This window comes from Haematobia irritans, chromosome 4 (assembly GCF_050003625.1).
Source record: "Haematobia irritans isolate KBUSLIRL chromosome 4, ASM5000362v1, whole genome shotgun sequence".
NCBI lineage: Eukaryota > Metazoa > Arthropoda > Insecta > Diptera > Muscidae > Haematobia > Haematobia irritans.
The window spans coordinates 141,005,567-141,077,655 of record NC_134400.1 but is presented as its reverse complement, the minus strand read 5'-3'; positions in this window follow the sequence as shown (position 1 = coordinate 141,077,655).

Genomic DNA, 72,089 nt, shown 5'->3' with positions numbered 1-72,089 from the left:
CCCATATCTCCTAAACTAAGCGTCCTAGAGCGAAAAGGACTTTAATTCGTGACCACCCCCAAAAAATTGAAAAATCCACCCAAAACCTAAAAAAATTGAAATTTTTATATGAAAAACTTCTTTTGCCCATATCTCCTAAACTAAGCGTCCTAGAGCGAAAAGGACTTTAATTCGTGACCACCCCCAAAAAATTGAAAAATCCACCCAAAACCTAAAAAAAAATTGAAATTGAAATTGAAATTTATATTAAAAACTTCTTGTGCCCATATCTCCTTAAATATGCGTCCTAGAGCGAAAAGAACTTTAATTCGTGACCACCACCAAAAAAATTGAAAAATCCACCCAAAACCTAAAAAAATTGAAATTTTTATATGAAAAACTTCTTTTGCCGATATCTCCTAAACTAAGCGTCCTAGAGCGAAAAGGACTTTAATTCGTGACCACCCCCAAAAAATTGAAAAATCCACCCAAAACCTAAAAAAATTGAAATTTTTATATGAAAAACTTCTTTTGCCCATATCTCCTAAACTAAGCGTCCTATAGCGAAAAGGACTTTAATTCGTGACCACCCCCAAAAAATTGAAAAATCCACCCAAAACCTAAAAACTTAAAATTTTTATATGAAAAACTTCTTTTGCCCATATCTCCTAAACTAAGCGTCCTAGAGCGAAAAGGACTTTAATTCGTGACCGCCCCCAAAAAATTGAAAAATCCACCCAAAACCTAAAAGAATTGAAATTTTTATATGAAAAACTTCTTTTGCCCATATCTCCTAAACTAAGCGTCCTAGAGCGAAAAGGACTTTAATTCGTGACCACCCCCAAAAAAATTGAAAAATCCACCCAAAACCTAAAAACTTAAAATTTTTATATGAAAAACTTCTTTTGCCCATATCTCCTTAAATATGCGTCCTAGAGCGAAAAGGACTTTAATTCGTGACCACCCCCAAAAAATTGAAAAATCCACCCAAAACCTAAAAGAATTGAAATTTTTATATGAAAAACTTCTTTTGCCCATATCTCCTAAACTAAGCGTCCTATAGCGAAAAGGACTTTAATTCGTGACCACCCCCAAAAAATTGAAAAATCCACCCAAAACCTAAAAAACTTAAAATTTTTATATGAAAAACTTCTTTTGCCCATATCTCCTAAACTAAGCGTCCTAGAGCGAAAAGGACTTTAATTCGTGACCGCCCCCAAAAAATTGAAAAATCCACCCAAACCTAAAAAAATTGAAATTTTTATATGAAAAACTTCTTTTGCCCATATCTCCTTAAATATGCGTCCTAGAGCGAAAAGGACTTTAATTCGTGACCACCCCCAAAAAATTGCAAAATCCACCCAAAACCTAAAAAAATTGAAATTTTTATATGAAAAACTTCTTTTGCCCATATCTCCTAAACTAAGCATCCTAGAGCGAAAAGGACTTTAATTCGTGACCACCCCCAAAAAATTGAAAAATCCACCCAAAACCTAAAAACTTAAAATTTTTATATGAAAAACTTCTTTTGCCCATATCTCCTAAACTAAGCGTCCTAGAGCGAAAAGGACTTTAATTCGTGACTACCCCCAAAAAATTGAAAAATCCACCAAAAACCTAAAAAAAATGAAATTTTTATATGAAAAACTTCTTTTGCCCATATCTCCTTAAATATGCGTCCTAGAGCGAAAAGGACTTTAATTCGTGACCACCACCAAAAAAATTGAAAAACCACCCAAAACCTAAAAAAATGAAATTTTTATATGAAAAACTTGTTTTGCCCATATCTCCTAAAATAAGCGTCCTAGAGCGAAAAGGACTTTAATTCGTGACCACCCCAAAAAATTGAAAAATCCACCCAAAACTTAAAAAATTTAAATTTTTATATGAAAAACTTCTTTTGCCCATATCTCCTAAACTAAGCGTCCTAGAGCGAAAAGGACTTTAATTCGTGACCACCCCAAAAAAATTGAAAAATCCACCCAGAACTTAAAAAAATTTAAATTTTTATATGAAAAACTTCTTTTACCCATATCTCCTTAAATATGCGTCCTAGAGCGAAAAGGACTTTAATTCGTGACCACCCTCAAAAAATTGAAAAATCCACCCAAAACCTAAAAAAAAATTGAAATTTTTATATGAAAAACTTCTTGTGCCCATATCTCCTTAAATATGCGTCCTAGAGCGAAAAGGACTTTAATTCGTGACCACCACCAAAAAAATTAAAAAACCACCCAAAACCTAAAAAAATGAAATTTTTATATGAAAAACTTCTTTTGCCCATATCTCCTAAAATAAGCGTCTTAGAGCGAAAAAAAAAATTGAAAAATCCACCCAAAACCTAAAAAAATTGAAATTTTTATATGAAAAACTTCTTTGCCCATATCTCCTTAAATATGCGTCCTAGAGCGAAAAGGACTTTAATTCGTGACCACCCCCAAAAAATTGAAAAATCCACCCAAAACCTAAAAAAATTGAAATTTTTATATGAAAAACTTCTTTTGCCCATATCTCCTTAAATATGCGTCCTAGAGCGAAAAGGACTTTAATTCGTGACCACCCCCAAAAAATTGAAAAATCCACCCAAAACCTAAAAAAATTGAAATTTTTATAGGAAAAACTTCTTTTGCCCATATCTCCTTAAATATGCGTCCTAGAGCGAAAAGGACTTTAATTCGTGACCACCCCCAAAAAATTGAAAAATCCACCCAAAACCTAAAAAACTTAAAATTTTTATATGAAAAACTTCTTTTGCCGATATCTCCTAAACTAAGCGTCCTAGAGCGAAAAGGACTTTAATTCGTGACCACCCCCAAAAAATTGAAAAATCCACCCAAAACCTAAAAAAATTGAAATTTTTATATGAAAAACTTCTTTTGCCCATATCTCCTAAACTAAGCGTCCTATAGCGAAAAGGACTTTAATTCGTGACCACCCCCAAAAAATTGAAAAATCCACCCAAAACCTAAAAACTTAAAATTTTTATATGAAAAACTTCTTTTGCCCATATCTCCTAAACTAAGCGTCCTAGAGCGAAAAGGACTTTAATTCGTGACCGCCCCCAAAAAATTGAAAAATCCACCCAAAACCTAAAAGAATTGAAATGTTTATATGAAAAACTTCTTTTGCCCATATCTCCTAAACTAAGCGTCCTAGAGCGAAAAGGACTTTAATTCGTGACCACCCCCAAAAAAATTGAAAAATCCACCCAAAACCTAAAAACTTAAAATTTTTATATGAAAAACTTCTTTTGCCCATATCTCCTTAAATATGCGTCCTAGAGCGAAAAGGACTTTAATTCGTGACCACCCCCAAAAAATTGAAAAATCCACCCAAAACCTAAAAGAATTGAAATTTTTATATGAAAAACTTCTTTTGCCCATATCTCCTAAACTAAGCGTCCTATAGCGAAAAGGACTTTAATTCGTGACCACCCCCAAAAAATTGAAAAATCCACCCAAAACCTAAAAGAATTGAAATTTTTATATGAAAAACTTCTTTTGCCCATATCTCCTAAACTAAGCGTCCTAGAGCGAAAAGGACTTTAATTCGTGACCATCCCCAAAAAAATTGAAAAATCCACCCAAAACCTAAAAAAATTGAAATTTTTATATGAAAAACTTCTTTTGCCCATATCTCCTTAAATATGCGTCCTAGAGCGAAAAGGACTTTAATTCGTGACCACCCCCAAAAAATTGAAAAATCCACCCAAAACCTGAAAAAATTGAAATTTTTATATGAAAAACTTCTTTTGCCCATATCTCCTTAAATATGCGTCCTAGAGCGAAAAGGACTTTAATTCGTGACCACCCCCAAAAAATTGCAAAATCCACCCAAAACCTAAAAAAATGAAATTTTTATATGAATAAACTTCTTTTGCCCATATCTCCTAAACTAAGCGTCCTAGAGCGAAAAGGACTTTAATTCGTGACCACCCCCAAAAAATTGAAAAATCCACCCAAAACCTAAAAAAATTGAAATTTTTATATGAAAAACTTCTTTTGCCCATATCTCCTAAACTAAGCGTCCTAGAGCGAAAAGGACTTTAATTCGTGACCACCCCCAAAAAATTGAAAAATCCACCCAAAACCTAAAAAAAAATTGAAATTGAAATTGAAATTTATATTAAAAACTTCTTGTGCCCATATCTCCTTAAATATGCGTCCTAGAGCGAAAAGAACTTTAATTCGTGACCACCACCAAAAAAATTGAAAAATCCACCCAAAACCTAAAAAAATTGAAATTTTTATATGAAAAACTTCTTTTGCCGATATCTCCTAAACTAAGCGTCCTAGAGCGAAAAGGACTTTAATTCGTGACCACCCCCAAAAAATTGAAAAATCCACCCAAAACCTAAAAAAATTGAAATTTTTATATGAAAAACTTCTTTTGCCCATATCTCCTAAACTAAGCGTCCTATAGCGAAAAGGACTTTAATTCGTGACCACCCCCAAAAAATTGAAAAATCCACCCAAAACCTAAAAACTTAAAATTTTTATATGAAAAACTTCTTTTGCCCATATCTCCTAAACTAAGCGTCCTAGAGCGAAAAGGACTTTAATTCGTGACCGCCCCCAAAAAATTGAAAAATCCACCCAAAACCTAAAAGAATTGAAATTTTTATATGAAAAACTTCTTTTGCCCATATCTCCTAAACTAAGCGTCCTAGAGCGAAAAGGACTTTAATTCGTGACCGCCCCCAAAAAATTGAAAAATCCACCCAAAACCTAAAAACTTAAAATTTTTATATGAAAAACTTCTTTTGCCCATATCTCCTTAAATATGCGTCCTAGAGCGAAAAGGACTTTAATTCGTGACCACCCCCAAAAAATTGAAAAATCCACCCAAAACCTAAAAGAATTGAAATTTTTATATGAAAAACTTCTTTTGCCCATATCTCCTAAACTAAGCGTCCTATAGCGAAAAGGACTTTAATTCGTGACCACCCCCAAAAAATTGAAAAATCCACCCAAAACCTAAAAAACTTAAAATTTTTATATGAAAAACTTCTTTTGCCCATATCTCCTAAACTAAGCGTCCTAGAGCGAAAAGGACTTTAATTCGTGACCGCCCCCAAAAAATTGAAAAATCCACCCAAACCTAAAAAAATTGAAATTTTTATATGAAAAACTTCTTTTGCCCATATCTCCTTAAATATGCGTCCTAGAGCGAAAAGGACTTTAATTCGTGACCACCCCCAAAAAATTGCAAAATCCACCCAAAACCTAAAAAAATTGAAATTTTTATATGAAAAACTTCTTTTGCCCATATCTCCTAAACTAAGCATCCTAGAGCGAAAAGGACTTTAATTCGTGACCACCCCCAAAAAATTGAAAAATCCACCCAAAACCTAAAAACTTAAAATTTTTATATGAAAAACTTCTTTTGCCCATATCTCCTAAACTAAGCGTCCTAGAGCGAAAAGGACTTTAATTCGTGACTACCCCCAAAAAATTGAAAAATCCACCAAAAACCTAAAAAAAATGAAATTTTTATATGAAAAACTTCTTTTGCCCATATCTCCTTAAATATGCGTCCTAGAGCGAAAAGGACTTTAATTCGTGACCACCACCAAAAAAATTGAAAAACCACCCAAAACCTAAAAAAATGAAATTTTTATATGAAAAACTTGTTTTGCCCATATCTCCTAAAATAAGCGTCCTAGAGCGAAAAGGACTTTAATTCGTGACCACCCCCAAAAAATTGAAAAATCCACCCAAAACTTAAAAAATTTAAATTTTTATATGAAAAACTTCTTTTGCCCATATCTCCTAAACTAAGCGTCCTAGAGCGAAAAGGACTTTAATTCGTGACCACCCCAAAAAAATTGAAAAATCCACCCAGAACTTAAAAAAATTTAAATTTTTATATGAAAAACTTCTTTTACCCATATCTCCTTAAATATGCGTCCTAGAGCGAAAAGGACTTTAATTCGTGACCACCCTCAAAAAATTGAAAAATCCACCCAAAACCTAAAAAAAAATTGAAATTTTTATATGAAAAACTTCTTGTGCCCATATCTCCTTAAATATGCGTCCTAGAGCGAAAAGGACTTTAATTCGTGACCACCACCAAAAAAATTGAAAAACCACCCAAAACCTAAAAAAAATGAAATTTTTATATGAAAAACTTCTTTTGCCCATATCTCCTAAAATAAGCGTCTTAGAGCGAAAAAAAAAATTGAAAAATCCACCCAAAACCTAAAAAAATTGAAATTTTTATATGAAAAACTTCTTTGCCCATATCTCCTTAAATATGCGTCCTAGAGCGAAAAGGACTTTAATTCGTGACCACCCCCAAAAAATTGAAAAATCCACCCAAAACCTAAAAAACTTAAAATTTTTATATGAAAAACTTCTTTTGCCCATATCTCCTAAACTAAGCGTCCTAGAGCGAAAAGGACTTTAATTCGTGACCACCCCCAAAAAATTGAAAAATCCACCCAAAACCTAAAAGAATTGAAATTTTTATATGAAAAACTTCTTTTGCCCATATCTCCTAAACTAAGCGTCCTAGAGCGAAAAGGACTTTAATTCGTGACCACCCCCAAAAAAATTGAAAAATCCACCCAAAACCTAAAAACTTAAAATTTTTATATGAAAAACTTCTTTTGCCCATATCTCCTTAAATATGCGTCCTAGAGCGAAAAGGACTTTAATTCGTGACCACCCCCAAAAAATTGCAAAATCCACCCAAAACCTAAAAAAGTGAAATTTTTATACGAAAAACTTCTTTTGCCCATATCTCCTAAACTAAGCATCCTAGAGCGAAAAGGACTTTAATTCGTGACCACCCCCAAAAAATTGAAAAATCCACCCAAAACCTAAAAAAATTGAAATTTTTATATGAAAAACTTCTTTTACCTATATCTCCTAAACTAAGCGTCCTAGAGCGAAAAGGACTTTAATTCGTGACCACCCCCAAAAAATTGAAAAATCCACCCAAAACCTAAAAAAATTGAAATTTTTATATGAAAAACTTCTTTTGCCCATATCTCCTTAAATATGCGTCCTAGAGCGAAAAGGACTTTAATTCGTGACCACCACCAAAAAAATTGAAAAACCACCCAAAACCTAAAAAAATGAAATTTTTATATGAAAAACTTCTTTTGCCCATATCTCCTAAAATAAGCGTCCTAGAGCGAAAAGGACTTTAATTCGTGACCACCCCCAAAAAATTGAAAAATCCACCCAAAACTTAAAAAAATTTAAATTTTTATATGAAAAACTTCTTTTGCCCATATCTCCTAAACTAAGCGTCCTAGAGCGAAAAGGACTTTAATTCGTGACCACCCCAAAAAAATTGAAAAATCCACCCAAAACTTAAAAAAATTTAAATTTTTATATGAAAAACTTCTTTTACCCATATCTCCTTAAATGTGCGTCCTAGAGCGAAAAGGACTTTAATTCGTGACCACCCTCAAAAAATTGAAAAATCCACCCAAAACCTAAAAAAAAATTGAAATTTTTATATGAAAAACTTCTTGTGCCCATATCTCCTTAAATATGCGTCCTAGAGCGAAAAGGACTTTAATTCGTGACCACCACCAAAAAAATTGAAAAACCACCCAAAACCTAAAAAAAATGAAATTTTTATATGAAAAACTTCTTTTGCCCATATCTCCTAAAATAAGCGTCTTAGAGCGAAAAAAAAAATTGAAAAATCCACCCAAAACCTAAAAAAATTGAAATTTTTATATGAAAAACTTCTTTTGCCCATATCTCCTTAAATATGCGTCCTAGAGCGAAAAGGACTTTAATTCGTGACCAACCCAAAAAAAATTGAAAAATCCACCCAAAACCTAAAAAAATTGAAATTTTTATATGAAAAACTTCTTTTGCCCATATCTCCTAAACTAAGCGTCCTAGAGCGAAAAGGACTTTAATTCGTGACCACCCCCAAAAAATTGAAAAATCCACCCAAAACCTAAAAAAATTGAAATTTTTATAGGAAAAACTTCTTTTGCCCATATCTCCTTAAATATGCGTCCTAGAGCGAAAAGGACTTTAATTCGTGACCACCCCCAAAAAATTGAAAAATCCACCCAAAACCTAAAAAACTTAAAATTTTTATATGAAAAACTTCTTTTGCCAATATCTCCTAAACTAAGCGTCCTAGAGCGAAAAGGACTTTAATTCGTGACCACCCCCAAAAAATTGAAAAATCCACCCAAAACCTAAAAGAATTGAAATTTTTATATGAAAAACTTCTTTTGCCCATATCTCCTAAACTAAGCGTCCTAGAGCGAAAAGGACTTTAATTCGTGACCACCCCCAAAAAATTGAAAAATCCACCCAAAACCTAAAAGAATTGAAATTTTTATATGAAAAACTTCTTTTGCCCATATCTCCTAAACTAAGCGTCCTATAGCGAAAAGGACTTTAATTCGTGACCACCCCCAAAAAATTGAAAAATCCACCCAAAACCTAAAAAACTTAAAATTTTTATATGAAAAACTTCTTTTGCCCATATCTCCTAAACTAAGCGTCCTAGAGCGAAAAGGACTTTAATTCGTGACCGCCCCCAAAAAATTGAAAAATCCACCCAAACCTAAAAAAATTGAAATTTTTATATGAAAAACTTCTTTTGCCCATATCTCCTTAAATATGCGTCCTAGAGCGAAAAGGACTTTAATTCGTGACCACCCCCAAAAAATTGCAAAATCCACCCAAAACCTAAAAAAATTGAAATTTTTATATGAAAAACTTCTTTTGCCCATATCTCCTAAACTAAGCATCCTAGAGCGAAAAGGACTTTAATTCGTGACCACCCCCAAAAAATTGAAAAATCCACCCAAAACCTAAAAACTTAAAATTTTTATATGAAAAACTTCTTTTGCCCATATCTCCTAAACTAAGCGTCCTAGAGCGAAAAGGACTTTAATTCGTGACTACCCCCAAAAAATTGAAAAATCCACCAAAAACCTAAAAAAAATGAAATTTTTATATGAAAAACTTCTTTTGCCCATATCTCCTTAAATATGCGTCCTAGAGCGAAAAGGACTTTAATTCGTGACCACCACCAAAAAAATTGAAAAACCACCCAAAACCTAAAAAAATGAAATTTTTATATGAAAAACTTGTTTTGCCCATATCTCCTAAAATAAGCGTCCTAGAGCGAAAAGGACTTTAATTCGTGACCACCCCCAAAAAATTGAAAAATCCACCCAAAACTTAAAAAATTTAAATTTTTATATGAAAAACTTCTTTTGCCCATATCTCCTAAACTAAGCGTCCTAGAGCGAAAAGGACTTTAATTCGTGACCACCCCAAAAAAATTGAAAAATCCACCCAAAACTTAAAAAAATTTAAATTTTTATATGAAAAACTTCTTTTACCCATATCTCCTTAAATATGCGTCCTAGAGCGAAAAGGACTTTAATTCGTGACCACCCTCAAAAAATTGAAAAATCCACCCAAAACCTAAAAAAAAATTGAAATTTTTATATGAAAAACTTCTTGTGCCCATATCTCCTTAAATATGCGTCCTAGAGCGAAAAGGACTTTAATTCGTGACCACCACCAAAAAAATTGAAAAACCACCCAAAACCTAAAAAAAATGAAATTTTTATATGAAAAACTTCTTTTGCCCATATCTCCTAAAATAAGCGTCTTAGAGCGAAAAAAAAAATTGAAAAATCCACCCAAAACCTAAAAAAATTGAAATTTTTATATGAAAAACTTCTTTTGCCCATATCTCCTTAAATATGCGTCCTAGAGCGAAAAGGACTTTAATTCGTGACCACCCCCAAAAAATTGAAAAATCCACCCAAAACCTAAAAAAATTGAAATTTTTATATGAAAAACTTCTTTTGCCCATATCTCCTTAAATATGCGTCCTAGAGCGAAAAGGACTTTAATTCGTGACCACCCCCAAAAAATTGAAAAATCCACCCAAAACCTAAAACAATTGAAATTTTTATAGGAAAAACTTCTTTTGCCCATATCTCCTTAAATATGCGTCCTAGAGCGAAAAGGACTTTAATTCGTGACCACCCCCAAAAAATTGAAAAATCCACCCAAAACCTAAAAAACTTAAAATTTTTATATGAAAAACTTCTTTTGCCCATATCTCCTAAACTAAGCGTCCTAGAGCGAAAAGGACTTTAATTCGTGACCACCCCCAAAAAATTGAAAAATCCACCCAAAACCTAAAAGAATTGAAATTTTTATATGAAAAACTTCTTTTGCCCATATCTCCTAAACTAAGCGTCCTAGAGCGAAAAGGACTTTAATTCGTGACCACCCCCAAAAAAATTGAAAAATCCACCCAAAACCTAAAAAAATTGAAATTTTTATATGAAAAACTTCTTTTGCCCATATCTCCTTAAATATGCGTCCTAGAGCGAAAAGGACTTTAATTCGTGACCACCCCCAAAAAATTGAAAAATCCACCCAAAACCTGAAAAAATTGAAATTTTTATATGAAAAACTTCTTTTGCCCATATCTCCTTAAATATGCGTCCTAGAGCGAAAAGGACTTTAATTCGTGACCACCCCCAAAAAATTGCAAAATCCACCCAAAACCTAAAAAAATGAAATTTTTATATGAATAAACTTCTTTTGCCCATATCTCCTAAACTAAGCGTCCTAGAGCGAAAAGGACTTTAATTCGTGACCACCCCCAAAAAATTGAAAAATCCACCCAAAACCTAAAAAAATTGAAATTTTTATATGAAAAACTTCTTTTGCCCATATCTCCTAAACTAAGCGTCCTAGAGCGAAAAGGACTTTAATTCGTGACCACCCCCAAAAAATTGAAAAATCCACCCAAAACCTAAAAAAAAATTGAAATTGAAATTGAAATTTATATTAAAAACTTCTTGTGCCCATATCTCCTTAAATATGCGTCCTAGAGCGAAAAGAACTTTAATTCGTGACCACCACCAAAAAAATTGAAAAATCCACCCAAAACCTAAAAAAATTGAAATTTTTATATGAAAAACTTCTTTTGCCGATATCTCCTAAACTAAGCGTCCTAGAGCGAAAAGGACTTTAATTCGTGACCACCCCCAAAAAATTGAAAAATCCACCCAAAACCTAAAAAAATTGAAATTTTTATATGAAAAACTTCTTTTGCCCATATCTCCTAAACTAAGCGTCCTATAGCGAAAAGGACTTTAATTCGTGACCACCCCCAAAAAATTGAAAAATCCACCCAAAACCTAAAAACTTAAAATTTTTATATGAAAAACTTCTTTTGCCCATATCTCCTAAACTAAGCGTCCTAGAGCGAAAAGGACTTTAATTCGTGACCGCCCCCAAAAAATTGAAAAATCCACCCAAACCTAAAAAAATTGAAATTTTTATATGAAAAACTTCTTTTGCCCATATCTCCTTAAATATGCGTCCTAGAGCGAAAAGGACTTTAATTCGTGACCACCCCCAAAAAATTGCAAAATCCACCCAAAACCTAAAAAAATTGAAATTTTTATATGAAAAACTTCTTTTGCCCATATCTCCTAAACTAAGCATCCTAGAGCGAAAAGGACTTTAATTCGTGACCACCCCCAAAAAATTGAAAAATCCACCCAAAACCTAAAAAAATTGAAATTTTTATATGAAAAACTTCTTTTACCTATATCTCCTAAACTAAGCGTCCTAGAGCGAAAAGGACTTTAATTCGTGACTACCCCCAAAAAATTGAAAAATCCACCAAAATCCTAAAAAAAATGAAATTTTTATATGAAAAACTTCTTTTGCCCATATCTCCTAAAATAAGCGTCCTAGAGCGAAAAGGACTTTAATTCGTGACCACCCCCAAAAAATTGAAAAATCCACCCAAAACCAAAAAAATTGAAATTTTTATATGAAAAACTTCTTTTGCCCATATCTCCTTAAATATGCGTCCTAGAGCGAAAAGGACTTTAATTCGTGACCACCACCAAAAAAATTGAAAAACCACCCAAAACCTAAAAAAATGAAATTTTTATATGAAAAACTTCTTTTGCCCATATCTCCTAAAATAAGCGTCCTAGAGCGAAAAGGACTTTAATTCGTGACCACCCCCAAAAAATTGAAAAATCCACCCAAAACCTAAAAAAATTGAAATTTTTATATGAAAAACTTCTTTTGCCCATATCTCCTAAACTAAGCGTCCTAGAGCGAAAAGGACTTTAATTCGTGACCAACCCAAAAAAAATTTAAAAATCCACCCAAAACTTAAAAAAATTTAAATTTTTATATGAAAAACTTCTTTTACCCATATCTCCTTAAATATGCGTCCTAGAGCGAAAAGGACTTTAATTCGTGACCACCCTCAAAAAATTGAAAAATCCACCCAAAACCTAAAAAAAAATTGAAATTTTTATATGAAAAACTTCTTTTGTCCATATCTCCTAAACTAAGCGTCTTAGAGCGAAAAAAAAAATTGAAAAATCCACCCAAAACCTAAAAAAATTGAAATTTTTATATGAAAAACTTCTTTTGCCCATATCTCCTTAAATATGCGTCCTAGAGCGAAAAGGACTTTAATTCGTGACCACCCCCAAAAAATTGAAAAATCCACCCAAAACCTAAAAAAATTGAAATTTTTATATGAAAAACTTCTTTTGCCCATATCTCCTTAAATATGCGTCCTAGAGCGAAAAGGACTTTAATTCGTGACCACCCCCAAAAAATTGAAAAATCCACCCAAAACCTAAAAAAATTGAAATTTTTATAGGAAAAACTTCTTTTGCCCATATCTCCTTAAATATGCGTCCTAGAGCGAAAAGGACTTTAATTCGTGACCACCCCCAAAAAATTGAAAAATCCACCCAAAACCTAAAAAATTGAAATTTTTATATGAAAAACTTATTTTGCCCATATCTCCTAAACTAAGCGTCCTAGAGCGAAAAGGACTTTAATTCGTGACCACCCCCAAAAAATTTAAAAATCCACCCAAAATCTAAAAAAATTGAAATTTTTATATGAAAAACTTCTTTTGCCCATATCTCCTAAACTAAGCGTCCTAGAGCGAAAAGGAGTTTAATTCGTGACCACCCCCAAAAAATTGAAAAATCCACCCAAAACCTAAAAAAATTGAAATTTTTATATGAAAAATTTCTTTTGCACATATCTCCTAAACTAAGCATCCTAGAGCGAAAAGGACTTTAATTCGTGACCACCCCCAAAAAATTGAAAAATCCACCCAAAACCTAAAAAACTTAAAATTTTTATATGAAAAACTTCTTTTGCCCATATCTCCTAAACTAAGCGTCCTAGAGCGAAAAGGACTTTAATTCGTGACCACCCCCAAAAAATTGAAAAATCCACCCAAAACCTAAAAGAATTGAAATTTTTATATGAAAAACTTCTTTTGCCCATATCTCCTAAACTAAGCGTCCTAGAGCGAAAAGGACTTTAATTCGTGACCACCCCCAAAAAATTGAAAAATCCACCCAAAACCTAAAAAAATTGAAATTTTTATATGAAAAACTTCTTTTGCCCATATCTCCTTAAATATGCGTCCTAGAGCGAAAAGGACTTTAATTCGTGACCACCCCCAAAAAATTACAAAATCCACCCAAAACCTAAAAAAATTGAAATTTTTATATGAAAAACTTCTTTTGCCCATATCTCCTAAACTAAGCGTCCTAGAGCGAAAAGGACTTTAATTCGTGACCACCCCCAAAAAATTGAAAAATCCACCCAAAACCTAAAAAAATTTAAATTTTTATATGAAAAACTTCTTTTGCCCATATCTCCTAAACTAAGCGTCCTAGAGCGAAAAGGACTTTAATTCGTGACCACCCCCAAAAAATTGAAAAATCCACCCAAAACCTAAAAAAATTGAAATTTTTATATGAAAAACTTCTTTTGCCCATATCTCCTTAAATATGCGTCCTAGAGCGAAAAGGACTTTAATTCGTGACCACCCCCAAAAAATTGAAAAATCCACCCAAAACCTAAAAAAATTGGAATTTTTATATGAATAAACTTCTTTTGCCCATATCTCCTAAACTAAGCGTCCTAGAGCGAAAAGGACTTTAATTCGTGACCACCCCCAAAAAATTGAAAAATCCACCCAAAACCTAAAAAAAAATTGAAATTTTTATATGAAAAACTTCTTGTGCCCATATCTCCTTAAATATGCGTCCTAGAGCGAAAAGGACTTTAATTCGTGACCACCACCAAAAAAATTGAAAAAACACCCAAAACCTAAAAAAAAATTGAAATTTTTATATGAAAAACTTCTTGTGCCCATATCTCCTTAAATATGCGTCCTAGAGCGAAAAGGACTTTAATTCGTGACCACCACCAAAAAAATTGAAAAACCACCCAAAACCTAAAAAAATGAAATTTTTATATGAAAAACTTCTTTTGCCCATATCTCCTAAACTAAGCGTCCTAGAGCGAAAAGGACTTTAATTCGTGACCACCCCCAAAAAATTGAAAAATCCACCCAAAACTTAAAAAAATTTAAATTTTTATATGAAAAACTTCTTTTGCCCATATCTCCTAAACTAAGCGTCCTAGAGCGATAAGGACTTTAATTCGTGACCACCCCAAAAAAATTGAAAAATCCACCCAAAACTTAAAAAAATTTAAATTTTTATATGAAAAACTTCTTTTACCCATATCTCCTTAAATATGCGTCCTAGAGCGAAAAGGACTTTAATTCGTGACCACCCCCAAAAAATTTAAAAATCCACCCAAAACCTAAAAAAAAATTGAAATTTTTATATGAAAAACTTCTTGTGCCCATATCTCCTTAAATATGCGTCCTAGAGCGAAAAGGACTTTAATTCGTGACCACCACCAAAAAAATTGAAAAACCACCCAAAACCTAAAAAAAATGAAATTTTTATATGAAAAACTTCTTTTGCCCATATCTCCTAAAATAAGCGTCCTAGAGCGAAAAGGACTTTAATTCGTGACCACCCCCAAAAAATTGAAAAATCCACCCAAAACCTAAAAAAATTGACATTTTTATATGAAAAACTTCTTTTGCCCATATCTTCTTAAATATGCGCCCTAGAGCGAAAAGGACTTTAATTCGTGACCACCCCCAAAAAAATTGAAAAATCCACCCAAAACATAAAAAAATTGCAATTTTTATATGAAAAACTTCTTTTGCCCATATCTCCTTAAATATGCGTCCTAGAGCGAAGAGGAATTTAATTCGTGACCACCCTCAAAAAAATTGAAAAATCCACCCAAAACCTAAAAAAATTGAAATTTTTATATGAAAAACTTCTTTCTCCTAAACTAAGCGTCCTAGAGCGAAAAGGACTTTAATTCGTGACCACCCCCAAAAAATTGAAAAATCCACTCAAAACCTAAAAAAATTGAAATTTTTATATGAAAAACTTCTTTTGCCCATATCTCCTAAACTAAGCGTCCTAGAGCGAAAAGGACTTTAATTCGTGACCACCCCCAAAAAATTTAAAAATCCACCCAAAACCTAAAAAAATTGAAATTTTTATATGAAAATCTTCTTTTGCCCATATCTCCTTAAATATGCGTCCTAGAGCGAAAAGGACTTTAATTCGTGACCACCCCCAAAAAATTGAAAAATCCACCCAAAACCTAAAAAAATTGAAGTTTTTATATGAAAAACTTCTTTTGCCCATATCTCCTAAACTAAGCGTCCTAGCGCGAAAAGGACTTTAATTCGTGACCACCCCCAAAAAATTGAAAAATCCACCCAAAACCTAAAAAAATTGAAATTTTTATATGAAAAACTTATTTTGCCCATATCTCCTTAAATATGCGTCCTAGAGCGAAAAGGACTTTAATTCGTGACCACCCCCAAAAAATTGAAAAATCCGCCCAAAACCTAAAAAAAATGGCAATTTTTATATGAAAAACTTCTTTTGCCCATATCTCCTAAACTAAGCGCCCTAGAGCGAAAAGGACTTTAATTCGTGACCACCCCCAAAAAATTGAAAAATCCACCCAAAACCTAAAAAATTGAAATTTTTATATGAAAAACTTCTTTTGCCCATATCTCCTTAAATATGCGTCCTAGGGCGAAAAGGACTTTAATTCGTGACCACCCCCAAAAAATTGAAAAATTCACCCAAAACCTAAAAAAATTGAAATTTTTATATGAAAAACTTCTTTTGCCCATATCTTCTTAAATATGCGTCCTAGAGCGAAAAGGACTTTAATTCGTGACCACCTCCAAAAAATTGAAAAATCCACCCAAAACCTAAAAAAATTGAAATTTTTATATGAAAAACTTCTTTTGCCCATATTAAATATGCGTCCCAAAACCTAAAAAAAAATGAAATTTTTATATGAAAAACTTCTTTTGCCCATATCTCCTTAAATATGCGTCCTAGAGCGAAAAGGACTTTAATTCGTGAACACCCCCAAAAAAATTGAAAAATCCACCCAAAACCTAAAAAAATTGGAATTTTTATATGAAAAACTTCTTTTGCCCATATCTCCTTAAATATGCGTCCTAGAGCGAAAAGGACTTTAATTCGTGACCACCCCCAAAAAATTTAAAAATCCACCCAAAACCTAAAAAAATTGAAATTTTTATATGAAAAACTTCTTTTGCCCATATCTCCTAAAATAAGCGTCCTAGAGCGAAAAGGACTTTAATTCGTGACCACCCCCAAAAAATTGAAAAATCCATCCAAAACTTAAAAAAATTGAAATTTTTATATGAAAAACTTCTTTTGCCCATATCTCCTAAACTAAGCGTCCTAGAGCGAAAAGGACTTTAATTCGTGACCACCCCCAAAAAATTGCAAAATCCACCCAAACCCTAAAAAAATTGAAATTTTTATATGAAAAACTTCTTTTGCCCATATCTCCTAAACTAAGCGTCCTAGAGCGAAAAGGACTTTAATTCGTGACCACCCCCAAAAAATTGAAAAATCCACCCAAAACCTAAAAAAATTGCAATTTTTATATGAAAAACTTCTTTTGCCCATATCTCTTTAATATGCGTCCTAGAGCGAAAAGGACTTTAATTCGTGACCACCACCAAAAAAATTGAAAAATCCACCCAAAACCTACAAAAATTAAATTTTTATATGAAAAACTTCTTTTGCCCATATCTCCTAAAATAAGCGTCCTAGAACGAAAAGGACTTTAATTCGTGACCACCCCCAAAAAATTGAAAAATCCACCCAAAACCTAAAAAAATTGAAATTTTTATATGAAAAACTTCTTTTGCCCATATCTCCTAAACTAAGCGTCCTAGAGCGAAAAGGACTTTAATTCGTGACCACCCCCAAAAAATTGCAAAATCCACCCAAAACCTAAAAAAATTGAAATTTTTATATGAAAATCTTCTTTTGCCCATATCTCCTAAACTAAGCGTCCTAGAGCGAAAAGGACTTTAATTCGTGACCACCCCCAAAAAATTGAAAAATCCACCCAAAACCTAAAAAAATTTAAATTTTTATATGAAAAACTTCTTTTGCCCATATCTCCTTAAATATGCGTCCTAGAGCGAAAAGGACTTTAATTCGTGACCACCCCCAAAAAATTGAGAAATCCACCCAAAACCTAAAAAAAAATGAAATTTTTATATGAAAAACTTATTTTGCCCATATCTCCTTAAATATGCGTCCTAGAGCGAAAAGGACTTTAATTCGTGACCACCCCCAAAAAATTGAAAAATCCACCCAAAACCTAAAAAAATTGAAATTTTTGTATGAAAAACTTCTTTTGCCCATATCTACTTAAATATGCGTCCTAGAGCGAAAAGGACTTTAATTCGTGACCACCCCCAAAAAATTGAAAAATCCACCCAAAACCTAAAAAAATTGCAATTTTTATATGAAAAACTTCTTTTGCCCATATCTCCTTAAATATGCGTCCTAGAGCGGAAAGGACTTTAATTCGTGACCACCCCCAAAAAATTGAAAAATCCACCCAAAACCTAAAAAAATTGAAATTTTTATATGAAAAACTTCTTTTGCCCATATCTCCTAAACTAAGCGTCCTAGAGCGAAAAGGACTTTAATTCTTGACCACCCCCAAAAAATTGAAAAATCCACCCAAAACCTAAAAAAATTGAAATTTTTATATGAAAAACTTCTTTTGGCCATATCTCCTAAACTAAGCGTCCTAGAGCGAAAAGGACTTTAATTCGTGACCACCCCCAAAAAATTGAAAAATCCACCCAAAACCTAAAAAAATTGAAATTTTTATATGAAAAACTTCTTTTGCACATATCTCCTTAAATATGCGTCCTAGAGCGAAAAGGACTTTAATTCGTGACCAACCCCAAAAAATTGAAAAATCCACCCAAAACCTAAAAAAATTGAAATTTTTATATGAAAAACTTCTTTTGCCCATATCTCCTAAACTAAGCGTCCTAGAGCGAAAAGGACTTTAATTCGTGACCACCCCCAAAAAATTGAAAAATACACCCAAAACATAAAAAAAGTTTAAATTTTTATATGAAAAACTTCTTTTGGCCATATCTCCTAAACCAAGCGTCCTAGAGCGAAAAGGACTTTAATTCGTGACCATCCCCAAAAAATTGAAAAATCCACCCAAAACCTAAAAAAATTGAAATTTTTATATGAAAAACTTCTTTTGCCCATATCTCCCTAAATATGCGTCCTAGAGCGAAAAGGACTTTAATTCGTGACCACCCCCAAAAAATTGAAAAATCCACCCAAAACCTAAAAAAATTGAAATTTTTATATGAAAAACTTCTTTTGCCCATATCTCCTTAAATATGCGTCCTAGAGCGAAAAGGACTTTAATTCGTGACCACCCCCAAAAAATTGAAAAATCCACCCAAAACCTAAAAAAATTGAAATTTTTATATGAAAAACTTCTTTTGCCCATATCTCCCTAAATATGCGTCCTAGAGCGAAAAGGACTTTAATTCGTGACCACCCCCAAAAAATTGAAAAATCCACCCAAAACCTAAAAAAATTGAAATTTTTATATGAAAAACTTCTTTTGCCCATATCTCCTTAAATATGCGTCCTAGAGCGAAAAGGACTTTAATTCGTGACCACCCCCAAAAAATTGAAAAATCCACCCAAAACCTAAAAAAATTGAAATTTTTATATGAAAAACTTCTTTTGCCCATAAACTAAGCGCCCTAAAGCGAAAAGGACTTTAATTCGTGACCACCCCCAAAAAATTGAAAAATCCACCCAAAACCTAAAAAAATTGAAATTTTTATATGAAAAACTTCTTTTGCCCATATCTCCTTAAATATGCGTCCCCTTTTTATATGAAAAACTTCTTTTGCCCATATCTCCTTAAATATGCGTCCTAGAGCAAAAGGACTTTAATTCGTGACCACCCCCAAAAAATTGAAAAATCCACCCAAAACCTAAAAAAATTGAAATTTTTGTATGAAAAACTTCTTTTGCCCATATCTCCTTAAATATGCGTCCTAGAGCGAAAAGGACTTTAATTCGTGACCACCCCCAAAAAATTGAAAAATCCACCCAAAACCTAAAAAAATTGCAATTTTTATATGAAAAACTTCTTTTGCCCATATCTCCTTAAATATGCGTCCTAGAGCGGAAAGGACTTTAATTCGTGACCACCCCCAAAAAATTGAAAAATCCACCCAAAACCTAAAAAAAATTGAAATTTTTATATGAAAAACTTCTTTTGCCCATATCTCCCAAATATGCGTCCTAGAGCGAAAAGGACTTTAATTCGTGACCACCCCCAAAAAATTGAAAAATGCACCCAAAACCTAAAAAAATTGCAATTTTTATATGAAAAACTTCTTTTGCCCATATCTCCTTAAATATGCGTCCTAGAGCGAAAAGGACTTTAATTCGTGACCACCCCCAAAAAATTGAAAAATCCACCCAAAACCTAAAAAAAATTTAAAATTTTTATATGAAAAACTTCTTTTGCCCATATCTCCTTAAATATGCGTCCTAGAGCGAAAAGGACTTTAATTCGTGACCACCCCCAAAAAATTGAAAAATCCACCCAAAACCTAAAAAAATTGAAATTTTTATATGAAAAACTTCTTTTGCCCATATCTCCTAAACTAAGCGTCCTAGAGCGAAAAGGACTTTAATTCGTGACCACCCCCAAAAAATTGAAAAATCCACCCAAAACCTAAAAAAAAATTGAAATTTTTATATGAAAAACTTCTTGTGCCCATATCTCCTTAAATATGCGTCCTAGAGCGAAAAGGACTTTAATTCGTGACCACCCGCAAAAAATTGAAAAATCCACCCAAAACCTAAAAAAAATTGAAATTTTTATATGAAAAACTTCTTTTGCCCATATCTCCTAAAATAAGCGTCCTAGAGCGAAAAGGACTTTAATTCGTGACCACCCCAAAAAATTTAAAAATCCACCCAAAACCTACAAAAATTGTAATTTTTATATGAAAAACTTCTTTTGCCCATATCTCCTAAACTAAGCGTCCTAGAGCGAAAAGGACTTTAATTCGTGACCACCCCCAAAAAATTGAAAAATCCACCCAAAACCTAAAAAAATTGAAATTTTTATATGAAAAACTTCTTTTGCCCATATCTCCTTAAATATGCGTCCTAGAGCGAAAAGGACTTTAATTCGTGACCACCCCCAAAAAATTTAAAAATCCACCCAAAACCTAAAAAAATTGAAATTTTTATATGAAAAACTTCTTTTGCCCATATCTCCTAAAATAAGCGTCCTAGAGCGAAAAGGACTTTAATTCGTGACCACCCCCAAAAAATTGAAAAATCCACCCAAAACTTAAAAAAATTGAAATTTTTATATGAAAAACTTCTTTTGCCCATATCTCCTAAACTAAGCGTCCTAGAGCGAAAAGGACTTTAATTCGTGACCACCCCCAAAAAATTGCAAAATCCACCCAAACCCTAAAAAAATTGAAATTTTTATATGAAAAACTTCTTTTGCCCATATCTCCTAAACTAAGCGTCCTAGAGCGAAAAGGACTTTAATTCGTGACCACCACCAAAAAAATTGAAAAATCCACCCAAAACCTAAAAAAATTGCAATTTTTATATGAAAAACTTCTTTTGCCCATATCTCTTTAATATGCGTCCTAGAGCGAAAAGGACTTTAATTCGTGACCACCACCAAAAAAATTGAAAAATCCACCCAAAACCTAAAAAAATGAAATTTTTATATGAAAAACTTCTTTTGCCCATATCTCCTAAAATAAGCGTCCTAGAACGAAAAGGACTTTAATTCGTGACCACCCCCAAAAAATTGAAAAATCCACCCAAAACCTAAACAAGTATATACAGCAGTAAGTTCGGCCGGGCCGAATCTTAAATACCCACCACCATGAACCAAATATTAGGGTTTCTTTTGAAATGTCAGGAGGGCTTGAGGACTTGAGGACACTTCCCGAAGGAATCGTTAACATCTCTTGTAAGTGTGCAAGAAAATTATAAAATAACGTCTTGATTTAATCTTAAATCTGTAGAAGTAAATTTTACATTGAGTTTCAAGCAATTTTCATGATCAGTGCGCCTTCTACACCCTCAAGAAGTGAAGTCGGTCTATATGGAGGCATTACCAAATGGACCGATAAAAACTTAATCCGTTACACGTTTTTGTGAGCCTAAAATACCAGAATATTTACAATTTCAGGCAAATCTGATAAAAACTACGGTTTCTAGAAACCCAAGAAGTTAAATCGGGATATCGTTCTTATGGGGGCTATACTAAAATATGGACCGATACTCACCGTTTTCGGCACACCTCTTTATGACCCGAAAATACCTCTAGATTTCCAATTTCAGGCAAATAGGATAAAAACTTCGGATTCTAGAAGCTCAAGAAGTAAAATCGGGAAATCGGTCTATATGGGGGCTATACCAAAATATGGACCGATACTCACCATTTTCGGCACACCTCTTTATGGTCCTAAAATACCTATAGATTTCTAATTTCAGACAAATTGGATAAAAGCTACGGTTTCTATAAGCCCAAGACCCCAAATCGGGACGTCTTTTTATATGGGGACCATACCAAAACATGGACCGATACTAACAATTTTTGGCACACATATTTGTGGTTCTACAATACCTCTAGATTTCCAATTTCAGGTAAATTGATTAAAAACTGCGGTTTCTATAAGCCCAAGAAGTAAAATCGGGAGATGGGTCTATATGGGGGCTATACGAAAATATGGACCGATACTCACAATTTTTGGCACACGTATTTGTGGTCCTACAGTACCTCTAGATTTCCAATTTCAGGTAAATTGAATAAAAACTGCGGTTTCTATAAGCCCAAGAAGTAAAATCGGGAGATGGGTCTATATGGGGGCTATACCAAAATATGGACCGATACTCACAATTTTTGGCACACATATTTGCGATCCTACAGCACCTCTAGATTTCCAATTTCAGGTAAATTGAATAAAAATTGCGGTTTCTATAAGCCCAAGAAATAAAATCGGGAGATCGGTCTATATGGCGGCTATACCAAAACATGGACCGATACTCACCATTTTTGGCACACCTCTTTATGGTCATAAAATACCTCTAGCTTTCAAATTTCAGGCAAATTGGATAAAAACTACGATTTCTATAAGCCCAAGACCCCAAATCGGGAGGTCGGTTTATATGGGGACTATATCAAAACCTGGACCGATATAGCCCATCTTCGAACTTGACCTGCCTGCAGACAAAAGACGAGTTTGTGCAAAATTTCAGCACGATTGCTTCATTATTGAAGACTGTAGCGTGATTACAACAGACAGACAGACAGACAGACAGACGGACAGACGGACATCGTTATATCGTCTTAAAATTTCTCCCTGATCAAGAATATATATACTTTATATAGTCGGAAATCGATATTTCGATGCGTTACAAACGGAATGACAAACTTATTATACCCCCGTCACCATTCTATGGTGGTGGGTATAAAAAATTGAAATTTTTATATGAAAAACTTCTTTTGCCCATATCTCCTAAACTAAGCGTCCTAGAGCGAAAAGGACTTTAATTCGTGACCACCCCCAAAAAATTGCAAAATCCACCCAAAACCTAAAAAAAATTGAAATTTTTATATGAAAAACTTCTTTTGCCCATATCTCCTAAACTAAGCGTCCTAGAGCGAAAAGGACTTTAATTCGTGACCACCCCCAAAAAATTGAAAAATCCACCCAAAACCTAAAAAAATTTAAATTTATATATGAAAAACTTCTTTTGCCCATATCTCCTAAACTAAGCGTCCTAGAGCGAAAAGGACTTTAATTCGTGACCACCCCCAAAAAATTGAAAAATCCACCCAAAACCTAAAAAAATTGAAATTTTTATATGAAAAACTTCTTTTGGCCATATCTTCTTAAATATGCGTCCTAGAGCGAAAAGGACTTTAATTCGTGACCACCCCCAAAAAAATTGAAAAATCCGCCCAAAACATAAAAAATTGCAATTTTTATATGAAAAACTTCTTTTGCCGATATCTCCTTAAATATGCGTCCTAGAGCGAAGAGGACTTTAATTCGTGACCACCCCCAAAAAAATTGAAAAATCCACCCAAAACCTAAAAAAATTGAAATTTTTATATGAAAAACTTCTTTTGCCCATATCTCCTAAAATAAGCGTCCTAGAGCGAAAAGGACTTTAATTCGTGACCACCCCCAAAAAATTGAAAAATCTACTCAAAACCTAAAAAAATTGAAATTTTTATATGAAAAACTTCTTTTGCCCATATCTCCTAAACTAAGCGTCCTAGAGCGAAAAGGGCTTTAATTCGTGACCACCCCCAAAAAATTGAAAAATCCACCCAAAACCTAAAAAAATTGAAATTTTTATATGAAAAACTTCTTTTGCCTTAAATATCTCCTTAAATATGCGTCCTAGAGCGAAAAGGACTTTAATTCGTGACCACCCCCAAAAAATTGAAAAATCCACCCAAAACCTAAAAAAATTTAAATTTTTATATGAAAAACTTCTTTTGCCCATATCTCCTTAAATATGCGTCCTAGAGCGAAAAGGACTTTAATTCGTGACCACCCCCAAAAAATTGAGAAATCCACCCAAAACCTAAAAAAATTGAAATTTTTATATGAAAAACTTCTTTTGCCCATATCTCCTAAACTAAGCGTCCTAGAGCGAAAAGGACTTTAATTCGTGACCACCCCCAAAAAATTGAAAAATCCACCCAAAACCTAAAAAAAATTTAAATTTTTATATGAAAAACTTCTTTTGCCCATATCTCCTTAAATATGCGTCCTAGAGCGAAAAGGACTTTAATTCGTGACCACCCCCAAAAAATTGAAAAATCCACCCAAAACCTAAAAAAATTGAAATTTTTGTATGAAAAACTTCTTTTGCCCATATCTCCTTAAATATGCGTCCTAGAGCGAAAAGGACTTTAATTCGTGACCACCCCCAAAAAATTGAAAAATCCACCCAAAACCTAAAAAAATTGCAATTTTTATATGAAAAACTTCTTTTGCCCATATCTCCTTAAATATGCGTCCTAGAACGGAAAGGACTTTAATTCGTGACCACCCCCAAAAAATTGAAAAATCCACCCAAAACCTAAAAAAATTGAAATTTTTATATGAAAAACTTCTTTTGCCCATATCTCCTAAACTAAGCGTCCTAGAGCGAAAAGGACTTTAATTCGTGACCACCCCCAAAAAATTGAAAAATCCACCCAAAACCTAAAAAAATTGAAATTTTTATATGAAAAACTTCTTTTGCCCATATCTCCTAAACTAAGCGTCCTAGAGCGAAAAGGACTTTAATTCGTGACCACCCCCAAAAAATTGAAAAATCCACCCAAAACCTAAAAAAATTGAAATTTTTATATGAAAAACTTCTTTTGCCCATATCTCCTTAAATATGCGTCCTAGAGCGAAAAGGACTTTAATTCGTGACCACCCCCAAAAAATTGAAAAATCCACCCAAAACCTAAAAAAAATTGAAATTTTTATATGAAAAACTTCTTTTGCCAATATCTCCTAAACTAAGCGTCCTAGAGCGAAAAGGACTTTAATTCGTGACCACCCCCAACAAATTGAAAAATCCACCCTAAACTTAAAAAAATTGAAATTTTTATATGAAAAACTTCTTTTGCCCATATCTCCTAAACTAAGCGTCCTAGAGCGAAAAGGACTTTAATTCGTGACCACCCCCAAAAAATTGAAAAATCCACCCAAAACCTAAAAAAAATAAAATTTTTATATGAAAAACTTCTTTTGCACATATCTCCTTAAATATGCGTCCTAGAGCGAAAAGGACTTTAATTCGTGACCAACCCCAAAAAATTGAAAAATCCACCCAAAACGTAAAAAAATTGAAATTTTTATATGAAAAACTTCTTTTGCCCATATCTCCTAAACTAAGCGTCCTAGAGCGAAAAGGACTTTAATTCGTGACCACCCCCAAAAAATTGAAAAATACACCCAAAACATAAAAAAAGTTTAAATTTTTATATGAAAAACTTCTTTTGGCCATATCTCCTAAACCAAGCGTCCTAGAGCGAAAAGGACTTTAATTCGTGACCACCCCCAAAAAATTGACAAATCCACCCAAAACCTAAAAAAATTGAAATTTTTATATGAAAAACTTCTTGTGCCCATATCTCCTTAAATATGCGTCCTAGAGCGAAAAGGACTTTAATTCGTGACCACCACCAAAAAAATTGAAAAATCCACCCAAAACCTAAAAAAAATTGAAATTTTTATATGAAAAACTTCTTTTGCCCATATCTCCTTAAATATGCGTCCTAGAGCGAAAAGGACTTTAATTCGTGACCACCCCCAAAAAATTGAAAAATCCACCCAAAACCTAAAAAAATTGAAATTTTTATATGAAAAACTTCTTTTGCCCATATCTCCCTAAATATGCGTCCTAGAGCGAAAAGGACTTTAATTCGTGACCACCCCCAAAAAATTGAAAAATCCACCCAAAACCTAAAAAAATTGAAATTTTTATATGAAAAACTTCTTTTGCCCATATCTCCTTAAATATGCGTCCTAGAGCGAAAAGGACTTTAATTCGTGACCACCCCCAAAAAATTGAAAAATCCACCCAAAACCTAAAAAAATTGAAATTTTTATATGAAAAACTTCTTTTGCCCATAAACTAAGCGCCCTAAAGCGAAAAGGACTTTAATTCGTGACCACCCCCAAAAAATTGAAAAATCCACCCAAAACCTAAAAAAATTGAAATTTTTATATGAAAAACTTCTTTTGCCCACATCTCCTAAACTAAGCGTCCTAGAGCGAAAAGGACTTTAATTCGTGACCACCCCCAAAAAATTGAAAAATCCACCCAAAACCTAAAAAAAATTAAATTTTTATATGAAAAACTTCTTTTGCCCATATCTCCTTAAATATGCGTCCTAGAGCGAAAAGGACTTTAATTCGTGACCACCCCCAAAAAATTGAAAAATCCACCCAAAACCTAAAAAAAATTGAAATTTTTATATGAAAAACTTCTTTTGCCAATATCTCCTAAACTAAGCGTCCTAGAGCGAAAAGGACTTTAATTCGTGACCACCCCCAACAAATTGAAAAATCCACACTAAACCTAAAAAAATTGAAATTTTTATATGAAAAACTTCTTTTGCCCATATCTCCTAAACTAAGCGTCCTAGAGCGAAAAGGACTTTAATTCGTGACCACCCCCAAAAAATTGAAAAATCCACCCAAAACCTAAAAAAATTGAAATTTTTATATGAAAAACTTCTTTTGCACATATCTCCTTAAATATGCGTCCTAGAGCGAAAAGGACTTTAATTCGTGACCAACCCCAAAAAATTGAAAAATCCACCCAAAACGTAAAAAAATTGAAATTTTTATATGAAAAACTTCTTTTGCCCATATCTCCTAAACTATGCGTCCTAGAGCGAAAAGGACTTTAATTCGTGACCACCCCCAAAAAATTGAAAAATACACCCAAAACATAAAAAAAGTTTAAATTTTTATATGAAAAACTTCTTTTGGCCATATCTCCTAAACCAAGCGTCCTAGAGCGAAAAGGACTTTAATTCGTGACCACCCCCAAAAAATTGAAAAATCCACCCAAAACCTAAAAAAATTGAAATTTTTATATGAAAAACTTCTTGTGCCCATATCTCCTTAAATATGCGTCCTAGAGCGAAAAGGACTTTAATTCGTGACCACCAGCAAAAAAATTGAAAAATCCACCCAAAACCTAAAAAAAATTGAAATTTTTATATGAAAAACTTCTTTTGCCCATATCTCCCAAATATGCGTCCTAGAGCGAAAAGGACTTTAATTCGTGACCACCCCCAAAAAATTGAAAAATGCACCCAAAACCTAAAAAAATTGCAATTTTTATATGAAAAACTTCTTTTGCCCATATCTCCTTAAATATGCGTCCTAGAGCGAAAAGGACTTTAATTCGTGACCACCCCCAAAAAATTGAAAAATCCACCCAAAACCTAAAAAAAATTTAAAATTTTTATATGAAAAACTTCTTTTGCCCATATCTCCTTAAATATGCGTCCTAGAGCGAAAAGGACTTTAATTCGTGACCACCCCCAAAAAATTGAAAAATCCACCCAAAACCTAAAAAAATTGAAATTTTTATATGAAAAACTTCTTTTGCCCATATCTCCTAAACTAAGCGTCCTAGAGCGAAAAGGACTTTAATTCGTGACCACCCCCAAAAAATTGAAAAATCCACCCAAAACCTAAAAAAAATTGAAATTTTTATATGAAAAACTTCTTGTGCCCATATCTCCTTAAATATGCGTCCTAGAGCGAAAAGGACTTTAATTCGTGACCACCACCAAAAAAATTGAAAAATCCACCCAAAACCTAAAAAAAAATTGAAATTTTTATATGAAAAACTTCTTTTGCCCATATCTCCTAAAATAAGCGTCCTAGAGCGAAAAGGACTTTAATTCGTGACCACCCCAAAAAATTTAAAAATCCACCCAAAACCTACAAAAATTGTAATTTTTATATGAAAAACTTCTTTTGCCCATATCTCCTAAACTAAGCGTCCTAGAGCGAAAAGGACTTTAATTCGTGACCACCCCCAAAAAATTGAAAAATCCACCCAAAACCTAAAAAAATTGAAATTTTTATATGAAAAACTTCTTTTGCCCATATCTCCTTAAATATGCGTCCTAGAGCGAAAAGGACTTTAATTCGTGACCACCCGCAAAAAATTTAAAAATCCACCCAAAACCTAAAAAAATTGAAATTTTTATATGAAAAACTTCTTTTGCCCATATCTCCTAAAATAAGCGTCCTAGAGCGAAAAGGACTTTAATTCGTGACCACCCCCAAAAAATTGAAAAATCCACCCAAAACTTAAAAAAATTGAAATTTTTATATGAAAAACTTCTTTTGCCCATATCTCCTAAACTAAGCGTCCTAGAGCGAAAAGGACTTTAATTCGTGACCACCCCCAAAAAATTGCAAAATCCACCCAAACCCTAAAAAAATTGAAATTTTTATATGAAAAACTTCTTTTGCCCATATCTCCTAAACTAAGCGCCCTAGAGCGAAAAGGACTTTAATTCGTGACCACCACCAAAAAAATTGAAAAATCCACCCAAAACCTAAAAAAATTGCAATTTTTATATGAAAAACTTCTTTTGCCCATATCTCCTTAAATATGCGTCCTAGAGCGAAGAGGACTTTAATTCGTGACCACCCCCAAAAAAATTGAAAAATCCACCCAAAACCTAAAAAAATTGAAATTTTTATATGAAAAACTTCTTTTGCCCATATCTCCTAAAATAAGCGTCCTAGAGCGAAAAGGACTTTAATTCGTGACCACCCCCAAAAAATTGAAAAATCCACTCAAAACCTAAAAAAATTGAAATTTTTATATGAAAAACTTCTTTTGCCCATATCTCCTAAACTAAGCGTCCTAGAGCGAAAAGGACTTTAATTCGTGACCACCCCCAAAAAATTTAAAAATCCACCCAAAACCTAAAAAAATTGAAATTTTTATATGAAAAACTTCTTTTGCCCATATCTCCTTAAATATGCGTCCTAGAGCGAAAAGGACTTTAATTCGTGACCACCCCCAAAAAATTGAGAAATCCACCCAAAACCTAAAAAAATTGAAATTTTTATATGAAAAACTTCTTTTGCCCATATCTCCTAAACTAAGCGTCCTAGAGCGAAAAGGACTTTAATTCGTGACCACCCCCAAAAAATTGAAAAATCCACCCAAAACCTAAAAAAATTGAAATTTTTATATGAAAAACTTCTTTTGCCCATATCTCCTTAAATATGCGTCCTAGAGCGAAAAGGACTTTAATTCGTGACCACCCCCAAAAAATTGAAAAATCCACCCAAAACCTAAAAAAATTGAAATTTTTGTATGAAAAACTTCTTTTGCCCATATCTCCTTAAATATGCGTCCTAGAGCGAAAAGGACTTTAATTCGTGACCACCCCCAAAAAATTGAAAAATCCACCCAAAACCTAAAAAAATTGCAATTTTTATATGAAAAACTTCTTTTGCCCATATCTCCTTAAATATGCGTCCTAGAGCGGAAAGGACTTTAATTCGTGACCACCCCCAAAAAATTGAAAAATCCACCCAAAACCTAAAAAAAATTTAAAATTTTTATATGAAAAACTTCTTTTGCCCATATCTCCTTAAATATGCGTCCTAGAGCGAAAAGGACTTTAATTCGTGACCACCACCAAAAAAATTGAAAAATCCACCCAAAACCTAAAAAAAATTGAAATTTTTATATGAAAAACTTCTTTTGCCCATATCTCCTAAAATAAGCGTCCTAGAGCGAAAAGGACTTTAATTCGTGACCACCCCAAAAAATTTAAAAATCCACCCAAAACCTAAAAAAATTGAAATTTTTATATGAAAAACTTCTTTTGCCCATATCTCCTAAACTAAGCGTCCTAGAGCGAAAAGGACTTTAATTCGTGACCACCCCCAAAAAATTGAAAAATCCACCCAAAACCTAAAAAAAAATTGAAATTTTTATATAAAAAACTTCTTGTGCCCATATCTCCTTAAATATGCGTCCTAGAGCGAAAAGGACTTTAATTCGTGACCACCACCAAAAAAATTGAAAAATCCACCCAAAACCTAAAAAAAATTGAAATTTTTATATGAAAAACTTCTTTTGCCCATATCTCCTAAAATAAGCGTCCTAGAGCGAAAAGGACTTTAATTCGTGACCACCCCAAAAAATTTAAAAATCCACCCAAAACCTACAAAAATTGTAATTTTTATATGAAAAACTTCTTTTGCCCATATCTCCTAAACTAAGCGTCCTAGAGCGAAAAGGACTTTAATTCGTGACCACCCCCAAAAAATTGAAAAATCCACCCAAAACCTAAAAAAATTGAAATTTTTATATGAAAAACTTCTTTTGCCCATATCTCCTTAAATATGCGTCCTAGAGCGAAAAGGACTTTAATTCGTGACCACCCCCAAAAAATTGAAAAATCCACCCAAAACCTAAAAAAATTGAAATTTTTGTATGAAAAACTTCTTTTGCCCATATCTCCTTAAATATGCGTCCTAGAGCGAAAAGGACTTTAATTCGTGACCACCCCCAAAAAATTGAAAAATCCACCCAAAACCTAAAAAAATTGCAATTTTTATATGAAAAACTTCTTTTGCCCATATCTCCTTAAATATGCGTCCTAGAGCGGAAAGGACTTTAATTCGTGACCACCCCCAAAAAATTGAAAAATCCACCCAAAACCTAAAAAAATTGAAATTTTTATATGAAAAACTTCTTTTGCCCATATCTCCTAAACTAAGCGTCCTAGAGCGAAAAGGACTTTAATTCGTGACCACCCCCAAAAAATTGAAAAATCCACCCAAAACCTAAAAAAATTGAAATTTTTATATGAAAACTTATTTTGCCCATATCTCCTAAACTAAGCGTCCTAGAGCGAAAAGGACTTTAATTCGTGACCACCCCCAAAAAATTGAAAAATCCACCCAAAACCTAAAAAAATTGAAATTTTTATATGAAAAACTTCTTTTGCCCATATCTCCTTAAATATGCGTCCTAGAGCGAAAAGGACTTTAATTCGTGACCACCCCCAAAAAATTGAAAAATCCACCCAAAACCTAAAAAAAATTGAAATTTTTATATGAAAAACTTCTTTTGCCAATATCTCCTAAACTAAGCGTCCTAGAGCGAAAAGGACTTTAATTCGTGACCACCCCCAACAAATTGAAAAATCCACCCTAAACCTAAAAAAATTGAAATTTTTATATGAAAAACTTCTTTTGCCCATATCTCCTAAACTAAGCGTCCTAGAGCGAAAAGGACTTTAATTCGTGACCACCCCCAAAAAATTGAAAAATCCACCCAAAACCTAAAAAAATTGAAATTTTTATATGAAAAACTTCTTTTGCCCATATCTCCTTAAATATGCGTCCTAGAGCGAAAAGGACTTTAATTCGTGACCAACCCCAAAAAATTGAAAAATCCACCCAAAACCTAAAAAAATTGAAATTTTTATATGAAAAACTTCTTTTGCCCATATCTCCTAAACTAAGCGTCCTAGAGCGAAAAGGACTTTAATTCGTGACCACCCCCAAAAAATTGAAAAATACACCCAAAACATAAAAAAAGTTTAAATTTTTATATGAAAAACTTCTTTTGGCCATATCTCCTAAACCAAGCGTCCTAGAGCGAAAAGGACTTTAATTCGTGACCACCCCCAAAAAATTGAAAAATCCACCCAAAACCTAAAAAAATTGAAATTTTTATATGAAAAACTTCTTGTGCCCATATCTCCTTAAATATGCGTCCTAGAGCGAAAAGGACTTTAATTCGTGACCACCACCAAAAAAATTGAAAAATCCACCCAAAACCTAAAAAAAAATTGAAATTTTTATATGAAAAACTTCTTTTGCCCATATCTCCTTAAATATGCGTCCTAGAGCGAAAAGGACTTTAATTCGTGACCACCCCCAAAAAATTGAAAAATCCACCCAAAACCTAAAAAAATTGAAATTTTTATATGAAAAACTTCTTCTTCTGCCCATATCTCCCTAAATATGCGTCCTAGAGCGAAAAGGACTTTAATTCGTGACCACCCCCAAAAAATTGAAAAATCCACCCAAAACCTAAAAACATTGCAATTTTTATATGAAAAACTTCTTTTGCCCATATCTCCTTAAATATGCGTCCTAGAGCGAAAAGGACTTTAATTCGTGACCACCCCCAAAAAATTGAAAAATCCACCCAAAACCTAAAAAAATTGAAATTTTTATATGAAAAACTTCTTTTGCCCATAAACTAAGCGCCCTAAAGCGAAAAGGACTTTAATTCGTGACCACCCCCAAAAAATTGAAAAATCCCAAAACCTAAAAAAATTGCAATTTTTATATGAAAAACTTCTTTTGCCCATATCTCCTTAAATATGCGTCCTAGAGCAAAAGGACTTTAATTCGTGACCACCCCCAAAAAATTGAAAAATCCACCCAAAACCTAAAAAAATTGAAATTTTTGTATGAAAAACTTCTTTTGCCCATATCTCCTTAAATATGCGTCCTAGAGCGAAAAGGACTTTAATTCGTGACCACCCCCAAAAAATTGAAAAATCCACCCAAAACCTAAAAAAATTGCAATTTTTATATGACAAACTTCTTTTGCCCATATCTCCTTAAATATGCGTCCTAGAGCGGAAAGGACTTTAATTCGTGACCACCCCCAAAAAATTGAAAAATCCACCCAAAACCTAAAAAAATGAAATTTTTATATGAAAAACTTCTTTTGCCCATATCTCCCTAAATATGCGTCCTAGAGCGAAAAGGACTTTAATTCGTGACCACCCCCAAAAAATTGAAAAATCCACCCAAAACCTAAAAAAATTGCAATTTTTATATGAAAAACTTCTTTTGCCCATATCTCCTTAAATATGCGTCCTAGAGCGAAAAGGACTTTAATTCGTGACCACCCCCAAAAAATTGAAAAATCCACCCAAAACCTAAAAAAATTGCAATTTTTATATGAAAAACTTCTTTTGCCCATATCTCCTTAAATATGCGTCCTAGAGCGGAAAGGACTTTAATTCGTGACCACCCCCAAAAAATTGAAAAATCCACCCAAAACCTAAAAAAAATTGAAATTTTTATATGAAAAACTTCTTTTGCCCATATCTCCCAAATATGCGTCCTAGAGCGAAAAGGACTTTAATTCGTGACCACCCCCAAAAAATTGAAAAATGCACCCAAAACCTAAAAAAATTGCAATTTTTATATGAAAAACTTCTTTTGCCCATATCTCCTTAAATATGCGTCCTAGAGCGAAAAGGACTTTAATTCGTGACCACCCCCAAAAAATTGAAAAATCCACCCAAAACCTAAAAAAAATTTAAAATTTTTATATGAAAAACTTCTTTTGCCCATATCTCCTTAAATATGCGTCCTAGAGCGAAAAGGACTTTAATTCGTGACCACCCCCAAAAAATTGAAAAATCCACCCAAAACCTAAAAAAATTGAAATTTTTATATGAAAAACTTCTTTTGCCCATATCTCCTAAACTAAGCGTCCTAGAGCGAAAAGGACTTTAATTCGTGACCACCCCCAAAAAATTGAAAAATCCACCCAAAACCTAAAAAAAAATTGAAATTTTTATATGAAAAACTTCTTGTGCCCATATCTCCTTAAATATGCGTCCTAGAGCGAAAAGGACTTTAATTCGTGACCACCACCAAAAAAATTGAAAAATCCACCCAAAACCTAAAAAAAATTGAAATTTTTATATGAAAAACTTCTTTTGCCCATATCTCCTAAAATAAGCGTCCTAGAGCGAAAAGGACTTTAATTCGTGACCACCCCAAAAAATTTAAAAATCCACCCAAAACCTACAAAAATTGTAATTTTTATATGAAAAACTTCTTTTGCCCATATCTCCTAAACTAAGCGTCCTAGAGCGAAAAGGACTTTAATTCGTGACCACCCCCAAAAAATTGAAAAATCCACCCAAAACCTAAAAAAATTTACATTTTTATATGAAAAACTTCTTTTGCCCATATCTCCTTAAATATGCGTCCTAGAGCGAAAAGGACTTTAATTCGTGACCACCCCCAAAAAATTGAAAAATCCACCCAAAACCTAAAAAACTTAAAATTTTTATATGAAAAACTTCTTCTTCTACCCATATCTCCCTAAATATGCGTCCTAGAGCGAAAAGGACTTTAATTCGTGACCACCCCCAAAAAATTGAAAAATCCACCCAAAACCTAAAAAAATTGAAATTTTTATATGAAAAACTTCTTTTGCCCATATCTCCTTAAATATGCGTCCTAGAGCGAAAAGGACTTTAATTCGTGACCACCCCCAAAAAATTGAAAAATCCACCCAAAACCTAAAAAAATTGATATTTTTATATGAAAAACTTCTTTTCCCCATAAACTAAGCGCCCTAAAGCGAAAAGGACTTTAATTCGTGACCACCCCCAAAAAATTGAAAAATCCACCCAAAACCTAAAAAAATTGAAATTTTTATATGAAAAACTTCTTTTGCCCATATCTCCTTAAATATGCGTCCTAGAGCGAAAAGGACTTTAATTCGTGACCACCCCCAAAAAATTGAAAAATCCACCCAAAACCTAAAAAAAATGAAATTTTTGTATAAAAAACTTCTTTTGCCCATATCTCCTTAAATATGCGTCCTAGAGCGAAAAGGACTTTAATTCGTGACCACCCCCAAAAAATTGAAAAATCCACCCAAAACCTAAAAAAAATTGCAATTTTTATATGAAAAACTTCTTTTGCCCATATCTCCTTAAATATGCGTCCTAGAGCGAAAGGACTTTAATTCGTGACCACCCCCAAAAAATTGAAAAATCCACCCAAAACCTAAAAAAATTGAAATTTTTATATGAAAAACTTTTTTTGCCCATATCTCCTTAAATATGCGTCCTAGAGCGAAAAGGACTTTAATTCGTGACCACCCCCAAAAAATTGAAAAATCCACCCAAAACCTAAAAAAATTGAAATTTTTATATGAAAAACTTCTTTTGCCCATATCTCCTTAAATATGCGTCCTAGAGCGAAAAGGACTTTAATTCGTGACCACCCCCAAAAAATTGAAAAATCCACCCAAAACCTAAACAAATTGAAATTTTTATATGAAAAACTTCTTTTGCCCATATCTCCTAAACTAAGCGTCCTAGAGCGAAAAGGACTTTAATTCGTGACCACCCCCAAAAAATTGAAAAATCCACCCAAAATCTAAAAAAAAGTTTAAATTTTTATATGAAAAACTTCTTTTGCCCATATCTCCTAAACTAAGCGTCCTAGAGCGAAAAGGACTTTAATTCGTGACCACCCCCAAAAAATTGAAAAATCCACCCAAAATCTAAAAAAAGTTTAAATTTTTATATGAAAAACTTCTTTTGCCCATATCTCCTAAACTAAGCGTCCTAGAGCGAAAAGGACTTTAATTCGTGACCACCCCCAAAAAATTGAAAAATCCACCCAAAACCTAAAAAAATTGAAATTTTTGTATGAAAAACTTCTTTTGCCCATATCTCCTTAAATATGCGTCCTAGAGCGAAAAGGACTTTAATTCGTGACCACCCCCAAAAAATTGAAAAATCCACCCAAAACCTAAAAAAATTGCAATTTTTATATGACAAACTTCTTTTGCCCATATCTCCTTAAATATGCGTCCTAGAGCGGAAAGGACTTTAATTCGTGACCACCCCCAAAAAATTGAAAAATCCACCCAAAACCTAAAAAATTGAAATTTTTATATGAAAAACTTCTTTTGCCCATATCTCCCTAAATATGCGTCCTAGAGCGAAAAGGACTTTAATTCGTGACCACCCCCAAAAAATTGAAAAATCCACCCAAAACCTAAAAAAATTGCAATTTTTATATGAAAAACTTCTTTTGCCCATATCTCCTTAAATATGCGTCCTAGAGCGAAAAGGACTTTAATTCGTGACCACCCCCAAAAAATTGAAAAATCCACCCAAAACCTAAAAAAATTGCAATTTTTATATGAAAAACTTCTTTTGCCCATATCTCCTTAAATATGCGTCCTAGAGCGGAAAGGACTTTAATTCGTGACCACCCCCAAAAAATTGAAAAATCCACCCAAAACCTAAAAAAAATTGAAATTTTTATATGAAAAACTTCTTTTGCCCATATCTCCCAAATATGCGTCCTAGAGCGAAAAGGACTTTAATTCGTGACCACCCCCAAAAAATTGAAAAATGCACCCAAAACCTAAAAAAATTGCAATTTTTATATGAAAAACTTCTTTTGCCCATATCTCCTTAAATATGCGTCCTAGAGCGAAAAGGACTTTAATTCGTGACCACCCCCAAAAAATTGAAAAATCCACCCAAAACCTAAAAAAAATTTAAAATTTTTATATGAAAAACTTCTTTTGCCCATATCTCCTTAAATATGCGTCCTAGAGCGAAAAGGACTTTAATTCGTGACCACCCCCAAAAAATTGAAAAATCCACCCAAAACCTAAAAAAATTGAAATTTTTATATGAAAAACTTCTTTTGCCCATATCTCCTAAACTAAGCGTCCTAGAGCGAAAAGGACTTTAATTCGTGACCACCCCCAAAAAATTGAAAAATCCACCCAAAACCTAAAAAAAAATTGAAATTTTTATATGAAAAACTTCTTGTGCCCATATCTCCTTAAATATGCGTCCTAGAGCGAAAAGGACTTTAATTCGTGACCACCACCAAAAAAATTGAAAAATCCACCCAAAACCTAAAAAAAATTGAAATTTTTATATGAAAAACTTCTTTTGCCCATATCTCCTAAAATAAGCGTCCTAGAGCGAAAAGGACTTTAATTCGTGACCACCCCAAAAAATTTAAAAATCCACCCAAAACCTACAAAAATTGTAATTTTTATATGAAAAACTTCTTTTGCCCATATCTCCTAAACTAAGCGTCCTAGAGCGAAAAGGACTTTAATTCGTGACCACCCCCAAAAAATTGAAAAATCCACCCAAAACCTAAAAAAATTTACATTTTTATATGAAAAACTTCTTTTGCCCATATCTCCTTAAATATGCGTCCTAGAGCGAAAAGGACTTTAATTCGTGACCACCCCCAAAAAATTGAAAAATCCACCCAAAACCTAAAAAACTTAAAATTTTTATATGAAAAACTTCTTCTTCTACCCATATCTCCCTAAATATGCGTCCTAGAGCGAAAAGGACTTTAATTCGTGACCACCCCCAAAAAATTGAAAAATCCACCCAAAACCTAAAAAAATTGAAATTTTTATATGAAAAACTTCTTTTGCCCATATCTCCTTAAATATGCGTCCTAGAGCGAAAAGGACTTTAATTCGTGACCACCCCCAAAAAATTGAAAAATCCACCCAAAACCTAAAAAAATTGAAATTTTTATATGAAAAACTTCTTTTGCCCATAAACTAAGCGCCCTAAAGCGAAAAGGACTTTAATTCGTGACCACCCCCAAAAAATTGAAAAATCCACCCAAAACCTAAAAAAATTGAAATTTTTATATGAAAAACTTCTTTTGCCCATATCTCCTTAAATATGCGTCCTAGAGCGAAAAGGACTTTAATTCGTGACCACCCCCAAAAAATTGAAAAATCCACCCAAAACCTAAAAAAAATGAAATTTTTGTATAAAAAACTTCTTTTGCCCATATCTCCTTAAATATGCGTCCTAGAGCGAAAAGGACTTTAATTCGTGACCACCCCCAAAAAATTGAAAAATCCACCCAAAACCTAAAAAAAATTGCAATTTTTATATGAAAAACTTCTTTTGCCCATATCTCCTTAAATATGCGTCCTAGAGCGAAAAGGACTTTAATTCGTGACCACCCCCAAAAAATTGAAAAATCCACCCAAAACCTAAAAAAATTGAAATTTTTATATGAAAAACTTTTTTTGCCCATATCTCCTTAAATATGCGTCCTAGAGCGAAAAGGACTTTAATTCGTGACCACCCCCAAAAAATTGAAAAATCCACCCAAAACCTAAAAAAATTGAAATTTTTATATGAAAAACTTCTTTTGCCCATATCTCCTTAAATATGCGTCCTAGAGCGAAAAGGACTTTAATTCGTGACCACCCCCAAAAAATTGAAAAATCCACCCAAAACCTAAACAAATTGAAATTTTTATATGAAAAACTTCTTTTGCCCATATCTCCTAAACTAAGCGTCCTAGAGCGAAAAGGACTTTAATTCGTGACCACCCCCAAAAAATTGAAAAATCCACCCAAAATCTAAAAAAAAGTTTAAATTTTTATATGAAAAACTTCTTTTGCCCATATCTCCTAAACTAAGCGTCCTAGAGCGAAAAGGACTTTAATTCGTGACCACCCCCAAAAAATTGAAAAATCCACCCAAAATCTAAAAAAAGTTTAAATTTTTATATGAAAAACTTCTTTTGCCCATATCTCCTAAACTAAGCGTCCTAGAGCGAAAAGGACTTTAATTCGTGACCACCCCCAAAAAATTGAAAAATCCACCCAAAACCTAAAAAAAATGAAATTTTTGTATGAAAAACTTCTTTTGCCCATATCTCCTTAAATATGCGTCCTAGAGCGAAAAGGACTTTAATTCGTGACCACCCCCAAAAAATTGAAAAATCCACCCAAAACCTAAAAAAATTGCAATTTTTATATGAAAAACTTCTTTTGCCCATATCTCCTTAAATATGCGTCCTAGAGCGGAAAGGACTTTAATTCGTGACCACCCCCAAAAAATTGAAAAATCCACCCAAAACCTAAAAAAATTGAAATTTTTATATGAAAAACTTCTTTTGCCCATATCTCCTTAAATATGCGTCCTAGAGCGAAAAGGACTTTAATTCGTGACCACCCCCAAAAAATTGAAAAATCCACCCAAAACCTAAAAAAAATTGCAATTTTTATATGAAAAACTTCTTTTGCCCATATCTCCTTAAATATGCGTCCTAGAGCGAAAAGGACTTTAATTCGTGACCACCCCCAAAAAATTGAAAAATCCACCCAAAACCTAAAAAAATTTACATTTTTATATGAAAAACTTCTTTTGCCCATATCTCCTTAAATATGCGTCCTAGAGCGAAAAGGACTTTAATTCGTGACCACCCCCAAGAAATTGAAAAATCCACCCAAAATCTAAAAAAAGTTTAAATTTTTATATGAAAAACTTCTTTTGCCCATATCTCCTAAACTAAGCGTCCTAGAGCGAAAAGGACTTTAATTCGTGACCACCCCCAAAAAATTGAAAAATCCACCCAAAATCTAAAAAAAGTTTAAATTTTTATATGAAAAACTTCTTTTGCCCATATCTCCTAAACTAAGCGTCCTAGAGCGAAAAGGACTTTAATTCGTGACCACCCCAAAAAAATTGAAAAATCCACCCAAAACCTAAAAAAATTGAAATTTTTATATGAAAAACTTCTTTTGCACATATCTCCTTAAATATGCGTCCTAGAGCGAAAAGGACTTTAATTCGTGACCAACCCCAAAAAATTGAAAAATCCACCCAAAACCTAAAAAAATTGAAATTTTTATATGAAAAACTTCTTTTGCCCATATCTCCTAAACTAAGCGTCCTAGAGCAAAAAGGACTTTAATTCGTGACCACCCCCAAAAAATTGAAAAATCCACCCAAAACATAAAAAAAGTTTAAATTTTTATATGAAAAACTTCTTTTGCCCATATCTCCTAAACTAAGCGTCCTAGAGCGAAAAGGACTTTAATTCGTGACCACCCCCAATAAATTGAAAAATCCACCCAAAACCTAAAAAAATTGAAATTTTTATATGAAAAACTTCTTTTGCCCATATCTCCTTAAATATGCGTCCTAGAGCGAAAAGGACTTTAATTCGTGACCACCCCCAAAAAATTGAAAAATCCACCCAAAACCTAAAAAAAAATTGAAATTTTTATATGAAAAACTTCTTGTGCCCATATCTCCTTAAATATGCGTCCTAGAGCGAAAAGGACTTTAATTCGTGACCACCCCCAAAAAATTGAAAAATCCACCCAAAACCTAAAAAAATTGAAATTTTTATATGAAAAACTTCTTTTGCCCATATCTCCTAAACTAAGCGTCCTAGAGCGAAAAGGACTTTAATTCGTGACCACCCCCAAAAAATTGAAAAATCCACCCAAAACCTAAAAAAATTGTAATTTTTATATGAAAAACTTCTTTTGCCCATATCTCCTAAACTAAGCGTCCTAGAGCGAAAAGGACTTTAATTCGTGACCACCCCCAAAAAATTGAAAAATCCACCCAAAACCTAAAAAAATTGAAATTTTTATATGAAAAACTTCTTTTGCCCATATCTCCTTAAATATGCGTCCTAGAGCGAAAAGGACTTTAATTCGTGACCACCCCCAAAAAATTGAAAAATCCACCCAAAACCTAAAAAAATTGAAATTTTTATATGAAAAACTTCTTCTTCTGCCCATATCTCCCTAAATATGCGTCCTAGAGCGAAAAGGACTTTAATTCGTGACCACCCCCAAAAAATTGAAAAATACACCCAAAACCTAAAAAAATTGCAATTTTTATATGAAAAACTTCTTTTGCCCATATCTCCTTAAATATGCGTCCTAGAGCGAAAAGGACTTTAATTCGTGACCACCCCCAAAAAATTGAAAAATCCACCCAAAACCTAAAAAAATTTAAATTTTTATATGAAAAACTTCTTTTGCCCATAAACAAAGCGCCCTAAAGCGAAAAGGACTTTAATTCGTGACCACCCCCAAAAAATTGAAAAATCCACCCAAAACCTAAAAAAATTGAAATTTTTATATGAAAAACTTCTTTTGCCCATATCTCCTTAAATATGCGTCCTAGAGCGAAAAGGACTTTAATTCGTGACCACCCCAAAAAATTGAAAAATCCACCCAAAACCTAAAAAAATTGAAATTTTTATATGAAAAACTTCTTTTGCCCATATCTCCCTAAATATGCGTCCTAGAGCGAAAAGGACTTTAATTCGTGACCACCCCCAAAAAATTGAAAAATCCACCCAAAACCTAAAAAAATTGCAATTTTTATATGAAAAACTTCTTTTGCCCATATCTCTTTAAATATGCGTCCTAGAGCGGAAAGGACTTTAATTCGTGACCACCCACAAAAAATTGAAAAATCCACCCAAAACCTAAAAAAATTGAAATTTTTATATGAAAAACTTCTTTTGCCCATATCTCCTTAAATATGCGTCCTAGAGCGAAAAGGACTTTAATTCGTGACCACCCCCAAAAAATTGAAAAATCCACCCAAAATCTAAAAAAAGTTTAAATTTTTATATGAAAAACTTCTTTTGCCCATATCTCCTTAAATGTGCGTCCTAGAGCGAAAAGGACTTTAATTCGTGACCACCCCCAAAAAATTGAAAAATACACCCAAAACCTAAAAAAAAAATTGAAATTTTTATAAGAAAAACTTATTTTGCCCATATCTCCTAAAATAAGCGTCCTAGAGCGAAAAGGACTTTAATTCGTGACCACCCCCAAAAAATTGAAAAATCCACCCAAAATCTAAAAAAAGTTTAAATTTTTATATGAAAAACTTCTTTTGCCCATATCTCCTTAAATATGCGTCCTAGAGCGAAAAGGACTTTAATTCGTGACCACCCCCAAAAAATTGAAAAATCCACCCAAAACCTAAAAAAAATTGCAATTTTTATATGAAAAACTTCTTTTGCCCATATCTCCTTAAATATGCGTCCTAGAGCGAAAAGGACTTTAATTCGTGACCACCCCCAAAAAATTGAAAAATCCACCCAAAACCTAAAAAAATTTACATTTTTATATGAAAAACTTCTTTTGCCCATATCTCCTTAAATATGCGTCCTAGAGCGAAAAGGACTTTAATTCGTGACCACCCCCAAAAAATTGAAAAATCCACCCAAAACCTAAAAAAATTGAAATTTTTATAGGAAAAACTTCTTTTGCCCATATCTCCTAAACTAAGCGTCCTAGAGCGAAAAGGACTTTAATTCGTGACCACCCCCAAAAAATTGAAAAATCCACCCAAAATCTAAAAAAAGTTTAAATTTTTATATGAAAAACTTCTTTTGCCCATATCTCCTAAACTAAGCGTCCTAGAGCGAAAAGGACTTTAATTCGTGACCACCCCAAAAAAATTGAAAAATCCACCCAAAACCTAAAAAAATTGAAATTTTTATATGAAAAACTTCTTTTGCACATATCTCCTTAAATATGCGTCCTAGAGCGAAAAGGACTTTAATTCGTGACCAACCCCAAAAAATTGAAAAATCCACCCAAAACCTAAAAAAATTGAAATTTTTATATGAAAAACTTCTTTTGCCCATATCTCCTAAACTAAGCGTCCTAGAGCAAAAAGGACTTTAATTCGTGACCACCCCCAAAAAATTGAAAAATCCACCCAAAACATAAAAAAAGTTTAAATTTTTATATGAAAAACTTCTTTTGCCCATATCTCCTAAACTAAGCGTCCTAGAGCGAAAAGGACTTTAATTCGTGACCACCCCCAATAAATTGAAAAATCCACCCAAAACCTAAAAAAATTGAAATTTTTATATGAAAAACTTCTTTTGCCCATATCTCCTTAAATATGCGTCCTAGAGCGAAAAGGACTTTAATTCGTGACCACCCCCAAAAAATTGAAAAATCCACCCAAAACCTAAAAAAAAAATTGAAATTTTTATATGAAAAACTTCTTGTGCCCATATCTCCTTAAATATGCGTCCTAGAGCGAAAAGGACTTTAATTCGTGACCACCACCAAAAAAATTGAAAAATCCACCCAAAACCTAAAAAAAATTGAAATTTTTATAAGAAAAACTTATTTTGCCCATATCTCCTAAAATAAGCGTCCTAGAGCGAAAAGGACTTTAATTCGTGACCACCCCCAAAAAATTGAAAAATCCACCCAAAACCTAAAAAAATTGTAATTTTTATATGAAAAACTTCTTTTGCCCATATCTCCTAAACTAAGCGTCCTAGAGCGAAAAGGACTTTAATTCGTGACCACCCCCAAAAAATTGAAAAATCCACCCAAAACCTAAAAAAATTGAAATTTTTATATGAAAAACTTCTTTTGCCCATATCTCCTTAAATATGCGTCCTAGAGCGAAAAGGACTTTAATTCGTGACCACCCCCAAAAAATTGAAAAATCCACCCAAAACCTAAAAAAATTGAAATTTTTATATGAAAAACTTCTTCTTCTGCCCATATCTCCCTAAATATGCGTCCTAGAGCGAAAAGGACTTTAATTCGTGACCACCCCCAAAAAATTGAAAAATACACCCAAAACCTAAAAAAATTGCAATTTTTATATGAAAAACTTCTTTTGCCCATATCTCCTTAAATATGCGTCCTAGAGCGAAAAGGACTTTAATTCGTGACCACCCCCAAAAAATTGAAAAATCCACCCAAAACCTAAAAAAATTTAAATTTTTATATGAAAAACTTCTTTTGCCCATAAACAAAGCGCCCTAAAGCGAAAAGGACTTTAATTCGTGACCACCCCCAAAAAATTGAAAAATCCACCCAAAACCTAAAAAAATTGAAATTTTTATATGAAAAACTTCTTTTGCCCATATCTCCTTAAATATGCGTCCTAGAGCGAAAAGGACTTTAATTCGTGACCACCCCAAAAAATTGAAAAATCCACCCAAAACCTAAAAAAATTGAAATTTTTATATGAAAAACTTCTTTTGCCCATATCTCCCTAAATATGCGTCCTAGAGCGAAAAGGACTTTAATTCGTGACCACCCCCAAAAAATTGAAAAATCCACCCAAAACCTAAAAAAATTGCAATTTTTATATGAAAAACTTCTTTTGCCCATATCTCTTTAAATATGCGTCCTAGAGCGAAAAGGACTTTAATTCGTGACCACCCACAAAAAATTGAAAAATCCACCCAAAACCTAAAAAAATTGAAATTTTTATATGAAAAACTTCTTTTGCCCATATCTCCTTAAATATGCGTCCTAGAGCGAAAAGGACTTTAATTCGTGACCACCCCCAAAAAATTGAAAAATCCACCCAAAATCTAAAAAAAGTTTAAATTTTTATATGAAAAACTTCTTTTGCCCATATCTCCTTAAATGTGCGTCCTAGAGCGAAAAGGACTTTAATTCGTGACCACCCCCAAAAAATTGAAAAATACACCCAAAACCTAAAAAAAAAATTGAAATTTTTATATGAAAAACTTCTTTTGCCCATATCTCCTTAAATATGCGTCCTAGAGCGAAAAGGACTTTAATTCGTGACCACCCCCAAAAAATTGCAAAATCCACCCAAAACCTAAAAAAATTGAAATTTTTATATGAAAAACTTCTTTTGCCCATATCTCCTAAACTAAGCGTCCTAGAGCGAAAAGGACTTTAATTCGTGACCACCCCAAAAAATTGAAAAATCCACCCAAAACCTAAAAGAATTGAAATTTTTATATGAAAAACTTCTTTTGCCCATATCTCCCTAAATATGCGTCCTAGAGCGAAAAGGACTTTAATTCGTGACCACCCCCAAAAAATTGAAAAATCCACCCAAAACCTAAAAAAAATTGAAATTTTTATATGAAAAACTTCTTTTTCCCATATCTCCTTAAATATGCGTCCTAGAGCGAAAAGGACTTTAATTCGTGACCACCCCCAAAAAATTGCAAAATCCACCCAAAACCTAAAAAAATTGAAATTTTTATATGAAAAACTTCTTTTGCCCATATCTCCTAACCTAAGCGTCTTAGAGCGAAAAGGACTTTAATTCGTGACCACCCCCAAAAAATTGAAAAATCCACCCAAAACCTAAAAAAAGTTTAAATTTTTATATGAACAACTTCTTTTGCCCATATCTCCTAAACTAAGCGTCCTAGAGCGAAAAGGACTTTAATTCGTGACCACCCCCAAAAAATTGAAAAATCCACCCAAAACCTAAAAAAATTGAAATTTTTATATGAAAAACTTCTTTTGCCCATATCTCCTTAAATATGCGTCCTAGAGCGAAAAGGACTTTAATTCGTGACCACCCCCAAAAAATTGAAAAATCCACCCAAAATCTAAAAAAAGTTTAAATTTTTATATGAAAAACTTCTCTTGCCCATATCTCCTAAACTAAGCGTCCTAGAGCGAAAAGGACTTTAATTCGTGACCACCCCCAAAAAATTGAAAAATCCACCCAAAATCTAAAAAAAGTTTAAATTTTTATATGAACAACTTCTTTTGCCCATATCTCCTAAACTAAGCGTCCTAGAGCGAAAAGGACTTTAATTCGTGACCACCCCCAAAAAATTGAAAAATCCACCCAAAACCTAAAAAAATTGAAATTTTTATATGAAAAACTTCTTTTGCCCATATCTCCTAACCTAAGCGTCCTAGAGCGAAAAGGACTTTAATTCGTGACCACCCCCAAAGAATTGAAAAATCCACCCAAAATCTAAAAAAAGTTTAAATTTTTATATGAAAAACTTCTTTTGCCCATATCTCCTAAACTAAACGTCCTAGAGCGAAAAGGACTTTAATTCGTGACCACCCCCAAAAAATTGAAAAATCCACCCAAAACCTAAAAAAATTGAAATTTTTATATGAAAAACTTCTTTTGCCCATATCTCCTTAAATATGCGTCCTAGAGCGAAAAGGACTTTAATTCGTGACCACCCCCAAAAAATTGAAGAATCCACCCAAAACCTAAAAAAATTGAAATTTTTATATGAAAAACTTCTTTTGCCCATATCTCCTAAACTAAGCGTCCTAGAGCGAAAAGGACTTTAATTCGTGACCACCCCCAAAAAATTGAAAAATCCACCCAAAACCTAACAAAATTGAAATTTTTATATGAAAAACTTCTTTTGCCCATATCTCCTTAAATATGCGTCCTAGAGCGAAAAGGACTTTAATTCGTGACCACCCCCAAAAAATTGCAAAATCCACCCAAACCCTAAAAAAAATTGAAATTTTTATATGAAAAACTTCTTTTGCCCATATCTCCTAAACTAAGCGTCCTAGAGCGAAAAGGACTTTAATTCGTGACCACCCCCAAAAAATTGAAAAATCCACCCAAAACCTAAAAAAATTTAAATTTTTATATGAAAAACTTCTTTTGCCCATATCTCCTAAACTAAGCGTCCTAGAACGAAAAGGACTTTAATTCGTGACCACCCCCAAAAAATTGAAAAATCCACCCAAAACCTAAAAAAATTTCAATTTTTATATGAAAAACTTCTTTTGCCCATATCTCCTTAAATATGCGTCCTAGAGCGAAAAGGACTTTAATTCGTGACCACCCCCAAAAAATTTAAAAATCCACCCAAAACCTAAAAAAAAATTGAAATTTTTATATGAAAAACTTCTTTTGCCCATATCTCCTTAAATATGCGTCCTAGAGCGAAAAGGACTTTAATTCGTGACCACCCCCAAAAAATTTAAAAATCCACCCAAAACCTAAAAAAATTGATATTTTTATATGAAAAACTTCTTTTGCCCATATCTCCTTATATATGCGTCCTAGAGTGAAAAGGACTTTAATTCGTGACCACCCCCAAAAAATTGAAAAATCCACCCAAAACCTAAAAAAATTGAAATTTTTTAATGAAAAACTTCTTTTGGCCATATCTCCTTAAATATGCGTCCTAGAGCGAAAAGGACTTTAATTCGTGACCACCGCCAAAAAAATTGAAAAATCCACCCAAAACCTAAAAAAATTTGAAATTTTGATATGAAAAACTTCTTGTGTCCATATCTCCTTAAATATGCGTCCTAGAGCGAAAAGGACTTTAATTCGCGACCACCACCAAAAAAATTGAAAAATCCACCAAAAACCTAAAAAAAATTGAAATTTTTATATGAAAAACTTCTTTTGCCCATATCTCCTAAAATAAGCATCCTAGAGCGAAAAGGACTTTAATTCGTGACCACCCCCAAAAAATTGAAAAATCCACCCAAAACCTAAAAAAAGTTTAAATTTTTATATGAAAAACTTCTTTTGCCCATATCTCCTAAACTAAGCGTCCTAGAGCGAAAAGGACTTTAATTCGTGACCACCCCCAAAAAATTGAAAAATCCACCCAAAACCTAAAAAAAAATTTAAATTTTTATATGAAAAACTTCTTTTGCCCATATCTCCTTAAATATGCGTCCTAGAGCGAAAAGGACTTTAATTCGTGACCACCACCAAAAAAATTGAAAAATCCACCCAAAACCTAAAAAAATGAAATTTTTATATGAAAAACTTCTTTTGCCCATATCTCCTAAAATAAGCGTCCTAGAGCGAAAAGGACTTTAATTCGTGACCACCCCCAAAAAATTGAAAAATCCACCCAAAACCTAAAAAAATTGAAATTTTTATATGAAAAACTTCTTTTGCCCATATCTCCTAAACTAAGCGTCCTAGAGCGAAAAGGACTTTAATTCGTGACCACCCCCAAAAAATTGAAAAATCCACCAAAAACCTAAAAAAAATTAAATTTTTATATGAAAAACTTCTTTTGCCCATATCTCCTAAACTAAGCGTCCTAGAGCGAAAAGGACTTTAATTCGTGACCACCCCCAAAAAATTGAAAAATCCACCCAAAACCAAAAAAATTGCAATTTTTATATGAAAAACTTCTTTTGCCCATATCTCCTTAAATATGCGTCCTAGAGCGAAAAGGACTTTAATTCGTGACCACCCCCAAAAAATTGAAAAATCCACCCAAAACCTAAAAAAATTGAAATTTTTATATGAAAAACTTCTTTTGCCCATATCTCCTTAAATATGCGTCCTAGAGCGAAAAGGACTTTAATTCGTGACCACCCCCAAAAAATTGAAAAATCCACCCAAAACCTAAAAAAAATTTTAATTTTTATATGAAAAACTTCTTTTGCCCATATCTCCTTAAATATGCGTCCTAAAGCGAAAAGGACTTTAATTCGTGACCACCCCCAAAAAATTGAAAAATCCACCCAAAACCTAAAAAAAATTTAAATTTTTATATGAAAAATTTTTATTTGCCCATATCTCCCAAAAAAAGCGTCGTAGAGCGAAAAGGACTTTAATTCGTGACCACCACCAAAAAAATTGAAAAATCCACCCAAAACCTAAAAAAATTTAAATTTTTATATGAAAAACTTCTTTTGCCCATATCTCCTAAAATAAGCGTCGTAGAGCGAAAAGGACTTTAATTCGTGACCACCCCCAAAAAATTGAAAAATCCACCCAAAACCTAAAAAAATTGAAATTTTTATATGAAAAACTTCTTTTGCCCATATCTCCTAAACTAAGCATCCTAGAGCGAAAAGGACTTTAATTCGTGACCACCCCCAAAAAATTGAAAAATTCACCCAAAACCTAAAAAAAATTGAAATTTTTATATGAAAAACTTCTTTTGCCCATATCTCCTAAACTAAGCGTCCTAGAGCGAAAAGGACTTTAATTCGTGACCACCCCCAAAAAATTGAAAAATCCACACAAAACCTAAAAAAATTGAAATTTTTATATGAAAAACTTCTTTTGCCCATATCTCCTAAACTAAGCGTCCTAGAGCGAAAAGGACTTTAATTCGTGACCACCCCCAAAAAATTGAAAAATCCACCCAAAACCAAAAAAATTGCAATTTTTATATGAAAAACTTATTTTGCCCATATCTCCTTAAATATGCGTCCTAGAGCGAAAAGGACTTTAATTCGTGACCACCCCCAAAAAATTGAAAAATCCACCCAAAACCTAAAAAAATTGAAATTTTTATATGAAAAACTTCTTTTGCCCATATCTCCTTAAATATGCGTCCTAGAGTGAAAAGGACTTTAATTCGTGACCACCCCCAAAAAATTGAAAAATCCACCCAAAACCTAAAAAAAATTGAAATTTTTATATGAAAAACTTCTTTTGCCCATATCTCCTTAAATATGCGTCCTAGAGCGAAAAGGACTTTAATTCGTGACCACCCCCAAAAAATTGAAAAATCCACCCAAAACCTAAAAAAATTTAAATTTTTATATGAAAAACTTCTTTTGCCCATATCTCCCAAAAAAAGCGTCGTAGAGCGAAAAGGACTTTAATTCGTGACCACCACCAAAAAAATTGAAAAATCCACCCAAAACCTAAAAAAATTTAAATTTTTATATGAAAAACTTCTTTTGCCCATATCTCCTAAACTAAGCATCCTAGAGCGAAAAGGACTTTAATTCGTGACCACCCCCAAAAAATTGAAAAATTCACCCAAAACCTAAAAAAAATTTAAATTTTTATATGAAAAACTTCTTTTGCCCATATCTCCTTAAATATGCGTCCTAGAGCGAAAAGGCCTTTAATTCGTAACCACCCCCAAAAAATTTAAAAATCCACCCAAAACCTAAAAAAATTGATATTTTTATATGAAAAACTTCTTTTGCCCATATCTCCTAAACTAAGCGTCTTAGAGCGAAAAGGACTTTAATTCGTGACCACCCCCAAAAAATTGAAAAATCCACCCAAAACCTAAAAAAATTGAAATTTTTATATGAAAAACTTCTTTTGCCCATATCTCCTAAACTAAGCGTCCTAGAGCGAAAAGGACTTTAATTCGTGACCACCCCCAAAAAATTGAAAAATCCACCCAAAACCTAAAAAAATTGAAATTTTTATATGAAAAACTTATTTTGCCCATATCTCCTAAACTCAGCGTCCTAGAGCGAAAAGGACTTTAATTCGTGACCACCCCCAAAAAATTGAAAAATCCACCCAAAACCTAAAAAAATTGAAATTTTTATATGAAAAACTTCTTTTGCCCATATCTCCTTAAATATGCGTCCTAGAGCGAAAAGGACTTTAATTCGTGACCACCTCCAAAAAATTGAAAAATCCACCCAAAACCTAAAAAAATTGCTATTTTTATATGAAAAACTTCTTTTGCCCATATCTCCTTAAATATGCGTCCTAGAGCGAAAAGGACTTTAATTCGTGACCACCCCCAAAAAATTGAAAAATCCACCCAAAACCTAAAAAAACTGAAATTTTTATATGAAAAACTTCTTTTGCCCATATCTTCTAAAATAAGCGTCCTAGAGTGAAAAGGACTTTAATTCGTGACCACCCCCAAAAAATTGAAAAATCCACCCAAAACCTAAAAAAACTGAAATTTTTATATGAAAACCTTCTTTTGCCCATATCTCCTTAAATATGCGACCTAGAGCGAAAAGGACTTTAATTCGTGACCACCCCCAAAAAATTGCAAAATCCACCCAAAACCTAAAAAAATTGAAATTTTTATATGAAAAACTTCTTTTGCCCATATCTCCTTAAATATGCGTCCTAGAGCGAAAAGAATTGAAAAATCCACTCAAAACCTAAAAAAAAAAAATGAAATTTGTATTGTATCTCCTTAAATATGCGTCCTAGAGCGAAAAGGACTTTAATTCGTGACCACCACCAAAAAAATTGAAAAATCCACCCAAAACCTAAAAAAATTGAAATTTTTATATGAAAAACTTCTTTTGCCCATATCTCCTAAAATAAGCGTCGTAGAGCGAAAAGGACTTTAATTCGTGACCACCCCCAAAAAAGTGAAAAATCCACCCAAAACCTAAACAAATTGAAATTTTTATATGAAAAACTTCTTTTGCCCATATCTCCTAAACTAAGCGTCCTAGAGCGAAAAGGACGTTAATTCGTGACCACCCCCAAAAAAATTGAAAAATCCACCCAAAACCTAAAAAACTTAAAATTTTTATATGAAAAATTTCTTTTGCCCATATCTCCTAAACTAAGCGTCCTAGAGCGAAAAGGACTTTAATTCGTGACCACCCCCAAAAAATTGAAAAATCCACCCAAAACCTAAAAAAAAATTGAAATTTTTATATGAAAAACTTCTTTTGCCCATATCTCCTTAAATATGCGTCCTAGAGCGAAAAGGACTTTAATTCGTGACCACCCCCAAAAAATTTAAAAATCCACCCAAAACCTAAAAAAATTGATATTTTTATATGAAAAACTTCTTTTGCCCATATCTCCTTATATATGCGTCCTAGAGTGAAAAGGACTTTAATTCGTGACCACCCCCAAAAAATTGAAAAATCCACCCAAAACCTAAAAAAATTGAAATTTTTTAATGAAAAACTTCTTTTGGCCATATCTCCTTAAATATGCGTCCTAGAGCGAAAAGGACTTTAATTCGTGACCACCGCCAAAAAAATTGAAAAATCCACCCAAAACCTAAAAAAATTTGAAATTTTGATATGAAAAACTTCTTGTGTCCATATCTCCTTAAATATGCGTCCTAGAGCGAAAAGGACTTTAATTCGCGACCACCACCAAAAAAATTGAAAAATCCACCAAAAACCTAAAAAAAATTGAAATTTTTATATGAAAAACTTCTTTTGCCCATATCTCCTAAAATAAGCATCCTAGAGCGAAAAGGACTTTAATTCGTGACCACCCCCAAAAAATTGAAAAATCCACCCAAAACCTAAAAAAAGTTTAAATTTTTATATGAAAAACTTCTTTTGCCCATATCTCCTAAACTAAGCGTCCTAGAGCGAAAAGGACTTTAATTCGTGACCACCCCCAAAAAATTGAAAAATCCACCCAAAACCTAAAAAAAAATTTAAATTTTTATATGAAAAACTTCTTTTGCCCATATCTCCTTAAATATGCGTCCTAGAGCGAAAAGGACTTTAATTCGTGACCACCACCAAAAAAATTGAAAAATCCACCCAAAACCTAAAAAAATGAAATTTTTATATGAAAAACTTCTTTTGCCCATATCTCCTAAAATAAGCGTCCTAGAGCGAAAAGGACTTTAATTCGTGACCACCCCCAAAAAATTGAAAAATCCACCCAAAACCTAAAAAAATTGAAATTTTTATATGAAAAACTTCTTTTGCCCATATCTCCTAAACTAAGCGTCCTAGAGCGAAAAGGACTTTAATTCGTGACCACCCCCAAAAAATTGTAAAATCCACCAAAAACCTAAAAAAAATTAAATTTTTATATGAAAAACTTCTTTTGCCCATATCTCCTAAACTAAGCGTCCTAGAGCGAAAAGGACTTTAATTCGTGACCACCCCCAAAAAATTGAAAAATCCACCCAAAACCAAAAAAATTGCAATTTTTATATGAAAAACTTCTTTTGCCCATATCTCCTTAAATATGCGTCCTAGAGCGAAAAGGACTTTAATTCGTGACCACCCCCAAAAAATTGAAAAATCCACCCAAAACCTAAAAAAATTGAAATTTTTATATGAAAAACTTCTTTTGCCCATATCTCCTTAAATATGCGTCCTAGAGCGAAAAGGACTTTAATTCGTGACCACCCCCAAAAAATTGAAAAATCCACCCAAAACCTAAAAAAAATTTAAATTTTTATATGAAAAACTTCTTTTGCCCATATCTCCTTAAATATGCGTCCTAAAGCGAAAAGGACTTTAATTCGTGACCACCCCCAAAAAATTGAAAAATCCACCCAAAACCTAAAAAAAATTTAAATTTTTATATGAAAAATTTTTATTTGCCCATATCTCCCAAAAAAAGCGTCGTAGAGCGAAAAGGACTTTAATTCGTGACCACCACCAAAAAAATTGAAAAATCCACCCAAAACCTAAAAAAATTTAAATTTTTATATGAAAAACTTCTTTTGCCCATATCTCCTAAAATAAGCGTCGTAGAGCGAAAAGGACTTTAATTCGTGACCACCCCCAAAAAATTGAAAAATCCACCCAAAACCTAAAAAAATTGAAATTTTTATATGAAAAACTTCTTTTGCCCATATCTCCTAAACTAAGCATCCTAGAGCGAAAAGGACTTTAATTCGTGACCACCCCCAAAAAATTGAAAAATTCACCCAAAACCTAAAAAAAATTGAAATTTTTATATGAAAAACTTCTTTTGCCCATATCTCCTAAACTAAGCGTCCTAGAGCGAAAAGGACTTTAATTCGTGACCACCCCCAAAAAATTGAAAAATCCACACAAAACCTAAAAAAATTGAAATTTTTATATGAAAAACTTCTTTTGCCCATATCTCCTAAACTAAGCGTCCTAGAGCGAAAAGGACTTTAATTCGTGACCACCCCCAAAAAATTGAAAAATCCACCCAAAACCAAAAAAATTGCAATTTTTATATGAAAAACTTATTTTGCCCATATCTCCTTAAATATGCGTCCTAGAGCGAAAAGGACTTTAATTCGTGACCACCCCCAAAAAATTGAAAAATCCACCCAAAACCTAAAAAAATTGAAATTTTTATATGAAAAACTTCTTTTGCCCATATCTCCTTAAATATGCGTCCTAGAGCGAAAAGGACTTTAATTCGTGACCACCCCCAAAAAATTGAAAAATCCACCCAAAACCTAAAAAAAATTGAAATTTTTATATGAAAAACTTCTTTTGCCCATATCTCCTTAAATATGCGTCCTAGAGCGAAAAGGACTTTAATTCGTGACCACCCCCAAAAAATTGAAAAATCCACCCAAAACCTAAAAAAATTTAAATTTTTATATGAAAAACTTCTTTTGCCCATATCTCCCAAAAAAAGCGTCGTAGAGCGAAAAGGACTTTAATTCGTGACCACCACCAAAAAAATTGAAAAATCCACCCAAAACCTAAAAAAATTTAAATTTTTATATGAAAAACTTCTTTTGCCCATATCTCCTAAACTAAGCATCCTAGAGCGAAAAGGACTTTAATTCGTGACCACCCCCAAAAAATTGAAAAATTCACCCAAAACCTAAAAAAAATTTAAATTTTTATATGAAAAACTTCTTTTGCCCATATCTCCTTAAATAAGCGTCTTAGAGCGAAAAGGACTTTAATTCGTGACCACCCCCAAAAAATTGAAAAATCCACCCAAAACCTAAAAAAATTGAAATTTTTATATGAAAAACTTCTTTTGCCCATATCTCCTAAACTAAGCGTCCTAGAGCGAAAAGGACTTTAATTCGTGACCACCCCCAAAAAATTGAAAAATCCACCCAAAACCTAAAAAAATTGAAATTTTTATATGAAAAACTTATTTTGCCCATATCTCCTAAACTCAGCGTCCTAGAGCGAAAAGGACTTTAATTCGTGACCACCCCCAAAAAATTGAAAAATCCACCCAAAACCTAAAAAAATTGAAATTTTTATATGAAAAACTTCTTTTGCCCATATCTCCTTAAATATGCGTCCTAGAGCGAAAAGGACTTTAATTCGTGACCACCTCCAAAAAATTGAAAAATCCACCCAAAACCTAAAAAAATTGCTATTTTTATATGAAAAACTTCTTTTGCCCATATCTCCTTAAATATGCGTCCTAGAGCGAAAAGGACTTTAATTCGTGACCACCCCCAAAAAATTGAAAAATCCACCCAAAACCTAAAAAAACTGAAATTTTTATATGAAAAACTTCTTTTGCCCATATCTTCTAAAATAAGCGTCCTAGAGTGAAAAGGACTTTAATTCGTGACCACCCCCAAAAAATTGAAAAATCCACCCAAAACCTAAAAAAACTGAAATTTTTATATGAAAACCTTCTTTTGCCCATATCTCCTTAAATATGCGACCTAGAGCGAAAAGGACTTTAATTCGTGACCACCCCCAAAAAATTGCAAAATCCACCCAAAACCTAAAAAAATTGAAATTTTTATATGAAAAACTTCTTTTGCCCATATCTCCTTAAATATGCGTCCTAGAGCGAAAAGAATTGAAAAATCCACCCAAAACCTAAAAAAAAAAATGAAATTTGTATATGAAAAACTTCTTGTGCCCATATCTCCTTAAATATGCGTCCTAGAGCGAAAAGGACTTTAATTCGTGACCACCACCAAAAAAATTGAAAAATCCACCCAAAACCTAAAAAAATTGAAATTTTTATATGAAAAACTTCTTTTGCCCATATCTCCTAAAATAAGCGTCGTAGAGCGAAAAGGACTTTAATTCGTGACCACCCCCAAAAAAGTGAAAAATCCACCCAAAACCTAAACAAATTGAAATTTTTATATGAAAAACTTCTTTTGCCCATATCTCCTAAACTAAGCGTCCTAGAGCGAAAAGGACGTTAATTCGTGACCACCCCCAAAAAAATTGAAAAATCCACCCAAAACCTAAAAAACTTAAAATTTTTATATGAAAAATTTCTTTTGCCCATATCTCCTAAACTAAGCGTCCTAGAGCGAAAAGGACTTTAATTCGTGACCACCCCCAAAAAATTGAAAAATCCACCCAAAACCTAAAAAAATTGAAATTTTTATATGAAAAACTTCTTTTGCCCATATCTTCTAAAATAAGCGTCCTAGAGTGAAAAGGACTTTAATTCGTGACCACCCCCAAAAAATTGAAAAATCCACCCAAAACCTAAAAAAATTTAAATTTTTATATGAAAAACTTCTTTTGCCCATATCTCCTAAAATAAGCGTCGTAGAGCGAAAAGGACTTTAATTCGTGACCACCCCCAAAAAATTGAAAAATCCACCCAAAACCTAAAAAAATTGAAATTTTTATATGAAAAACTTCTTTTGCCCATATCTCCTAAACTAAGCATCCTAGAGCGAAAAGGACTTTAATTCGTGACCACCCCCAAAAAATTGAAAAATTCACCCAAAACCTAAAAAAAATTGAAATTTTTATATGAAAAACTTCTTTTGCCCATATCTCCTAAACTAAGCGTCCTAGAGCGAAAAGGACTTTAATTCGTGACCACCCCCAAAAAATTGAAAAATCCACACAAAACCTAAAAAAATTGAAATTTTTATATGAAAAACTTCTTTTGCCCATATCTCCTAAACTAAGCGTCCTAGAGCGAAAAGGACTTTAATTCGTGACCACCCCCAAAAAATTGAAAAATCCACCCAAAACCAAAAAAATTGCAATTTTTATATGAAAAACTTATTTTGCCCTTATCTCCTTAAATATGCGTCCTAGAGCGAAAAGGACTTTAATTCGTGACCACCCCCAAAAAATTGAAAAATCCACCCAAAACCTAAAAAAATTGAAATTTTTATATGAAAAACTTCTTTTGCCCATATCTCCTTAAATATGCGTCCTAGAGCGAAAAGGACTTTAATTCGTGACCACCCCCAAAAAATTGAAAAATCCACCCAAAACCTAAAAAAAATTGAAATTTTTATATGAAAAACTTCTTTTGCCCATATCTCCTTAAATATGCGTCCTAAAGCGAAAAGGACTTTAATTCGTGACCACCCCCAAAAAATTGAAAAATCCACCCAAAACCTAAAAAAATTTAAATTTTTATATGAAAAACTTCTTTTGCCCATATCTCCCAAAAAAAGCGTCGTAGAGCGAAAAGGACTTTAATTCGTGACCACCACCAAAAAAATTGAAAAATCCACCCAAAACCTAAAAAAATTTAAATTTTTATATGAAAAACTTCTTTTGCCCATATCTCCTTAAATATGCGTCCTAGAGCGAAAAGAATTGAAAAATCCACCCAAAACCTAAAAAAAAATTGAAATTTGTATATGAAAAACTTCTTGTGCCCATATCTCCTTAAATATGCGTCCTAGAGCGAAAAGGACTTTAATTCGTGACCACCACCAAAAAAATTGAAAAATCCACCCAAAACCTAAAAAAATTGAAATTTTTATATGAAAAACTTCTTTTGCCCATATCTCCTAAAATAAGCGTCGTAGAGCGAAAAGGACTTTAATTCGTGACCACCCCCAAAAAATTGAAAAATCCACCCAAAACCTAAACAAATTGAAATTTTTATATGAAAAACTTCTTTTGCCCATATCTCCTAAACTAAGCGTCCTAGAGCGAAAAGGACGTTAATTCGTGACCACCCCCAAAAAATTGAAAAATCCACCCAAAACCTAAAAAACTTAAAATTTTTATATGAAAAACTTCTTTTGCCCATATCTCCTAAACTAAGCGTCCTAGAGCGAAAAGGACTTTAATTCGTGACCACCCCCAAAAAATTGAAAAATCCACCCAAAACCTAAAAAAATTGAAATTTTTATATGAAAAATTTCTTTTGCCCATATCTCCTTAAATATGCGTCCTAGAGCGAAAAGGCCTTTAATTCGTAACCACCCCCAAAAATTTAAAAATCCACCCAAAACCTAAAAAAATTGATATTTTTATATGAAAAACTTCTTTTGCCCATATCTCCTAAACTAAGCGTCTTAGAGCGAAAAGGACTTTAATTCGTGACCACCCCCAAAAAATTGAAAAATCCACCCAAAACCTAAAAAAAATGAAATTTTTATATGAAAAACTTCTTTTGCCCATATCTCCTAAACTAAGCGTCCTAGAGCGAAAAGGACTTTAATTCGTGACCACCCCCAAAAAATTGAAAAATCCACCCAAAACCTAAAAAAATTGAAATTTTTATATGAAAAACTTATTTTGCCCATATCTCCTAAACTAAGCGTCCTAGAGCGAAAAGGACTTTAATTCGTGACCACCCCCAAAAAATTGAAAAATCCACCCAAAACCTAAAAAAATTTAAATTTTTATATGAAAAACTTCTTTTGCCCATATCTTCTTAAATATGCGTCCTAGAGCGAAAAGGACTTTAATTCGTGACCACCTCCAAAAAATTGAAAAATCCACCCAAAACCTAAAAAAATTGCTATTTTTATATGAAAAACTTCTTTTGCCCATATCTCCTTAAATATGCGTCCTAGAGCGAAAAGGACTTTAATTCGTGACCACCCCCAAAAAATTGAAAAATCCACCCAAAACCTAAAAAAATTGAAATTTTTATATGAAAAACTTCTTTTGCCCATATCTTCTAAAATAAGCGTCCTAGAGCGAAAAGGACTTTAATTCGTGACCACCCCCAAAAAATTGAAAAATCCACCCAAAACCAAAAAAATTGCAATTTTTATATGAAAAACTTATTTTGCCCTTATCTCCTTAAATATGCGTCCTAGAGCGAAAAGGACTTTAATTCGTGACCACCCCCAAAAAATTGAAAAATCCACCCAAAACCTAAAAAAATTGAAATTTTTATATGAAAAACTTCTTTTGCCCATATCTCCTTAAATATGCGTCCTAGAGCGAAAAGGACTTTAATTCGTGACCACCCCCAAAAAATTGAAAAATCCACCCAAAACCTAAAAAAAATTGAAATTTTTATATGAAAAACTTCTTTTGCCCATATCTCCTTAAATATGCGTCCTAAAGCGAAAAGGACTTTAATTCGTGACCACCCCCAAAAAATTGAAAAATCCACCCAAAACCTAAAAAAATTTAAATTTTTATATGAAAAACTTCTTTTGCCCATATCTCCCAAAAAAAGCGTCGTAGAGCGAAAAGGACTTTAATTCGTGACCACCACCAAAAAAATTGAAAAATCCACCCAAAACCTAAAAAAATTTAAATTTTTATATGAAAAACTTCTTTTGCCCATATCTCCTTAAATATGCGTCCTAGAGCGAAAAGAATTGAAAAATCCACCCAAAACCTAAAAAAAAATTGAAATTTGTATATGAAAAACTTCTTGTGCCCATATCTCCTTAAATATGCGTCCTAGAGCGAAAAGGACTTTAATTCGTGACCACCACCAAAAAAATTGAAAAATCCACCCAAAACCTAAAAAAATTGAAATTTTTATATGAAAAACTTCTTTTGCCCATATCTCCTAAAATAAGCGTCGTAGAGCGAAAAGGACTTTAATTCGTGACCACCCCCAAAAAATTGAAAAATCCACCCAAAACCTAAACAAATTGAAATTTTTATATGAAAAACTTCTTTTGCCCATATCTCCTAAACTAAGCGTCCTAGAGCGAAAAGGACGTTAATTCGTGACCACCCCCAAAAAATTGAAAAATCCACCCAAAACCTAAAAAACTTAAAATTTTTATATGAAAAACTTCTTTTGCCCATATCTCCTAAACTAAGCGTCCTAGAGCGAAAAGGACTTTAATTCGTGACCACCCCCAAAAAATTGAAAAATCCACCCAAAACCTAAAAAAATTGAAATTTTTATATGAAAAATTTCTTTTGCCCATATCTCCTTAAATATGCGTCCTAGAGCGAAAAGGCCTTTAATTCGTAACCACCCCCAAAAAATTTAAAAATCCACCCAAAACCTAAAAAAATTGATATTTTTATATGAAAAACTTCTTTTGCCCATATCTCCTAAACTAAGCGTCTTAGAGCGAAAAGGACTTTAATTCGTGACCACCCCCAAAAAATTGAAAAATCCACCCAAAACCTAAAAAAAATGAAATTTTTATATGAAAAACTTCTTTTGCCCATATCTCCTAAACTAAGCGTCCTAGAGCGAAAAGGACTTTAATTCGTGACCACCCCCAAAAAATTGAAAAATCCACCCAAAACCTAAAAAAATTGAAATTTTTATATGAAAAACTTCTTTTGCCCATATCTTCTTAAATATGCGTCCTAGAGCGAAAAGGACTTTAATTCGTGACCACCTCCAAAAAATTGAAAAATCCTCCCAAAACCTAAAAAAATTGCTATTTTTATATGAAAAACTTCTTTTGCCCATATCTCCTTAAATATGCGTCCTAGAGCGAAAAGGACTTTAATTCGTGACCACCCCCAAAAAATTGAAAAATCCACCCAAAACCTAAAAAAATTGAAATTTTTATATGAAAAACTTCTTTTGCCCATATCTTCTAAAATAAGCGTCCTAGAGTGAAAAGGACTTTAATTCGTGACCACCCCCAAAAAATTGAAAAATCCACCCAAAACCTAAAAAAAACTGAAATTTTTATATGAAAACCTTCTTTTGCCCATATCTCCTTAAATATGCGACCTAGAGCGAAAAGGACTTTAATTCGTGACCACCCCCAAAAAATTGCAAAATCCACCCAAAACCTAAAAAAATTGAAATTTTTATATGAAAAACTTCTTTTGCCCATATCTCCTAAACTAAGCGTCCTAGAGCGAAAAGGACTTTAATTCGTGACCACCCCCAAAAAATTGAAAAATCCACCCAAAACCTAAAAAAATTGAAATTTTTATATGAAAAACTTCTTTTGCCCATATCTCCTTAAATATGCGTCCTAGAGCGAAAAGGACTTTAATTCGTGACCACCCCAAAAAATTGCAAAATCCACCCAAACCCTAAAAAAATTGAAATTTTTATATGAAAAACTTCTTTTGCCCATATCTCCTAAACTAAGCGTCCTAGAGCGAAAAGGACTTTAATTCGTGACCACCCCCAAAAAATTGAAAAATCCACCCAAAACCTAAAAAAATTGAAATTTATATATGAAAAACTTCTTTTGCCCATATCTCCTAAACTAAGCGTCCTAGAGCGAAAAGGACTTTAATTCGTGACCACCCCCAAAAAATTGAAAAATCCACCCAAAACCTAAAAAAATTGAAATTTTTATATGAAAAACTTCTTTTGCCCATATCTCCTTAAATATGCGTCCTAGAGCGAAAAGGACTTTAATTCGTGACAACCCCCAAAAAAATTGAAAAATCCACCCAAAACCTAAAAATTGCAATTTTTATATGAAAAACTTCTTTTGCCCATATCTCCTTAAATATGCGTCCTAGAGCGAAAAGGACTTTAATTCGTGACCACCACCAAAAAAATTGAAAAATCCACCCAAAACCTAAAAAAATTGAAATTTTTATATGAAAAACTTCTTTTGCCCATATCTCCTAAAATAAGCGTCCTAGAGCGAAAAGGACTTTAATTCGTGACCACCCCCAAAAAATTGAAAAATCCACTCAAAACCTAAAAGAATTGAAATTTTTATATGAAAAACTTCTTTTGCCCATATCTCCTAAACTAAGCGTCCTAGAGCGAAAAGGACTTTAATTCGTGACCACCCCAAAAAATTGAAAAATCCACCCAAAACCTAAAAAAATTGAAATTTTTATATGAAAAACTTCTTTTGCCCATATCTTCTTAAATATGCGTCCTAGAGCGAAAAGGACTTTAATTCGTGACCACCTCCAAAAAATTGAAAAATCCTCCCAAAACCTAAAAAAATTGCTATTTTTATATGAAAAACTTCTTTTGCCCATATCTCCTTAAATATGCGTCCTAGAGCGAAAAGGACTTTAATTCGTGACCACCCCCAAAAAATTGAAAAATCCACCCAAAACCTAAAAAAATTGAAATTTTTATATGAAAAACTTCTTTTGCCCATATCTTCTAAAATAAGCGTCCTAGAGTGAAAAGGACTTTAATTCGTGACCACCCCCAAAAAATTGAAAAATCCACCCAAAACCTAAAAAAAACTGAAATTTTTATATGAAAACCTTCTTTTGCCCATATCTCCTTAAATATGCGACCTAGAGCGAAAAGGACTTTAATTCGTGACCACCCCCAAAAAATTGCAAAATCCACCCAAAACCTAAAAAAATTGAAATTTTTATATGAAAAACTTCTTTTGCCCATATCTCCTAAACTAAGCGTCCTAGAGCGAAAAGGACTTTAATTCGTGACCACCCCCAAAAAATTGAAAAATCCACCCAAAACCTAAAAAAATTGAAATTTTTATATGAAAAACTTCTTTTGCCCATATCTCCTTAAATATGCGTCCTAGAGCGAAAAGGACTTTAATTCGTGACCACCCCAAAAAATTGCAAAATCCACCCAAACCCTAAAAAAATTGAAATTTTTATATGAAAAACTTCTTTTGCCCATATCTCCTAAACTAAGCGTCCTAGAGCGAAAAGGACTTTAATTCGTGACCACCCCCAAAAAATTGAAAAATCCACCCAAAACCTAAAAAAATTGAAATTTATATATGAAAAACTTCTTTTGCCCATATCTCCTAAACTAAGCGTCCTAGAGCGAAAAGGACTTTAATTCGTGACCACCCCCAAAAAATTGAAAAATCCACCCAAAACCTAAAAAAATTGAAATTTTTATATGAAAAACTTCTTTTGCCCATATCTCCTTAAATATGCGTCCTAGAGCGAAAAGGACTTTAATTCGTGACAACCCCCAAAAAAATTGAAAAATCCACCCAAAACCTAAAAATTGCAATTTTTATATGAAAAACTTCTTTTGCCCATATCTCCTTAAATATGCGTCCTAGAGCGAAAAGGACTTTAATTCGTGACCACCACCAAAAAAATTGAAAAATCCACCCAAAACCTAAAAAAATTGAAATTTTTATATGAAAAACTTCTTTTGCCCATATCTCCTAAAATAAGCGTCCTAGAGCGAAAAGGACTTTAATTCGTGACCACCCCCAAAAAATTGAAAAATCCACTCAAAACCTAAAAGAATTGAAATTTTTATATGAAAAACTTCTTTTGCCCATATCTCCTAAACTAAGCGTCCTAGAGCGAAAAGGACTTTAATTCGTGACCACCCCAAAAAATTGAAAAATCCACCCAAAACATCAAAAAATTGAAATTTTTATATGAAAAACTTCTTTTGCCCATATCTCCTTAAATATGCGTCCTAGAGCGAAAAGGACTTTAATTCGTGACCACCCCCAAAAAATTGAAAAATCCACCCAAAACCTAAAAAAAATTGAAATTTTTATATGAAAAACTTCTTTTGCCCATATCTCCTTAAATATGCGTCCTAGAGCGAAAAGGACTTTAATTCGTGACCACCCCCAAAAAATTGAAAAATCCACCCAAAACCTAAAAAAATTGAAATTTTTATATGAAAAACTTCTTTTGCCCATATCTCCTTAAATATGCGTCCTAGAGCGAAAAGGACTTTAATTCGTGACCACCCCCAAAAAATTTAAAAATCCACCCAAAACCTAAAAAAAATTGAAATTTTTATATGAAAAACTTCTTTTGCCCATATCTCCTTAAATATGCGTCCTAGAGCGAAAAGGACTTTAATTCGTGACCACCCCCAAAAAATTGAAAAACCCACCCAAAACCTAAAAAATTGAAATTTTTATATGAAAAACTTCTTTTGCCCATATCTCCTTAAATATGCGTCCTAGAGCGAAAAGGAATTTAATTCGTGACCACCCCCAAAAAATTGCAAAATCCACCCAAAACCTAAAAAAATTGAAATTTTTATATGAAAAACTTCTTTTGCCCATATCTCCTAAACTAAGCGTCCTAGAGCGAAAAGGACTTTAATTCGTGACCACCCCCAAAAAATTGAAAAATCCACCCAAAACCTAAAAAAATTGAAATTTTTATATGAAAAACTTCTTTTGCCCATATCTCCTTAAATATGCGTCCTAGAGCGAAAAGGACTTTAATTCGTGACCACCCCCAAAAAATTGCAAAATCCACCCAAAACCTAAAAAAATTGAAATTTTTATATGAAAAACTTCTTTTGCCCATATCTCCTAAACTAAGCGTCCTAGAGCGAAAAGGACTTTAATTCGTGACCACCCCCAAAAAATTGAAAAATCCACCCAAAACCTAAAAAAATTGAAATTTTTATATGAAAAACTTCTTTTGCCCATATCTCCTTAAATATGCGTCCTAGCGCGAAAAGGACTTTAATTCGTGACCACCCCCAAAAAATTGAAAAATCCACCCAAAACCTAAAAAAAAAATTGAAATTTTTATATGAACAACTTCTTGTGCCCATATCTCCTTAAATATGCGTCCTAGAGCGAAAAGGACTTTAATTCGTGACCACCCCCAAAAAAGTGAAAAATCCACCCAAAACCTAAAAAAATTTAAATTTTTATATGAAAAACTTCTTTTGCCCATATCTCCTAAACTAAGGGTCCTAGAGCGAAAAGGACTTTAATTCGTGACCACCCCCAAAAAATTGCAAAATCCACCCAAAACCTAAAAAAATTGCTATTTTTATATGAAAAACTTCTTTTGCCCATATCTCCTTAAATATGCGTTCTAGAGCGAAAAGGACTTTAATTCGTGACCACCCCCAAAAAATTGAAAAATCCACCCAAAACCTAAAAAAATTGAAATTTTTATATGAAAAACTTCTTTTGCCCATATCTCCTTAAATATGCGTCCTAGAGCGAAAAGGACTTTAATTCGTGACCACCCCCAAAAAATTGAAAAATCCACCCAAAACCTAAAAAAATTGAAATTTTTATATGAAAAACTTCTTTTGCCCATATCTCCTAAACTAAGCGTCCTAGAGCGAAAAGGACTTTAATTCGTGACCACCCCCAAAAAATTGAAAAATCCACCCAAAACCTAAAAAAATTGAAATTTTTATATGAAAAACTTCTTTCGCCCATATCTCCTAAACTAAGGGTCCTAGAGCGAAAAGGACTTTAATTCGTGACCACCCCCAAAAAATTGCAAAATCCACCCAAAACCTAAAAAAATTGCTATTTTTATATGAAAAACTTCTTTCGCCCATATCTCCTAAACTAAGGGTCCTAGAGCGAAAAGGACTTTAATTCGTGACCACCCCCAAAAAATTGAAAAATCCACCCAAAACCTAAAAAAATTGAAATTTTTATATGAAAAACTTCTTTTGCCCATATCTCCTTAAATATGCGTCCTAGAGCGAAAAGGACTTTAATTCGTGACCACCCCCAAAAAATTGAAAAATCCACCCAAAACCTAAAAAATTTGAAATTTTTATATAAACAACTTCTTGTGCCCATATCTCCTTAAATATGCGTCCTAGAGCGAAAAGGACTTTAATTCGTGACCACCCCCAAAAAATTGAAAAATCCACCCAAAACCTAAAAAAATTGAAATTTTTATATGAAAAACTTCTTTTGCCCATATCTCCTAAACTAAGCGTCCTAGAGCGAAAAGGACTTTAATTCGTGACCACCCCCAAAAAATTGAAAAATCCACCCAAAACCTAAAAAAATTTAAATTTTTATATGAAAAACTTCTTTTGCCCATATCTCCTTAAATATGCGTCCTAGAGCGAAAAGGACTTTAATTCGTGACCACCCCCAAAAAATTGAAAAATCCACCCAAAACCTAAAAAAAAAATTGAAATTTTTATATGAACAACTTCTTGTGCCCATATCTCCTTAAATATGCGTCCTAGAGCGAAAAGGACTTTAATTCGTGACCACCCCCAAAAAAGTGAAAAATCCACCAAAAACCTAAAAAAAATTGAAATTTTTATATGAAAAACTTCTTTTGCCCATATCTCCTAAACTAAGGGTCCTAGAGCGAAAAGGACTTTAATTCGTGACCACCCCCAAAAAATTGCAAAATCCACCCAAAACCTAAAAAAATTGCTATTTTTATATGAAAAACTTCTTTTGCCCATATCTCCTTAAATATGCGTCCTAGAGCGAAAAGGACTTTAATTCGTGACCACCCCCAAAAAATTGAAAAATCCATCCAAAACCTAAAAAAATTGAAATTTTTATATGAAAAACTTCTTTTGCCCATATCTCCTTAAATATGCGTCCTAGAGCGAAAAGGACTTTAATTCGTGACCACCCCCAAAAAATTTAAAAATCCACCCAAAACCTAAAAAAACTGAAATTTTTATATGAAAACCTTCTTTTGCCCATATCTCCTTAAATATGCGACCTAGAGCGAAAAGGACTTTAATTCGTGACCACCCCCAAAAAATTGAAAAATCCACCCAAAACCTAAAAAAATTGAAATTTTTATATGAAAAACTTCTTTTGCCCATATCTCCTTAAATATGCGTCCTAGAGCGAAAAGAATTGAAAAATCCACCCAAAACCTAAAAAAATTGAAATTTTTATATGAAAAACTTCTTTTGCCCATATCTCCTTAAATATGCGTCCGAGAGCGAAAAGGACTTTAATTCGTGACCACCACCAAAAAAATTGAAAAATCCACCCAAAACCTAAAAAAATTGAAATTTTTATATGAAAAACTTCTTTTGCCCATATCTCCTAAAATAAGCGTCCTAGAGCGAAAAGGACTTTAATTCGTGACCACCCCCAAAAAATTGAAAAATCCACTCAAAACCTAAAAAAATTGAAATTTTTATATGAAAAACTTCTTTTGCCCATATCTCCTAAACTAAGCGTCCTAGAGCGAAAAGGACTTTAATTCGTGACCACCCCAAAAAATTGAAAAATCCACCCAAAACATAAAAAAATTGAAATTTTTATATGAAAAACTTCTTTTGCCCATATCTCCTTAAATATGCGTCCTAGAGCGAAAAGGACTTTAATTCGTGACCACCCCCAAAAAATTGAAAAATCCACCCAAAACCTAAAAAAAATTGAAATTTTTATATGAAAAACTTCTTTTGCCCATATCTCCTTAAATATGCGTCCTAGAGCGAAAAGGACTTTAATTCGTGACCACCCCCAAAAAATTGAAAAATCCACCCAAAACCTAAAAAAATTGAAATTTTTATATGAAAAACTTCTTTTGCCCATATCTCCTAAACTAAGCGTCCTAGCGCGAAAAGGACTTTAATTCGTGACCACCCCCAAAAAATTGAAAAATCCACCCAAAACCTAAAAAAATTGAAATTTTTATATGAAAAACTTCTTTTGCCCATATCTCCTTAAATATGCGTCCTAGAGCGAAAAGGACTTTAATTCGTGACCACCCCCAAAAAATTTAAAAATCCACCCAAAACCTAAAAAAATTGAAATTTTTATATGAAAAACTTCTTTTGCCCATATCTCCTTAAATATGCGTCCTAGAGCGAAAAGGACTTTAATTCGTGACCACCCCCAAAAAATTGAAAAACCCACCCAAAACCTAAAAAAATTGAAATTTTTATATGAAAAACTTCTTTTGCCCATATCTCCTTAAATATGCGTCCTAGAGCGAAAAGGAATTTAATTCGTGACCACCCCCAAAAAATTGAAAAATCCACCCAAAACGTAAAAATAGAAATTTTTATATGAAAAACTTCTTTTGCCCATATCTCCTTAAATATGCGTCCTACAGCGAAAAGGACTTTAATTCGTGACCACCCCCAAAAAATTGAAAAATCCACCCAAAACCTAAAAAAATTGAAATTTTTATATGAAAAACTTCTTTTGCCCATATCTCCTTAAATATGCGTCCTAGAGCGAAAAGGACTTTAATTCGTGACCACCCCCAAAAAAATTAAAAATCCACCCAAAACCTAAAAAAATTGCAATTTTTATATGAAAAACTTCTTTTGCCCATATCTCCTTAAATATGCGTCCTAGAGCGAAAAGGACTTTAATTCGTGACCACCCCCAAAAAATTGAAAAATCCACCCAAAACCTAAAAAAATTGAAATTTTTATAAGAAAAACTTCTTTTGCCCATATCTCCTTAAATATGCGTCCTAGAGCGAAAAGGACTTTAATTCGTGACCACCCCCAAAAAATTTAAAAATCCACCCAAAACCTAAAAAAATTGACATTTTTATATGAAAAACTTCTTTTGCCCATATCTCCTAAACTGAGCGTCCTAGAGCGAAAAGGACTTTAATTCGTGACCACCCCCAAAAAATTGAAAAATCCACCCAAAACCTAAAAAAATTGAAATTTTTATATGAAAAACTTCTTTTGCCCATATCTTCTAAAATAAGCGTCCTAGAGCGAAAAGGAATTTAATTCGTGACCACCCCCAAAAAATTGAAAAATCCACCCAAAACCTAAAAAAATTGAAATTTTTATATGAAAAACTTCTTTTGCCCATATCTCCTTAAATATGCGTCCTAGAGCGAAAAGGACTTTAATTCGTGACCACCCCCAAAAAATTGAAAAATCCACCCAAAACCTAAAAAAATTGAAATTTTTATATGAAAAACTTCTTTTGCCCATATCTCCTTAAATATACGTCCTAGAGCGAAAAGGACTTTAATTCGTGACCACCCCCAAAAAATTTAAAAATCCACCCAAAACCTAAAAAAATTGAAATGTTTATATGAAAAACTTCTTTTGCCCATATCTCCTTAAATATGCGTCCTAGAGCGAAAAGGACTTTAATTCGTGACCACCCCCAAAAAATTGAAAACCCCACCCAAAACCTAAAAAAATTGAAATTTTTATATGAAAAACTTCTTTTGCCCATATCTCCTTAAATATGCGTCCTAGAGCGAAAAGGAATTTAATTCGTGACCACCCCCAAAAAATTGAAAAATCCACCCAAAACCTAAAAAAATTGAAATTTTTATATGAAAAACTTCTTTTGCCCATATCTCCTTAAATATGCGTCCTAGAGCGAAAAGGACTTTAAGTCGTGACCACCGCCAAAAAATTGCAAAATCCACCCAAAACCTAAAAAAATTGAAATTTTTATATGAAAAACTTCTTTTGCCCATATCTTCTAATATAAGCGTCCTAGAGCGAAAAGGACTTTAATTCGTGACCACCCCCAAAAAATTGAAAAATCCACCCAAAACCTAAAAAAACTGAAATTTTTATATGAAAACCTTCTTTTTCCCATATCTCCTAAAATAAGCGTCGTAGAGCGAAAAGGACTTTAATTCGTGACTACCCCCAAAAAATTGAAAAATCCACCCAAAACCTAAAAAAATTGAAATTTTTATATGAAAAACTTCTTTTGCCCATATCTCCTTAAATATGCGTCCTAGAGCGAAAAGGACTTTAATTCGTGACCACCCCAAAAAAGTGCAAAATCCACCCAAACCCTAAAAAAATTGAAATTTTTATATGAAAAACTTCTTTTGCCCATATCTCCTAAACTAAGCGTCCTAGAGCGAAAAGGACTTTAATTCGTGACCACCCCCAAAAAATTGAAAAATCCACCCAAAACCTAAAAAAAATGAAATTTATATATGAACAACTTCTTTTGCCCATATCTCCTAAACTAAGCGTCCTAGAGCGAAAAGGACCTTAATTCGTGACCACCCCCAAAAAATTGAAAAATCCACCCAAAACCTAAAAAAATTGAAATTTTTATATGAAAAACTTCTTTTGCCCATATCTCCTTAAATATGCGTCCTAGAGCGAAAAGGACTTTAATTCGTGACAACCCCCAAAAAAATTGAAAAATCCACCCAAAACCTAAAAAAATGCAATTTTTATATGAAAAACTTCTTTTGCCCATATCTCCTTAAATATGCGTCCTAGAGCGAAAAGGACTTTAATTCGTGACCACCACCAAAAAAATTGAAAAATCCACCCAAAACCTAAAAAAATTGAAATTTTTATATGAAAAACTTCTTTTGCCCATATCTCCTAAAATAAGCGTCCTAGAGCGAAAAGGACTTTAATTCGTGACCACCCCCAAAAAATTGAAAAATCCACTCAAAACCTAAAAAAATTGAAATTTTTATATGAAAAACTTCTTTTGCCCATATCTCCTAAACTAAGCGTCCTAGAGCGAAAAGGACTTTAATTCGTGACCACCCCAAAAAATTGAAAAATCCACCCAAAACATAAAAAAATTGAAATTTTTATATGAAAAACTTCTTTTGCCCATATCTCCTTAAATATGCGTCCTAGAGCGAAAAGGACTTTAATTCGTGACCACCCCCAAAAAATTGAAAAATCCACCCAAAACCTAAAAAAATTGAAATTTTTATATGAAAAACTTCTTTTGCCCATATCTCCTTAAATATGCGTCCTAGAGCGAAAAGGACTTTAATTCGTGACCACCCCCAAAAAATTGAAAAATCCACCCAAAACCTAAAAAAATTGAAATTTTTATATGAAAAACTTCTTTTGCCCATATCTCCTTAAATATGCGTCCTAGAGCGAAAAGGACTTTAATTCGTGACCACCCCCAAAAAATTGAAAAATCCACCCAAAACCTAAAAAAATTGAAATTTTTATATGAAAAACTTCTTTTGCCCATATCTCCTTAAATATGCGTCCTAGAGCGAAAAGGACTTTAATTCGTGACCACCCCCAAAAAATTGAAAAATCCACCCAAAACCTAAAAAAATTGCAATTTTTATATGAAAAACTTCTTTTGCCCATATCTCCTTAAATATGCGTCCTAGAGCGAAAAGGACTTTAATTCGTGACCACCCCCAAAAAATTGAAAAATCCACCCAAAACCTAAAAAAATTGAAATTTTTATAAGAAAAACTTCTTTTGCCCATATCTCCTTAAATATGCGTCCTAGAGCGAAAAGGACTTTAATTCGTGACCACCCCCAAAAAATTTAAAAATCGACCCAAAACCTAAAAAAATTGAAATTTTTATATGAAAAACTTCTTTTGCCCATATCTCCTAAACTGAGCGTCCTAGAGCGAAAAGGACTTTAATTCGTGACCACCCCCAAAAAATTGAAAAATCCACCCAAAACCTAAAAAAATTGAAATTTTTATATGAAAAACTTCTTTTGCCCATATCTTCTAAAATAAGCGTCCTAGAGCGAAAAGGAATTTAATTCGTGACCACCCCCAAAAAATTGAAAAATCCACCCAAAACCTAAAAAAATTGAAATTATTATATGAAAAACTTCTTTTGCCCATATCTCCTTAAATATGCGTCCTAGAGCGAAAAGGACTTTAATTCGTGACCACCCCCAAAAAATTGAAAAATCCACCCAAAACCTAAAAAAATTGAAATTTTTATATGAAAAACTTCTTTTGCCCATATCTCCTTAAATATGCGTCCTAGAGCGAAAAGGACTTTAATTCGTGACCACCCCCAAAAAATTTAAAAATCCACCCAAAACCTAAAAAAATTGAAATGTTTATATGAAAAACTTCTTTTGCCCATATCTCCTTAAATATGCGTCCTAGAGCGAAAAGGACTTTAATTCGTGACCACCCCCAAAAAATTGAAAACCCCACCCAAAACCTAAAAAAATTGAAATTTTTATATGAAAAACTTCTTTTGCCCATATCTCCTTAAATATGCGTCCTAGAGCGAAAAGGACTTTAATTCGTGACCACCCCCAAAAAATTGAAAAATCCACCCAAAACCTAAAAAATTGAAATTTTTATATGAAAAACTTCTTTTGCCCATATCTCCTTAAATATGCGTCCTAGAGCGAAAAGGACTTTAATTCGTGACCACCCCCAAAAAATTTAAAAATCCACCCAAAACCTAAAAAAATTGCAATTTTTATATGAAAAACTTCTTTTGCCCATATCTCCTTAAATATGCGTCCTAGAGCGAAAAGGACTTTAATTCGTGACCACCCCCAAAAAATTGAAAAATCCACCCAAAACCTAAAAAAATTGAAATTTTTATAAGAAAAACTTCTTTTGCCCATATCTCCTTAAATATGCGTCCTAGAGCGAAAAGGACTTTAATTCGTGACCACCCCCAAAAAATTTAAAAATCGACCCAAAACCTAAAAAAATTGAAATTTTTATATGAAAAACTTCTTTTGCCCATATCTCCTAAACTGAGCGTCCTAGAGCGAAAAGGACTTTAATTCGTGACCACCCCCAAAAAATTGAAAAATCCACCCAAAACCTAAAAAAATTGAAATTTTTATATGAAAAACTTCTTTTGCCCATATCTTCTAAAATAAGCGTCCTAGAGCGAAAAGGAATTTAATTCGTGACCACCCCCAAAAAATTGAAAAATCCACCCAAAACCTAAAAAAATTGAAATTATTATATGAAAAACTTCTTTTGCCCATATCTCCTTAAATATGCGTCCTAGAGCGAAAAGGACTTTAATTCGTGACCACCCCCAAAAAATTGAAAAATCCACCCAAAACCTAAAAAAATTGAAATTTTTATATGAAAAACTTCTTTTGCCCATATCTCCTTAAATATGCGTCCTAGAGCGAAAAGGACTTTAATTCGTGACCACCCCCAAAAAATTTAAAAATCCACCCAAAACCTAAAAAAATTGAAATGTTTATATGAAAAACTTCTTTTGCCCATATCTCCTTAAATATGCGTCCTAGAGCGAAAAGGACTTTAATTCGTGACCACCCCCAAAAAATTGAAAACCCCACCCAAAACCTAAAAAAATTGAAATTTTTATATGAAAAACTTCTTTTGCCCATATCTCCTTAAATATGCGTCCTAGAGCGAAAAGGACTTTAATTCGTGACCACCCCCAAAAAATTGAAAAATCCACCCAAAACCTAAAAAATTGAAATTTTTATATGAAAAACTTCTTTTGCCCATATCTCCTTAAATATGCGTCCTAGAGCGAAAAGGACTTTAATTCGTGACCACCCCCAAAAAATTTAAAAATCCACCCAAAACCTAAAAAAATTGCAATTTTTATATGAAAAACTTCTTTTGCCCATATCTCCTTAAATATGCGTCCTAGAGCGAAAAGGACTTTAATTCGTGACCACCCCCAAAAAATTGAAAAATCCACCCAAAACCTAAAAAAATTGAAATTTTTATAAGAAAAACTTCTTTTGCCCATATCTCCTTAAATATGCGTCCTAGAGCGAAAAGGACTTTAATTCGTGACCACCCCCAAAAAATTGAAAAATCCACCCAAAACCTAAAAAAATTGAAATTTTTATATGAAAAACTTCGTTTGCCCATATCTCCTAAATTGAGCGTCCTAGAGCGAAAAGGACTTTAATTCGTGACCACCCCCAAAAAATTGAAAAATCCACCCAAAACCTAAAAAAATTGAAATTTTTATATGAAAAACTTCTTTTGCCCATATCTTCTAAAATAAGCGTCCTAGAGCGAAAAGGACTTTAATTCGTGACCACCCCCAAAAAATTGAAAAATCCACCCAAAACCTAAAAAAAATTGAAATTTTTAT